The following is a 72,089-nucleotide window of genomic DNA, read 5'->3' as shown; positions in this document are numbered from 1 at the left end:
TATTTTTCAATAAACGTACATTACAGAGCTTTGTTCTAAGGTATGCACAAAATCTGATAGCACTAAGTGACACACTGAGGTTAGTTAACATCAGTTATGTGATGAACTGATACACATGTGTTAATGTTAGTAGTATATGTTGCATTTTTATTAGTTTCAATATAAAAGAAAATTCACAGAAGCCCCAGAATCCTTTCACAGAGCACTAGAATTCAGCAGTACAAAGTCTGAAAACCAGTGTTCCAGATGTTACACATTAACATGCTTAAGTAGAAAGTATCTCCCCCAAAGCCAGGTAAGTAATCTAATTTATTTCTAATCTGATTTATGAAAACATATATATGTATATATATATATATGTACACACTTTCTGTATGTAAATTGTTTTAATTATAGAGTATTCATTTGTAATATAGCATTAATATTTCTTTTTTATCATGAATACTCCTTTATAATAATATAGCATTAATCCATTGATAGAGGGAGGTTAATTTGGCGAACTTAGGCAAAAAATTCCTTGACAATATACTATTTTTTTAAATTTATTTGACAGGTAGAGTTATAGACAGTGAGAAAGAGAGAGATAAAGGTCCTCCTTCTGTTGGTTCACTCCCCAAATGGCCACTATGGCCGGCGCTGTGCTGATCCGAAGCCAGGAGCCAGGTGCTTCTTCCTGGTCTCCCATATGGGTGCAGGGGCCCAAGCATTTTGGCCATCCTCCACTGCACTCCCAGGCCACAGCAGAGAGCTGGATCAGAAGAGGAGCAGCCGAGACTAGAACCCGGTGCCCATATGGAATGCTGGCGCCGCAGGCGGAGGATTAACCAAGTGAGCCATGGCACCTGCCCCAACAATTTACTAATTACTCTTCGGTAGTAAACTAGCTTTTTTGTAATACCAACTTGTGTATAATTAAGCATCACTTTAAAATATAATTTTTTCTCTAATCCATGAAATCTCATTATCTTGATATGTTAATATATCTTACATAGACAAAATAGCATAGGTTAATAGGATCTTGTCCAGAGATTAAGTATACTTAGGGTAAATCTGTGTATTTTAGTTCCTTTTCCTCTGTGTATTCTAAGAATCTCTTTTCTTCCCTGATCTGTTCCCATTTAATTAACTCTGGCAATAACCTTTAGGAGATCTCATTAAGGGTAAAAAGTCAGAGTAGGTCTTGTTTTCAGAAGAAATCCCTTAAAGAGAAGGTATCTAATTTGGACTGAGTTTTCTTGGTTTTATATACTTAGAAACTAGAGAAGAGAACATTCATTTATCTCTTCAACCTAGTTTAAAACTCTTCAGTGGTTATGCCTTGAAGATTTCAGAAGTCAATGTACCCACTCTGTTCCTAGGGCATAAAATGTGTGTTCTCAGAACCTGAACTGTTTACTCTGCCTTCTATGGGAATTTACCAGTCTAGAAAAAAGAAGTGAGGTAAACTGTAAACTATGCTCATAAATTTAGATTTGTCCTCTAAGCTAGGTGTTTTGTATGCTTGTAGATGACTTTTTTACAATTCCATTCCTTTTATTTGATTTTAGAAAGAGTGAAAAGGAAAGAATGAGACAATATCGACAAGAACTAGAAGAAAGAGAAGAAAAATTAAAAATGAGGCCACTACTCTTTGAAAGAGTTGCTCAGGTTGTGTTTGTTGGAATTTAAGAGCTACTGTCAGCAAAACCCCCCTCTCCTTTTTTTTTTTATTAACATCTTTAGCTCCTAAACTTACAGTCTGTTTTTCCTATGTGTTAAAGAGGTACATTATTCATCAAATCAGCCAAATAATTTTGCTTAATATCTGAGCACTGAATCTTGTTGTTGATGAGGCACATAGCTTGATAAAGAACATATTGCTAACCCAATTATTCCCACAATACTAGTTTCACAACCTGTTTTTAGTGGCTGGTCTTTTTCAGTACCAATCAGTCTAATATTCAAGTGAGGCTTTATAATAAGATTTGGAGTTCACTGAAGAATTAAAAAAATGAAACAAAATGGCTGATTGAATCAGATTCATTTCTTTTTTTTTTTTTTTTTAGATGAGTCTGTAATTCATTTTTCTGTGCAACTACTAAAAGGACTTCCTTTCTACAGGAAAAATAAACTGTGATCTTATAGACAGAGGACCTCATGCTACTAAATTTATACTCAGTTTTTCAGTCTTTATCAATTTTAGGTCATCTTCTCCTTTGTCCCCATAAGGGAGGAGTTTGTAAGGGTGGCATGGCTTAACAACAACAGACAAAATCCCTGGAGGCTCAAGCTGTTACAGTTGGACAATTGACAGCACTGGCCTGTGACAGATGAGCATAGTTGCAGGGCTGTGCTCGTACCTGTCAGGGACTCACTGAGGATTATGGGCATGTGTTGTGGGTGAATCTGCACATTACAGTCTTTCAGAGTTAAAGTTATCTTTTAACTTACTGAATTGGATATAAATTTAGGCAGTGCATCTCATTTCATGGAGTGGATTTTTATTTTTATTTTTTTTAAACATCTCAGTTTCAACGTTAGGAAAAAAAACCATTTTAAGCTGTTCTGTATTATATACCATAGAGTGACTTTTGGCTCAAAGAAACCCTGAACTGCAAGTTTTTATGTCTCCTTCTCTGGTAGCCTCTACTCATTTTTCCATCTGCATCTCAACATTCTTTTTCCCGCAGCTGAATCCTACTCTTGATTTCCTGCTTTGGTTGGGGTATAATTTATATGAATGGGTCATTTTCTTCCTAAATAATCCTTGGATCTGCCCTCCACCATCTCTGCTGGTGAAATGCTGGGTGAAACTGTTACTTCCTGTGTGAATTACTACAATAATTTGATGAGTCCTGCTGCTTGCCCTTTGCAAAGCCGTCTATGGTATCTTCATTTTGCCATTCCCGTTCTGCTGCCACCATGTTGGCCCTGGGTAGGCTGTTAATTCTTGATAACAGTGCCAGTCATCCATTCTCACTGATTACCATTTTCAGTGAATGGTATCAGGGAGTCTTGTCTTTAATTTCTCTAAACAATGGCATAGGGTACATCTCCCATATTATAGATGAAGAAACTGAAGTTTAAGGAAGGTAAGTAACTTTAAAATTCTATAGTTAGTAAATGGTAGAATTGGGATTGAAACCCAGGTTGGCTTGTCTCAAACACTTAACTGTAAGCTGTCCTGCTCCCTCCCACAAGGTAAATCCGTGAGTCTTAGCCTGGTAGGCAGACTTGTCCTTGATCCCCGTTCCCCTCTTTGTCTGCTGCTGCCATCTTCCTGTTCCCATCTCCTCTCCTGTCACCCTTTACTCTTACATCATACCAGACTCTTAGTAGACTGCTGGTTCCAAACTTGAAGTCTTTATTTGTGCTGTGGCTGAACGTTCTGAGAAGTCTTTTTCTGTCCTAGTCTTCTTGTACAGTCACGTCTTGGACCATTTCTCCAGGTTTGGTCGGGTGCCCTTCTCTGTTCTCTGACCAGCCTGTACACATGTCTGTCTTTGCCACTGCTACAGAGTGAGGAAATTATCTGCATAATGGTCTCTATTCCCTTCTAGGTAGTTAATTTTAAGGAGAGATGTGGAATCATTTTACCTAGCACCTAAGATGACGTCTGACACAGGGGCAACATCAATAAGCATTTGTTGAACCTACACTAAACAATTATGATCAATCAGCCAGATAATGACCTTCCATTTTCTTTGTGAGTTTAGGCCAGGCAGAGAGCACTACTCTGACATATTAATGATGAGGTTTTGCTTTAGTAAGCAGTTTTGTCATGCTGTGAATTGGAAAATATGACAAAATAAATAATACATATGAAATTAAACCCATACTGGTGTCAGGCTGTTAGCCTGGCAGTTGAGGCACCAATGCAGACACTCATGTCCTACATCAAAATACCTGGGTTTGATTCCTGGTTCTAGCTCCTGATACAGCTTCCTGCTGCTGCAGATCCAAGGAGGCAGCATGGGAGACCTGGATTAAGTTCTGGGTTCCGAGCTTTGCCCTGGCCCAGCCCCAGATGTTGAGGCATTTGGGGAATAAACTAGAGGGTGAGAACACTCTCTCTCAAATAAATTTTAAAAAGAAGAAATTAAACTCATATTGCAAACATAGATTAATTTGTTCAGAGTTTATCATATCTTTATATAGAAAACTGCAACAAACAAAAGTATATCCCTTAAAGAAGCACATAACTTTAATGAGTTATGTGAGCCCCTTGTTAAGTGACTAATCCTATTTCTCTCTGTCTCTGTCACTCACTGTCTAACTCTGCCTGTCAAAAAAAAAAAAAGTGACTAATCCTGGAGTTGAATGGAACGTCAATATTATTTGTTATGCACACAAGGCATAGAAAATTAATTTGCTGCATAGATGATGCTTGAAACAGAAACTTCAGCTTTACATGAACAATCAGAATGGAGAAGCTTGCGCCGCGCTGGCCATAGCGGCCATTTGGAGGGGGATGAACCAATGGAAGGAAGACCTTTCTCTTCTGTCTCTTTCTCTCTCTCTCACTGTCTAACTCTGCCTGTCAAAAAAAAAAAAAAAAAAGAATGGAGAAGCTTGTAAAATCTAAAACAATTGACCTCATAAAAGTTGAGGGTGGAGGCTGGGGAGAGTAGGGGACCTAGGTTAGTTTTAAAGCTAATATTTCTTCTCCCACTTTTGGTCCTCACATATGCTCTTCCCTTCACCTAAAAAACTTTTCTTTCCTCCTGCACTTCCTACTTCCAAAGACAGCTTGTCACAAAATAAGTTTTCAGTAATTTTTAAATAAATGAAAGAGTTACTACAAATTAAACTTTCTTTTTTTTTTTTTTGACAGGCAGAGTGGACAGTGAGAGAGAGAGAGAGAGACAGAGAGAAAGGTCTTCCTTTGCCGTTGGTTCACCCTCTAATGGCCGCCGCGGTAGCGCGCTGCGGCCGGCGCACCGCGCTGTTCCGATGGCAGGAGCCAGGTGCTTCTCCTGGTCTCCCCTGGGGTGCAGAGCCCAAACACTTGGGCCATCCTCCACTGCACTCCCTGGCCACAGCAGAGAGCTGGCCTGGAAGAGGGGCAACCGGGACAGGATCGGTGCCCCGACCGGGACTAGAACCCGGTGTGCCGGCGCTGCAAGGCGGAGGATTAGCCTGTTGAGCCACGGCGCCGGCCACAAATTAAACTTTCGGTTTAATTTTTTTTCCTTCAAACTAGGGCATTGATTTTAGACAAACTTTTGTCATCAATTGTTTGTATCTAGAGAAACAAAGCTAATTTTTTTTCAGAGCCTTTGTTAGTAAAATAATGCTGTTTGTTAACCTGGGTGATAGTCATATAAGTATTGATCTGTAATTATTCTTTATAGCCTACCTAGATTTTTTTTTTTTTTTTTTTTTTTTTTTGACAGGCAGAGTGGATAGTGAGAGAGAGAGACAGAGAGAAAGGTCTTCCTTTTTGCCGTTGGTTCACCCTCCAATGGCTGCTGCGGCCGGCACATCTCGCTGATCCGAAGCCAGGAGCCAGGTGCTTCTCCTGGTCTCCCATGCGGGTGCAGGGCCCAAGCACTTGGGCCATCCTCCACTGCCTTCCCGGGCCATAGCAGAGAGCTGGACTGGAAGATGAGCAACTGGGACTAGAACCCAGCGCTTATATGGGATGCCGGTGCCACAGGCGGAGGATTAACCAAGTGAGCCATGGCACCGGCCCCTCAGTATTACTTTCAGTAGAGTGATTTTTTTCCTCATTATGAATCAGATTTTTCTTCTTCTGTTTGTATTAGGTAAATTTTCCTAATATTATAATTTTGCCTTTAGGTTATTGGTTTATTTGCATACCTATAAATATTCTTGAGCTACCTTCTGGGGTATGGAGGATTCAGTTTCCTAGAGTTCACGTGATGCTTTTGCTTCATGGTGTTTTGTTTTGTTTTGACAGGTAGAGTTACAGACAGTGAAAGAGAGAGAGACAGAGAGAAAGGTCTTCCTTCCATTGGTTCACCCCCCAAATGACCGCTATGGTCGGCGCTGCACCCATCCGGAGCCAGGAGCCAGGTGCTTCCTCCTGGTCTCTCACGTAGGTGCAGGGGCCCAAGCACTTGGGCCATCCTCCACTGCCCTCCTGGGCCACAGCAGAGAGGTGGACTGGAAGAGGAGCAACCGAGACTAGAACTGGCGCAGATATGGGATGCCGGCACCACAGGCAGAGGATTAACCTACTGTGCCATGGTGCCGGCCCCGTGCTTCATGTTTTTAAAAACATGTTAAGTGGAATGAAAGTGGTGTTTGGGGATAATTTTCTCTCACTATTGAGGCAAAATTCTTCTACATACTGTACCCACCTTCCTGAGATTTATAAATTGTTCCAGCTGGATAGTGAGGGCAGTCCCACTCGCAGCTCTCTGTAAGCCTTGTTATTTTCTCTAGTCCCAGTCCTAGCAGAGTCTCTTCACCTGCACACCCTGAGTAGTGCCCTGCTGAATACAGGATGAGCATCCTCTGCAGAGCTCCACAACTGTCTACAACTTTGCTCTCTCCAATACTATGCCCTCTAAACTCCTGCCTTCTGGTCCCCCCAGATTGGTGGTTCATACTCTCAACTAGGGCATCATCAAGCTTTGCCTGGTTTTCCCTTTTCTGAACCCTGGTTTGGACACAGTCCCGAGGAAATAACCTGGAACAACTGCACAGCTCACATCATATCCTCCCACTCTCAGGGGGCATTTTCCTTTGTTTCCTGATATTCAGTATTTTGAAACTCATTGTTTCTGATAATCGTTCCAATTCTTTTGTTTGTTCCACAAAGGAGTGTAAATCCTTTTTGTTTAGAAGTCAAATTCACTGTTCTTTTTTTTTTTTTTAAAGACCAAAAGGTGGTGGGGAGAGAAAGATGAGAATTTTCCATCCCCTTGTGTTCCCCAAATGGCCGCAATGGCAGGGGCTGGGCCAGGCCAAAGCCAGGAGCCAAGAACTTCCTTGGGGTCTCCTATGTAAGTGGCAGGGGCCCAAACAGTTGGTTCATCTTCTGCTGCTTTCCCAGGCCATTAGCATGGAGCTGGATTGACTGGAGCAGCCTGGATACAAACCATCGCCGATATGTGATGATGGCTTTGCAGTTAGTGACTTAAACTTGTGCCACATCAGCAGCCCCTGAAATTCACTTTTTAACCATGCGTTAATCCCAGACACAGTACTGAACTCCTAGGAGGACCTTTAAAAGAGAGCTCACTTTCTTCTTCCAACTTCCCCATGTGTACAAGCTGAATTAATTAGAGTGTCTTGCAGCACATCATTCTTATCAGAAGTGTAGCAAACAAAGTAGCACCTTCCATGAATCTCTTCTAGTCACTCTGTTGATTGACAGAATCCTCTGAGGCCAGGACCCTCCAGGACATCAGGACAGAGGTTTTTGTTAAAGAATATGGTTTTACTCCTGTGACACTGGCATCCCATATCAGAGCTCTGGTTTGAGTCACAGCTGCTCCACTTCCAATTCTACTCCTGCTAATGCTCCAGTTGCCTCTCCACGAAACTGAATTTCCTCCTCCCTGTCGTCTCCCTACGGTTCTTTTTTATGGTGAAATATTTGTTCCAGTTAGGAGCAGTTACACATTATTCACCTTGATGTAAAATATTAGAAAAGATTATTCTGTGTACAGAGTGGCTGTGACAGTGACTCATCATGTTTGGTTTTGTTAACATAAATCAGTGCTTTTTTTTCCAGCCTGTTTTGCTGTGACTGTTGCTGCTAATTAACAGTTGTTTGATAGATTCACTTGCAGCTTTATGCATTGCCCATTTAGAAGAGTTAATTGTGGTCTCATGGCTGTTGAGTTATCCCCCAGCAGAATATGCTGAGGATCTATTACAAAACAAACCATATTGTCCTGTTTCTTAGAAATCCCATGACTTATTAACTGAACAAATGTTAAATTGAATTTTAAACCAAATTCAGATGCAGGCTTGCTAGCATTACCTTTGATTAGTGTTTTTTTTAATCTCTCTTATATTTAACTTGCTTAAATCAGAGTATACTGTTAATGCATACAGAGTTAGGTTTTTGGGTTTGTTTTTTTTTTTTTTTTTGATTCTGTGCAGCCTTTGGTACATGGTTCTCATTTCTTTGTCCTGCCTTTCAGTTCACCAAGCTTGTCTGTTGGTATTCACAGCCTGTGGATGCATTTTTAATTACTTTTCTGAAAATTGTTACTCATAGTGGATCCTTTGAGAAGTAGTTTGCTGCTTTTTCTGTTTCCCACAGTATCAGAAAATGCACGGATGATAGCTTTATCGGTTGCAATCTGTCTTTGCTATTTGGTTTCTCCTGGGGAGCACCAAACTCCGTGGTCCCTCATTCTGCTGACATCCCTGGGTTAAGCGGATAGCTGATAACTGCGTTGCTGAAGTCAGGCGGAGGCTACCTTCAGACTCCCACACGACCACTGCTGCTTAGAGCAGCATGATGGGGTGGGAGGAACCAGGAAAGAGATGAGAGATTTGGCTCCACAGTCACTAGCCTTGTGACTCTAAGCGAACCGTTTAACCTCTGAAGGAGGGTCATTGTTTCCTTATGCCCACGTAGAATGCATTCCCATCAGTGTGTTGGAACCTGGTCAGTCTTTCCCTTTGCTTTCTTTGAAGACCCAGAGAGCAGTTCTTAGCCCTGTGCCGGTTCAGATCCACTAACAGGGGCTATAGTGGACTAGACCTGAGCCACCCAGTCACCTTACGGCTCATGACACCTGTGGCCTCAGGAGCTGTAGTGACTTCGATTTGCTCCAGGTGTGTAAGAGTCATCCTAACTCAACAGATCCCAAAGCCAGAGGTTTGAATCCAGTTTTGAATCTGTGTTCTTTTTGCCGTATGCCCTTCGCCACAGAGTAAAGATAACAATACTGAAGATTTTATCATCTTTGACAGATTACAGTAGGCATATAAATTGAAGAACCTTCTGACAACTATCACATGAATTTATTCTATCATTTATCTATTTAAGAGACAAAGAAACAGAGAAAGAGCTCCTATCCTATGGTTCATTCCCTAAAAACCCAATATGGCTGGGACCAGGCCTGGCCAAAGCTGGAAGCTGGGAACTTCATCCAGTTCTTCCACATGGATGGCAGAAATCGAAATCCAATTACTTGAGCCATCACCAATGCCTCCCAGGTCTGCATGTGCAGGAAGCTGGAATTAGGAGAAAAGCCAGGTATCAAGCCCAGGTACTCTGATATGAGACAAGAATATCTTAACCATTAGGCCAAATACCAGTGCTGAAATTAGCTTCTTACTGATTTTTCCAGGTATCTTTATATAGTCATAAAAGTATATGAAACGTAGGTCGTGTGTAAAAAATAATTACAGGCCAAAACTCTTGTGTTACCACCCAGGTTAACAAATAGATTGCCAGCACAGCAGTAACCCTGTGCCCCTTCCAGATCACAGCCTCCTACCTTTCCCGCAGAGGTTCCACCATTCTAACTTTTGTGATAAGCATTTCCTGCTTTTCTTCTCAGTTTTACTACCTGCAAACAATATGGTTTAGTTTTGACTGTTCTTGAACTTTATGTGAATGAATCATACTATATTTGTTTGGGATTTGCTTCTTTTACTTAGTGTTATGTTTTAGATTGATTTTTATTTTTCATTTTATTTGAAAGGCAGGGAGAGAGGGACAGACAGATCTTCCATCTACTGGTTTGCTTCCCAAATGCCCCCAACAACCAGATCTGGGCCAAGCCAAAGCCAGGAGCCTAGAACTACTTCTAGGTCTCCCACATGGGTAACAGGAGCCCAAGTACTTGAGCCATCTTCTGCTGTCTCCTAGGAGCAGAGCTGGATTGGAAGCAAAGTAGCCAGGACTGTAACTGGCTCTTTGACATGGGATACAGGCTCCCCTAGCAGTGGCTTTACTGGCGGCTCCACAATGCCTGCCCCCAGTTCATTCATTTTCATTTCTTTATTTACTATCCATGTGGGCAGTAAATAACAACATTTCCTATGTTGTTATTTATTCATTTACCTGTTGATAGGTATTTGGCCTGTTTACAGTCTTAGGATCCCACAGTTTATCCTAAGCAGTCTGTTACACATCTCCTAGGTCTCACATGTACTTTGTGCGGGTATATATCTAGTAACGCAGTTGTTAATCATACAGTATGCATATTTTCTTTTTTTTAATTATTTTATTTATTTGAATGACAGAGTGACAGAGAGGTAGAGACAGAAAGGTCTTCCATCTGCTGGTTCACTCTTCAGATGGCCGCAATGGCCAAAGCTATGCCCATCTGAAGCCAGGAGACAGGAGCTTCCTCCGGGTCTCCCATAGGGGTGCAGGGGCCCAAGCACTTGGGCCATCTTCTACTGCTTTCCCAGGCCATAGCAGAGACCTGGATTGGAAGAGGAGCAGTCAGGACTAGAACTGGCACCCATTTGGGATGCCGGCGCTTCAGGCCAGGGCTTTAACCCACTGCGCCACAGTGCCGGCCCCAGCATGCATATTTTCAACCAGCTGTGATTGTTAAACTTAATTTTCACTGGAGCTTTTAACCCATACATTTTAATGGAAATATAAAGTCTTTGTTCTCATCTAAAAGGTTTGTCTTTCCTATAGAAAAATGCAAGGATGGCAGCAGAAAAGCATTATTCTAACACCCTAAAAGCACTAGGAATATCTGATGAGTTTGTTTCAAGGAAAGGCCAAAGTGGAAAAGTACTTGAGTGCTTCGCCAATGAAGAATCACAAAGTTTCAGTGAAGATAAAGAAAGGTAACATATGTAAAATGAATGGTTTACCTTTGAAAAAATCTTACCTGCAAGAAAGAATAAAATTCTTTTATATATATATCATTTTAAAAAGGGTTTTTTGCCTGAAAGAATACATATGAATGGTTGTATAACATACACTGATATTTTAACATGTTTGACATTCAAAATGTTAACACGGTGATGGAGTATTTCGCAGACTATGATTTCTATCTGATATAGATAACAAAAATAATAGCATTCTTTCATATGAGGTTTAAAGAGTCAGTCACTCAAATTTGAAATAAATTAGTTTTCAGAGGAATATTTAATTTCCCAGTTGGCACTTTTATAGAGCTGGTTCTCAATAAATTGGAGCTCAGACACTTGCGGAAGACTGGCTACACGACGGCATTCATTGCAAAGAGTTTGTTTACCTTTAAGCTAGCTCATTTTTCCTTTCAAAGATTGATAAATTTCTTCCTCTCGCCTTCATGAAGAAGAAAAAATAGAAGAGAGAGAGAATGGGGAAGAAAGTTATTTTGTTGATGCCAACAGTCAGGATTCTTGCGAGGAAGAAGCTGAAGCCGAAGAAGAAAGTGAAGAGAAACCTGCTGGGGAGTAAACTGAGGAATCACGCGGGGAGCTCTCTGCATGCTGTTTGCAGCATCAGGGCTGTGGCAGCCACACTTGTGACGTTGAGAACATCCATGGGGACAGCTCAGATAATGTGTGGACTGTTGAGCAAAGACATCTGTAGCCTAGGAGTGCTGAATCTGGCTGACTGGTCATTTGGTCACTTAGAGTAAGGCTTGGCCCATTCATTTTTTACAGTTGCTACATTTGGTCTGTTTGCAACTCTGATCTTGTATTTAAAAACAGAGACTCACAGCTGTCACCAACTGATTAGCTGTCAAAATACACATTACTTCGTTATTGTCAGTGGAAAAACATGGCTTAGTATTGAGAGCAGAAAAATGTGTTGGCCTTTGGTGACCTTTTAAAAAATTCTGGAGGGCATGAATCAATAAATATTTTAAATTATAAATCTTGCCCATTCTTTTTCTCTACACTGTATTTCGCAAAATGAGCTCTCAAGCTTGTGTTGCTGCATATTTTAAGTTTTTTACCTGAGCCATTTTTAAAAAGGAATAAAAGGGGAAAATAGACACATGCACATTTACATTCATTTCTGCACTGTTTACTCCATACCATTACAATTTTCTCTTTTTTAGCTCTAGTTTTTGTTAAATTATTTTAATATGTAAGTTATTAATAGGAAAGTTTTTTGTGCTAGTTTTTAAACCTTGCATAGTATTACGGATGGAAAAAATGTGGAACCTATGAGTTATAATCTTAACTAGAGGTAAATATCCCTCTTATAAATGATGAATTTGTACATAATGACTTGTCTAAGGCAAATCTCCAAAGTAATTCAGGTTTAATACTTTGACGCTAGACCTAGTTGTGCTCAACTTTTTACCTATTATTGCAAACACTTTGTCTATGCATGAAGTTAATTTGATTTTATGAATTTACAAGTTTAAAATTTTTGTATATTGTTTATGTATTTGAAAAGCAGAGAGACAGAGGTCTCCCAGCTGCTGGATCACTCCCCAAATGGCCCCAGCAGCAGGGGCTAGGCAAGAATGAAACTGGGGGCCGAGAACTCAATCTGGGTCTCCAGTGTGGGTGGTGGGGACCCAACTCCTGGAACCATCAGCTGCCTCCTAACCTGTGCTTCAGCAGGAAGCTGAAGTTGAGAGTGCATTCAGACATAGCCATTCGAGTGCGGGTTTTAGTTGTCACAAGTGGAATCTTAACAGCTGTGCCAAATGCCTCCCCCGTGAATCTAAATTTTTCCTCTTTAAACAAAAAAAAATTTTTTTAAACCAAATTAATTGTAAAGATGTTACAGGTAAGACATTTTCTTTTCCAGAAACAACCAATATCCTTTAACAAGAATGAACTAATAAAAATATGTATAAAAGCAGTGTTTCCCTACAGGCAATTTATGCTTTAAATTGAAAAATAAGGTAATTTTCTCAGGGGTTAATGTTTACTGGTATTCCTCTCCTACAGTGTATGTTAAACTACTTATCATTAGATTGTAAACTCCTTTAGAGTTGGCACCATTTAAAATTTTGTCTTTGTTTCCCCTTAGTATTTAGCAATATTGTACATATGGTAAATAATAAAGATTTGAATGAGTGGAAAAATATGGTTTTTAATTATACTTAAAATTATTTCAAAGTGAGTACCTATGGGATTATAATATTTCCCTTCCAGCTTATTGAGAACCTGTGAAACACAACCCACGCAGGTTTTTGTTTTTTTTTTTTTTTTTAAGATTTATTTATTTATTTGAAAGGCAGAATTAGAGGAAGAGGAAGAGAGAGAGAGAGAGAGAGATCTTCCATCCACTGATTCATTCCCCAAATGGCCAGAGCTGGGCCAATCTGAAGCCAGGAGCCAGGAGCTTCAGGATCTTCCATGGGTGCAGAGGCTCAAGCACTTGGGCTGTCTTCCACTGCCTTTCCAGGCCATAAGCAGAGGAACAGCTGGGACTCAATCAAACCAGTGCCCATATAGGATGCCAGAGCCACAGGGTGAGGCTTAGCCTATTATGCCACAGCACAGGCCCTGCCTTCTCAATTTCATAGGGATAGTATAGGCTTTGGTCAGGGAACACATGGCTTCAGTTTCCTTGTCTTAAAAGAAAAAATGGGGCTAATAGCTGTTTTGGGTATATGAAGGATCATATGAAATATATGGAAAATGTTTTACTTATGTGAGATACAAAATAATTAAAATATTCTTTAGTTAGAAAAGAATTTTTTAAATATTTATTTGAAAGAGATCTTCCATTGGCTTGTTCACTCCCCAAGTGGCCTCAATGGCCAGGGCAGAGCCAGGCCAAAGGCAGGAGCTTCATCCTGGTCTCCAAAGTGGGTGGCAGGGGTCTAAGCACTTGGGCTATCAGCAAGGACTTGGATCAGAAGTGGAGCAGCCAGGACTTGAACCAATGTCCATATGGGATGTCAGCATGACAGGTGGGAGTTTCACTTGCTACACCACAACACCAGCCCTTGTTAGAAAAAAAATTTAAATTTATTTCAAAGGCAGAGAGATTTTCTACCCACTGATTTATTCCCCAAATGCCCATAATACTCGAGGCTGGGCCAGACTGAAGCCAGGAGCTAGGAACTCAGTCTAAGTCTCCCATGCTGATGGGAAGGACCCAAATACTTGAGACACCCTCACCTGCTGCCTCCCAGGGTGCACCTTAGCAGGAAGCTAAATTGAAAGTGGAAGTGAAACTGGAACCCAGGCACTCTAATATGGGAGGTGAGCTTCCCAAGCAGTGACTTCAGTGCTACATTCAATGCCTGTCCTGAGTTACAGAGAGGGGTAGAGACAGAGAGAGGTCTTCCATCCGCTGGTTCACTCTCTAGTTGGCCAGAATGGCTGGAGCTGCGCCAATCTGAAGCCAGGAGCCAGGAGCTTCTTCCGGGTCTCCCACGTGGGTGCAGGGGCCCAAGGAGTTGGGCCATCTTCTACTGCTTTCCCAGGCCATAGCAGAGAGCTAGATTGGAAGTGGAGCAGCTGGTACTTGAAACAGCACCCATATGGGATGCTGGCACTTCAGGCCAGGAGCTTGGGGAAATCACCACTTCCACAGTGTGTGGAACCAAGCCTGCAGTTTGGGGTTGCAGGAGGAGATGTGTCTCTCTTCAAGGATACTTGCTACCAACAAAACCATGAGCAAATGGCTCAGATGGTCGGGGCGTTTTGGTTTTATTCCATATAGAAAAAGGATTTTTCGGGGCTGGTGCTGTGGTGTAACAGGTTAACATCCTGGCCTGAAGCGCCAGCATCCCATATGGGTACAGGTTCTAGTCCCAGCTGTTCCACTTCCAATCCAGCTTTCTGCTGGGCCTGGGAAAGCAGTAGAAGATGGCCCAAGTCTCTGGGCCCCTGCACCCAAGTGAGAGATCTGGAGGAAGCTTCTGGCTCCTGGCTTTGGATCAGCACAGCTCTGGCCGTTGCAGCCATCTGGGGAATGAACCAGCGGATGGAAGACCCCTCTCTCTGTCTCGCTGCCTCTGACTCTCTGTAATTCTGCTTTTCAAATAAGTAAATAAATCTTAGAAAAAAATTGAAGATAGGGTCAGAAAGACAAAAAGGGACAGAGAAGGAGGGAATCTTGGAGGTCACTGTAAAAACGTAGGGTTTTCTTTCTTTTTTTTTAGTAAGATGGGGAGCCACTGGCTCTTTCTGAGTAGGGTGGCATGATCTGATAACTGAGGGTATTGTGCTGCTAGGTGAGAATGGCCTGTGGCATGGACAAAAGCAGAAGAGTCATTTCAGAGGCTTTTTAAATTGCCTACATTGCTAATCTGAGATGTGTCCAATTTCCAGACACTAGCAGCTTCTACTCTCTTTGCCCTCTGAACACTCCTCTGAACTCTGATCAGGCCTCCACGCCTGATCTCCTTTTCCCTCCATAGGTAATGTCACCCTTTCCCAACAACATCTGCAGCTGAAAACTCCCAACTGCATAACTCAAGCTTAGCATACTCCTTAGAGCTTCATCTTTCAATGAATACAACTCCAGGGCAACACGCCCAAAACCAATCTTCAGTTTCTTTGCTTTCCCATTGAGTAGCACTGCCATCCTCTCAGTTGCTCAAGTCAGAAACTTTGGAGAGGCCAGTGTTGTCACACAGCGAGTTAAGCTGCCACCTGCAACACTGGCATCCCATGTTAGAGCTCCAGTTTGATTTCTGGCTGCTGCACTTCTGATCCAACTCCCTGCTAATGCACCTGGGAAAGCAATGAAGGATGGCCCAGGTGCTTGGCTTCTGCACTCACGCAGGAGACCTGGATGGAGTTCTAGGCTTCTGGCTTCAGCCTAGCCTAGCCCTGGGTATGCATCCATTTAGGAAGTGAACCAGCAGGTGGAAGATTTCTCTCTCTCTGGGTCATCTTGCCTTTGAGAGAAAGAGAGAGAGAGAGAGAGAGAGAGAGAGAAACTAACATTAAAAAAACGAAACCTGGGAGTTGCCATCCTTGTTAACTGCTTCATTTTCCTCCTGTACCCCAGTTGTCAATGAGTCCTGTTGTAAATCCTGCTGCAGTATTTCTATAATCAGACCACTTCTTTCTGGGTCCACTGCCCCATTCTAGTCTAAATCATTGACACCTCTCACTTTGATCAGTGGAATCCAGCCTTTTATGAGTGTGTGTCCTATGAGAAAAAGAAATTTGAGCATGCACCTCCAATTTTTAAAATTTTTATATCATATTTGAATGTAAATGTTTTATATTTTATATCATTTATTGTATTCTCATATAAATGTATATTTATGACATATGTCTGCTGCTGTGGTAACATGATGTGCATTATAAAGCATGTACAAAAATATAAGGATATTAGCATAATAACATTATCTTACAAGTAATCTTAAAAATATAATAATCATATAAAAGCTCCTGCTGCATCAGAAGGGGAGTGACTGTGCTTCTCTGGAAATGTTGGTCTAATGCTTTGTGGTGAAGCAATTTGAAGGATTTGCTCTGAGTTGAGTGTGTCTCCACGACGGGCTTGAATGTCATGCTGAGAAGATACCCCACGGGGTCAGTGTTCAAGATCCAATATTCACATATGAAGAGCTTAGTGTTCATTGCGGTGGATGCAAACCCTGATTTCAATATTCTTCTTATAATTTTGAATACTTTTTGACTTGGTTCAAAGTAAGACTTGATCAGATCGCTACTGTTTTTGTCTCCTGATGTGGCTGATTAAGAGTTCATACCAGCTATGAGAGAAATACTTGTTCGTTGCTTAGTGCTTGTGTTAATAGTATTATCCTCAAACTGAGGTTTCTTTGCAGGATTTTCTTTTTAAGCCACTTGTACATTTTGTGAGGACTGGTTTTGGAAAGCTGCTGATATAATCTGTGAAGTTTACTGACACGCACAACCTGAGGCGCATGGCAAAGTTCCACACAAACGAACCTGAAGGGCCCTGTCCCAATGTGACAGCTGGCTGTCTGCAGAGTGGATCACGTGAGCAGCCAGTGACAATCCACATAGTAAAATGGCAGAACCTTTTCAGACTTCTCTTTTAGATGAGACTGCTAGAAACGTTCTGGAAAGAGTTTCTTACTGCCTTCGCACCCGTCTTTGGAAATGACTGGTCAGGGCGCCTGCTGATTCCCACCTGCTTTCTCTGCTTCCCCTGTGGCCCAGGCAGGCAGTATGGACAGAGGGAAGTGCAACTGCAGGAATGTGGCTGCCAATGCAAGAGAATGAAGAGCCACGTGCTCCAAGTCAGGAAGTACACGCATATCATCAGACTTGCCAACCAGCTCAGTTCGCAGGAGGACTGGGTGGAGGCAGGGTGAACTAGAATTCCCCACTCCATTGCCAACCCCAGCGTCGGGTGATATTTGTGGATTTGGGCAAGGGAGAGAAGGATGCTTTCGCTGTCAGTCAAGGTCACAGACATTTTGGGATGTGACCCAGGCAGTGGGGAGAATGGAAGTAAAACAACAAGGTGAGAAAATGTGTGAAAGGGAACAAGATTTCTTTGTGCAGATCAAATATAGGGCTTCAGAGGAACACAACACACATGCTTGGGTTGGAGGTGTGTCTGGTTCCTGCTCGGGGAGAAAGCCAGAGTGGAATGGAAGTCTCGCTGCCATCCAAGGATCCAGAGCTTGCCCTGCCTAAAGGGATGGGGCAGGGAACAAGCAATCCTCGAGCTATGCCTCTGCAGAGCCTACAGCTATGGGCTCCAGGGCTCAAGAAAAGAGCTGCTTTTCCTGAGAATTTTGAGGATGCAAAATTTACAAGACACAAGAAAGAAGGGGAGAAGAGGGGTGTTATTTTTGTTAGGAGGATCGATTTTCCTTGGGTCAAAGGAGATGTAGTGGGCAAAGGAGACAGAAAATAGGGAGAGGTTGAAGAGGGGCCTTTGGGAAACAGTTCAGGATGAACAGCCTCCATGTCCTTGCCTTAGGGCATCTGAGAGCAGGGCCCAGGGTCTGATTTTCCAGTCTGTGCTCTGCTCAGAAAAGAACCCTCAGAACCTTCCCAGGGCTCTTTTGTGTTTTGTTCTCTGTAATCTGTAATCTGTAGACACTTGCCAGAGTTCCTGAGTTGCCTAATTTAGTTCTTCCTCTTTTTAATTTACTTGAGAGAGAGAGAACCTCCATCTGCTGGTTTACTCTCCAAATGCCCACAACAGCCAGGGGCTGGAGCCAGGAGCAGGAATACAATCCAGATCTCCCATATGGGTGGCAGGAACTCAATTACTTGAGCCATGACCGCTGCCTTCCAGGGTCTGTGTTAGAGGACAGTTGGAGCCAAGGGCCAGAGGCTGGTACTGAGCTGAGATACTCTGACCCTGGATGCAGGCATCTCAACCACTCAGCTAAATGATTCTCTCTCTCTCTCTCTCTCTCTCTCTCCCCCTCTCTCAAGTGACACGATGGAATTTTCAGGAAAGCATGACACCTAGAGATCAAAGACTTATTCCGTTGCCCTATCTTCTCTACATATAATTTACTAGTCAGTGTTCAGATGTCACCACCTGGCTTCACCCTGTGCAGTAGGGTCCTTTGTCTCTGACTGTCTGAGCAGACCCAGCTCCTCAGCCCTCACAAGCACACCTTTCAGGGTGGGCACAGCAGATCCTGCTAGTCTACAGCACACTCAGATGCAAGGCCCTGCCAAAGATTGCCAGGGACGGTCGTCCCAATCCCTCCCTTCCCTGCAGGCCGAGTCAACGGCAGGGTCCCTTCTGGAAGCAGCGTGCCAGCAGGGTTTTCGGACAAAATTTTCCCACCTATCTTTGTAATTACATGGGGTGTCTCTGAGGAAGGTTCTCCCAAATCCCAGTGTGACCTCCTAGAGAACAATCACAGCTTAATTTGTGAATCTCACTTATATTCCTAGAGGAGGGAAAATTCCAGATCTTTCGGAAGGCATAGCGACGTCAGCCTAGAGGGGAGAACAGGCCCAGGATTGCAGGTTCTACCGCAGCTCACTCTTTGTGGATCCCTGGACATCCATAAACAGCTTACAAGTGGAGATGGTGGCCGATGTGAACAAACAGGGAGCTGATCACTCACTCTTCAGAGCGGCTAGGGACAAACCAAAGTTCAGAAGAGGGAGGAATTTGCTGGGTTCCATAAGAGCGAGAGATGATGGCCACGGCATCTCAGGTGGACAGGAAGACAATCAGATCTAGAATGTAATTGTTCTAACCAGGAAGACAGAGATCTAGAATGTAATTGTTCTAACAGCTGTAAAGTATTATAATCTGAAAGCTGTAAAGTATTCCCAACCCAGGTGACAGCGCTTACTCACACAGAAAGTATTTTTCAGAATAGAGGATGGTTTTAACCACATATTGGGAACTGACAGTGCAACTCTCTAGAAGAATCCAAGTCTCACAAAGGAGCGAGGGAAATGGTAAGAGAGGAGCGGAGGGCACAAAGAAAGCAGGAAAAATTTAAGAGTACAGCACCACCTGGGACCAAGGCATTCAGTAGCTCAGGAATAAGTGGGTGTCAGTCAAAAATCTGATAAGGGGCCGGCACTGCAGGGTAGCAGGTAAAGCCACCACCTGTGGCGCCAGCATCCCATATGGGCGTTGGTTGATTCCTGGCTGCTCCATTTCTGATCCAGCTCCCTGCTAACATGCCTGGGAAAGCAGTGGAGGATGGCCGAAGTGCTTGGGCCCCTGCACCCATGTGGGAGACCCTAAGAGAACTCCTGGCTCCTGCCTTCAGCCTGGCCCATCTGGGGAGTGAACCAGCAGATAGAGGCTCTCTCACTCTCTGTCTCTCCCTCTCTTTCTATAACTGACTTTAAAAATATATAAATAAATCTTAAAAAAAAAAAAAACTGATCAAACTGATAAAGGGCAGAAGAGTTCAAAGTGCAAACTGTCAGGAGCCTAGGAACCCAGGGAAGATGGGTTAAGTTCTGGATGAACTCCAGGTGATTTCCAGCAGAGAAACCAGTTACCAAAGCCCTCATCCTCAAGCACTGGGTGCCAGGGTTCAGTGACATCAGGAAAGAAAGGAAAGTTCTGGGGCAGGCGCTGTGGCATAGTGGGTAAAGCCGCTGCCTGTACTGCCGGCATCCCATATGGGTGCCTGTTTGAGACTCGGCCGCTCCACTTCAGATCCAGCTCTCTGCTATGGCCTGGGAAAGCAGTAGATGGCCCAAGTCCTCGGGCCCCTGCACCCCTGTGGGAGACCCGGAAGAAGCTCCTGGCTCCTGGCTTCAGATCGGCACAGCTCCGGCTGTTGCAGCCAGTTGGGGAGTGAACCAAGCAGATGGAAGACCTCGCTCTCTCGCGTGTGCTCTCTCTCTCTCTCTGCCTCTCCTCTCTCTGTGTAAGTCCGACTTTCAAATAAATAAAATAAATCTTTAAAAACAAAAAGAAAGAGGAAAGCTCTCAGGCAGTCGTCTCACTTCTCTGCCTCTCCTGCAGCAGAGTCTGAAAAGCAGCGGTTCAAGGGGGGGGGGGGGGGGCCGCGTCCCAACCTGTTTCTCAGGCGGCAGGTGCCTCTCTGGCAGGAGACACCAAAGCCATCCCACACACCCTGTGCCCCTTGTCCCTCAGGAGTGCCCCATTCCCCCCCTACACTGGCCTTGAGGGGTCTTCCCATGGCCCCCAGCGCTCCCTCAGAGTCCTGGCAGCCTTCCCACACTTGTTCTTCAGTAGCTGCTGAGAGGCTGTGCCCTGGGCAGCAGGACCTGACCCTTCAACTTTCCATCCCCAGGGCTGGCCCAGAGCCCAGCACACAGGAAGGCCTCAATCTGTGTTTTTGAGTGAGTGAGGAATGAACCGATCTATAATAAGCACAATATGTTTCAGTAAGCACTTTAGTAATACCAATCTCTAAGAATAACTTTTTCCTAGTATTGTTACTTTAATCTCCATGGGAACATAACACAAGACTATACACTACACAATTTACAATGTAAGCACTCTGTCGTAAAGGATGCAATGTTTTACCTGAGGCTTTTATTTCAACCAGAGAACCCGTCTATAAATAATCCATCCAAAATAATCAGACTGTCTCATAATACAAACTAATTCGATCAGTCAATAAAATTTAACCTAGGGGCCAGCATTGCGGCATAACAGGTAAAGCTGTTGCCTGTGATATTGGCATTCTATATGGGCACCGATTCAGATCCCGGCTGCTCCACCATCTATCCAGCTCCCTGCTGATGCACCGGCCTAGATGGGGATTCTTTACATGGCTGTCTCAGGGCAGCATTACAGGGGCCAAAAGTGGAAGCTACAGAGCTTCATGAAACTTGGATTCACGGGACCGGCTCTGTGGCACAGCAGGTTAAAGCCCTGGCCTGGGGCACTGGTTCAAGTCCCGGCTGCTCCACTTCCAATCCAGCTCCCTGCTAATGGCCCGGGAAAGCAGTGCTTGGACCCCTGTACCCACAAGGGAGACCCACGAGAAGCTCCTGGTTCCTAGCTTGGGTGAGCTCAGCTCCAGCCATAGCAGCAGGTAGAAGACCTCTCTTTCTGTAACTCTTTCAAATAAATAAAAAATAAATCTTAAAAACAAACAAAAAAACCTTGGGTTCAGAAGTCTCAGTGTGGCTTCCGTATTCTTTTGGTTAAAGCAAATCACTGACAGACCAGATTCAAAGGATAAAGAGAGAAGTCCCACTTCTTAAAGATTTGTTTATTTGAAAGAGCAACAGAGAGAGGGAGGAGGAGGAGGAGGAGGAGGGGAGAAAGAGAGAGAGAGAGAGAGAGAGAGAGAGAGAGAATCTTCCATTCACTGGTTCATTCCTCAAACAGGTACAACAGCCAGATCTGGTCCAGGTGGAAGCTGCAGACAGGAACTCCATCTGGTCTCCCACATGGGTGGCAGGAACCCAGGTACTTGGGCCATCTTCTGCTGCCTTCTCAGGCCCATTACCAGAAAGTGGGTAGGGGATGCTAGTATTACAGACAGTGGCTTAACCTGCTCCTCCACAGTGTCAGCCCCCAAAACCTAATTCTTTTAGGGAGGAATGTCAAGGTTACATTGCAAAGAAGCAGGGACACAGGCAGGAAGGATGTTGAAGCCATCTTTGCAAATCTACCCATATCCCCTGGCCCCAAACAGCTACTGTGCTCAACGTCTCTGAGTCTGCTTTGGGGGAATATAGACTAAGCTCAGGGTGGGCGGGACGCAAAGCTCCAGTATGGGCACACTAAATGAGATACTGATGGCAGAAATCCAAGTGGAGATTTGGGATTTGAAGTTGGATATATGAGTCTGGAAATCAGAACAGAGATTTGGGCTACAGATACACAATGTGGGAGTTGTTGAAATGCAGGTAAAGGACTTCAAGTCATGGGTCTGGATGACAGTGTATAAGGGATGTGTGCAGAGATACAGAGGAGATCAGAAGACTGAGTCTGGGTCATTCCATATTGAGAAGCTGGCAAAGGACCCTAAGAAGGAACATCCGGCAAGGTCCTAGGGTGACAGTGGCGTCCTGGAAGCCAAGGACTTCAGTGTCTCTAAGAACATTGGTCAACTGTGACAAGGAAGAGAGTTCCATATGTTCTCCGTGTAAAGCGACGTAAGGTCATTGTTTCATGTGTGTTGGCATTTCAAATTCATCTTCATTATCTTCTCATCGATTCACTCATATGAGTTATTTTAGGTGCAGCGTTTGGCACCCAGTTAAGACACCAGTTGGGATGCCCACATCCCGTCCTGGAGCGCCTGGTTGCAGTTCTGGATCCTCAGCTTTCAATTCTAGCTTCCTGGCAACCCCTCTTGTGGATTTCCTGTCCCCAGCTTTGGCCAGGACCAACTCCTGCTGTTGCAGGCATTTGGGAAGTGAACCAGTGTTTTGGAGATCTCTTTCTCTCTGCCTTTCAAATATATTAAATAAGTACATATACTAAAATTTAAAAAGAATTATTTTGCAATTCATATCAGAGGTAAGTAAAACAGTTTCCTTTTCCATGTAAACATGGAAGGACTTGGGAAAGAAATCAAGGAGAGACAGCAGTCTTGAGAGCCAGAGCAGTGACCATTTCCAGCAGCCTCTGTGGTCCTGGGATGCTTTTCATAATTTGTGTACAGTGCAGAGCTGAAGATCGGAGTTACCTTAAAAATGAACTACGGGGGCTGGTGCTGTGGTGTAGCAGGTAAAGCCACCCAATGCTGGCATCCCATACGGGCGCCCATTTCCAATCCAGCTCTCTGTTGTGGCCTGGGAAAGCAATAGAAGATGACCCAAGACCCAAGTCCTTGGGTCCCTGAACCCACATGGGAGACCTGGAAGAAGCTCCTGGCTCCTGGCTTCAGATTGGCGCAGCCCCAACTGTTGTGGCCAATTGGGGAATGAACCAGCAGATGAAAGACCTCTCTCTGTCTCTCTCTCTCTGTGCCTCTGCCTCTCTGTAATTCTGCCTTTCAAATAAATAAATAAATCTTAAAAAAAATAATAAACTAGGAAAAACCCAGACAGGTGAACTAGGAGGTTTCTTTCTTTCTTTCTTTTTAAATTTATTTTTGACAGGCAGAGTGGACAGTGAGAGAGAGAGAGAGAGAGAGAGAGAAAGGTCTTCCTTTGCCGTTGGTTCACCCTCCAATGGGTGGCGCGGCCGGCGTGCTACAGCTGGCGCTCCGTGCTGATCCGAAGGCAGGAGCCAGGTGCTTCTCCTGGTCTCCCATGCGGGTGCAGGGCCCAAGCACTTGGGCCATCCTCCACTGCCTTCCCAGGCCATAGCAGAGAGCTGGCCTGGAAGAGGGGCAACCGGGACAGAATCTGGCGCTCCGACCGGGACTAGAACCCGGTGTGCTGGTGCCGCTAGGTGGAGGATTAGCCTGTTGAGCCATGGCGCCGGCCAAACTAGGAGGTTTAAACCATTTTTAAAAAAAGGTTTATTGGGGCCAGCGCTGTAGCGTAGCAGGTAAAGTCACTGCCTGCAATGCTGGTTCCTGGCTTCCAATTGGTGTAGCTCCGGACGTTGTGGCCATCTGAGGAGTGAGCCACTGGGATGGAAGACCTCTCTCTCTCTCTCTCTCTCTCTCTCTCTCCATCTCTGTCACTCTGCCTTTCAAATAAATAAATAAATCTATCTTTAAAAATGTTTATTTATTTGAAAGGCAGAGTGACAAAGAGGGAGGGAGGGAGAGAGAGAGAGAGAAAGAGAGAATTTTCAACCTGCTGGTTCACTCTCCAAATGGCCACAACAGCCAGGACTGAGCCAGGCTGAAACCAGGAGCCAGGAGCCAGGAACTTCTGGGTCTCCCCCATGGGTGGCAGGAGCTCAACTACGTGGGCCACCCTCCACTGCTTTCCCAGGAAATCCAGCATTAGCAGGAAGCTGGACTGGGGAGCAGAGTAGCCAGGACTTGAACAGGCTCTTGGATATAGTATGTGGACATCCCAAGCAGCATTTTAATCACAATGCCCACCCTGAATTAAGCAATTTTAAAATTATATTTATGAGGCAGTCATTTCGTCTTGTGGTTAAGGCATCTGCATTCCGTATTCGAGTTTGGGGTTTGACACTTGGCTCTGCTCCTGATTTCACCTGCCTACTAGTGCAGACTGTGGGAGGCGGGGTGCTGCCTTGAGTAGTTGGTTTTCTGCCATCCTCCTGGGAGATCTGGATTGAGTTTGGCCTCAACTTTCAGCCAGAAGCTGTTATAGGCATTTGGGGAGTGAAGAAGTGGACAGCAGCACTCTTTCTTTCTCTGTGTCTCCCTCTCTCTCTGTGGCTCTTTGCCTTTCAAACAAATATTTAAAAAGAACTAGGGTGGGAAGGCAGCGTGTGTGTGTGTGTGTGTGTGTGGGGAGAACCGCTATATTTCAAAAGCTGCACCTATGAAATTTATGTTTAGTAAATAAAAGCTTTCTTAAAAAAAGAACTAGGAGGGGCCAGCGCTGTGGTGCAGCGGGTTAAAGCCCTGGCTTGAAGTGCCAGCATCCCATATGGGCACCAGTTCGAGTCCCAACTGCTCTTTTTCCAATCCAGCTCTCTGCTGTGGCCTGAGAAAGCAATGGAAGATGGCCCAAGTCCTCGGGTCCCTGCATCCACATGGGAGACCCGGAAGAAGCTCCTGGCTCCTGGCTTTGGATTGGTGCAGCTCTGGCTATTGTGGCCATCTGGGGAGTGAACCAGCGGATGGAAGATCTCTCTCTCTCTCTGTCTCTACCTCTCTTTGTAACTGTCTTTCAAATAAATAAAATAAATCTTTTTTAAAAAAGAACTAGGAATTTTAAGCTCTTTTCAAATTCATATTTATGGTTGGACATTCAGTTTAGTGGCAAGATGTCTGCATTCAAAATCAGAGTACCTGGGTTTGATTCTTGGCTCTGGCTCCTGATTCCACCTTCCTCCTAATGCAGACCCTGGGAGGTGGCAGTAATGGCTCAAGTAATTGGGTCCCAGCACCCATGTGGGAGACTTGCATTGAATTCTAGACTCCTGCCTTCAGCCTGGTCCAGTCCCAGCAGTTGTAGACATTTGGGAAAAAAAAAAATCAAATGTTGCAGGCATTTAGGAATGTGTGTGTGTGTGTGTGTCTCCTCTCTCTGCCTCTCAAATAAATAAAAACAAATCCTAAAAAAAATCATATTTACAAGGAAGTCAGCATTATCGTGCCCGTGCATAATTGGCTTGTGATTAGGTGTCGTACACACCATTCACGCCTCATTTTCTTTTTACCCAGAATGATTTGGTCCCCTCCTTTCCTCCAAGGGTGACAATCTGCCTTTTCCCTCCAAGATTTCCTGAACTTATTCTTATCATACATTCCAGAACATAATAATGCTATTAATTTCCTGAATAGTACACTCCATGCCTAAAAGAAAGAAAAAGAATCAACCTTAAAAACTTGGGTTCAGCTCATAATTAGAAAAATTTTATCATTGTCTGTAACTAATTACTAAGAAGCTTTAAATACATTTACCGCTAATAACTGAAGGCTCAGAATAATTCTTTCAAAAAGATTAGGCAATTTCCTCACTCCCCTCCTGAAGAATGGTGGGTGGCAGGTGGCAGGTGGCAGGTGATCAGGTCTCTCCCACTCCTTCACCACGCTTCCTGTGATCATCACCCAAATAAATACCTGCACCCAAATCCAGCCAAACCAAGACACTGTTCTTCCAAATGCCTGGATCTTGGGGCGCATATTGGGTACAGGGGCTAAGACGCTGCTTGTAATGTCCTCAACACATCTCAGAGTGCTTGGGTTTAAGTCCAGACTTGGACTTTGTGATTCTAGCCTCCTGCTAAAGCACACCCTGAGAGGCAGCAGGTGGCAGATCAACTACCAGGGTTCCTGCCACTCATGAGAGAGCTGGCTTCCCGCCTGGCCTAGAGCTCTGGATACTGCAGGCATTTGGGGAATGAATCAGCAGATTGAGGATCTCTTTCTGTCTCTGTCTCTGTTTCTCTTAAAAAAAAAACACACACACACACACACACAAAATACTAAAATGTCTAGCAGCACTGAGCCCAGACTTTGCCTGGCACAGAATGACTAGAAAGCAGAGGCACGTACCCCGCCTCACGGCCATGGGACCCCTCACGTTTGCACAGCCTGCTCTGGGGGTGGCCCCACAGCATCTGAAGTTGCAGTCCTGCCCATGTGCAATACAGGGAGTTCTCCTTTGTTTCTAGTAGTGAGAGAAGAGACACACAACAGATACATTTTATAAGTTCAAAGTCCGGTACAATTGACCCAATGTACATAACTGGAAAAGCTACTCAATTAAATAGAATAATCCTTCATTTCATACTTTTAATTGTGTGACTTTTTTCTGTTTCTTTTTCCTTCCTTCTTCCTGCTTCCTTGTTTTCTCAAGTTGGGATCTCAAGAGTTTCATTTCAAGAACTAACTTGCTTTGCTTCATTTTTGTCCTCTGGGGTTCTGTTACCTCATTAGCTTGAGTGCTTTCAGGAGGACATTTAATGGTTCAGCTTCAATTAGCAGCTCCCCTGGGAGAAAGAGCACATTGCTGTCACTTCTAAGTGAATTTTACCACCTTAGAAAATTTGATTTCCACAAAAGAATGTGAAAATCATGTTAGATCATTTAGGCAGCAATTTCATCTGACAAAAGTGAGATTTGAGTCTTTCAAATAAAAAGACGTGGAGGGCAAAATTGCTTTCATGTGAAAAAAGAAAAAGAGCACACACATGATTTAAACTTTTAATATCAATTACTCATAAAATCTTCTTTCCCTAGATTTATTCCTAAATAAGAAAGGTTAATCTGTGTGAAAACTAAAAACTGAGAGTTAATATTAAAGTTTCAAGACCATTAATCCTTTATCTGATTTTAAAGCATGGTCGATTTTCCCCTTCCTTGGTGTTTAAAATGAACATTTCACTAGGAGAGTGACAGCATAATAGTGTCCCCCCCCATCACTGCCGCATCTGAGGACTGCACTACGTGAAGGATCGCTAGATTCTTTAGCTGGGATTGAAGAATCATGTGAGAGTTTTTGAACAATGTCAATAGCACTTATTTAAGCAGGGATGACTCCTTCAGAGTCTAAATCTTGTGAGCCACTGTGAGAGTATAAAGAACCACCCTTCTGGATTGAAATTGATTTCTTAGCTTGGAAAGCATTCTTTTTTTTTTTTTTTTTTTTTTTTTTTTTTTTTTTTTGACAGGCAGAGGGGATAGTGAGAGAGAGAAAGACAGAGAGAAAGGTCTTCCTTTTTGCTGTTGGTTCACCCTCCAATGGCCGCCGCGGCCGGCGCATCTCGCTGATCCGAAGGCAGGAGCCAGGTGCTTCTCCTGGTCTCCCATGCGGGTGCAGGGCCCAAGCACTTGGGCCATCCTCCACTGCCTTCCCGGGCCATAGCAGAGAGCTGGCCTGGAAGAGGGGCAACCGGGATAGAATCTGGCGCCCAAACTGGGACTAGAACCTGGTGTGCCGTTGCCGCAAGGCGGAGGATTAGCCTGTTAAGCCACGGCGCCGGCCGGAAAGCATTCTTTTGAGTATTTCAATAGTGCCAAGTTCTTTAACAACAGGTAATTTTTTTTTAAGGTTTTTTTTTGTTTTTTTTTTTTTTTTTTTTTTTTTTTATGTACTTGACAGAGTTACACAGAGAGAAGAGAGGCAGAGAAAGAGACAGTTCTTCCATCCATTGGTTCACTCCCCAGTTGGCCACAATGGCCAGAGTGCGCCAATCTGAAACCAGGAGCCAGGAGCTTCTTCTGGGTCTCCCACGTGGGTGCAAGGGCCCAAGGACTTGGGCCATCTTCTACTGCTTTTCCAGGCTATAGCAGAGCGCCGGATCAGAAGTGGAGCAGCTGGGTCTCGAACTGGCGCCTATATGGGATGCCAGCACCACAGGCGGCGACCCTACCCGCTATGCCACAGTGCTGGCCCTGGAAATTTTTTTTTTTTTTGTAAGATTTACTTTATTTGAAAGGCATAGTTACAGAGAAGGAGGGAGAGTCACAGACAGAGAGAACTTCCATCTGCTGTTTCACTCCTCAAAAGCCTGCAAAGGCTGCGACTGAGCCAGACTTCATCCAGGTCTTCTACCCGGGTGGCAGGGGCCCAGCACTTGCACCATCTTCCACTGCTTTCCCAGGAGCATTAGCAGGGAACTGGATGGAAGAATCTGAGTTTATTCTGGGTACCACGTGCCCAATTAGAATATGGAACCTCTGGTCCCTCTTGCTGTCGTGGTCACTTAGCCTGGTTCTGGAAAATTCTCAATGCTACCAACAGTGGCTTGGTGGGGCTTCAGGGAACAAGCACATTCTTCCTCCCCGCTTCTTCCTGCTTCCTTCACACATACCATGCGTGATGGTAGGGGAGCCTTCCTGCCACAGTGAAGCTGAAAGCAACAAGCTGAGGATGGTAGAGGATGCTGGGATGAACCTGGGCGCCCTGAGCAGCCACAGCAACCTGCACTGCCACCTTATTGACTCTTCCCATGTGAAGAAAACAAAACCCCTATTTGGTAAAAATGCTGTAGTCGGCCTCATGTTTGCATGCATCCAGATGCAACGCTGACTGCTACGCTCAGTATTTCCATTTCTGTACATTCTTTAAAGCTCCAATAAGACCACACAACACAAAATCCTCCCCCGCCTGCCCTGCTGAATACAGTTCATTCTTCTGCGACATGTGTTTCCGTGACAATGTGCAACTGGCAAAGGGGGTGGGGCACAACAGTGCGGTCGCATTAGTTGATGCGCTGTTTTTCACAGCACATTAATACTTTTGAAGCAATGTATGAGGATCTTAACGGGAAAAATACTGAGACTCTTGCAGGAATGCTTGCCTTTAGTACACGAAGTGGTAGTTTACTGGCTTCAGGCACCACCCATGTTTTCCACCAATGTTAAGCCATCTGGCAAAAGGCAACCAAAGAGAAGCTGAAGTAGCTGGATGTACATAGCATTCATTTAGCTCCACAAGACTTTTTCTCCCAGCGACAATGACGTCAAATTCCCTCACGTCTCTGCTTCTGAAAGGGGGCAGTGTGAGCCTACTTGTTTGTTGGGTTGGTACTGCAAAGACTGGCCATGAAGGCAGTGCAGATCAAGTGCAGATTTTTTTTTTTTTTTTTTTGACAGGCAGAGTGGACAGTGAGAGAGAGAGAGACAGAGAGAAAGGTCTTCCTTTGCCGTTGGTTCACCCTCCAATGGCCGCTACAGCCAGCGTGCTGCGGCCGCCACACTGCGCTGATCTGAAGGCAGGAGCCAGGTGCTTCTCCTGGTCTCCCATGGGGTGCAGGGCCCAAGCACTTGGGCCATCCTCCACTGCACTCCCTGGCCACAGCAGAGAGCTGACCTGGAAGAGGGGCAACCGGGACAGAATCCGGCGCTCCGACCGGGACTAGAACCTGGTGTGCCGGCGCCACTAGGCGGAGGATTAGCCTGTTGAGCCATGGCGCCGGCGGAAAGTGCAGATTTTTTAAAAAAGATTTATTTATTTATTTGAAAGGCAGCATTACAGAGAGGCAGAGAGAGAGAGAGAGAGAGAGAGAGAGATCTTCCATCTGCTGGTTCACTCCCCAGATGGCCACAATGGCTGGAGCTGTGCCAACCCGAAGCCAGGAGCCAGGAGCTTCTTCCGGGTCTCCCAAGGACTTGGGCCATCTTTCACTGCTATCCCAGGCCATAGCAGACAGCTGATTGGAAGTGGAACAGCTGGGACTCGAACCGGCGTCCATATGGGATACTGGCACTGCAGGCAGCAGCTTTACCTATTATGCCACAGTGCCAGCCTCCAAGTGCAGATTGAACATGCTACCATTTTGATCAGAATTATTGTTTTTGTCAGTTCTCTTATTACAACAGTGCATAGAATTTGAAGTTTTCTCTAGGCGTATTTCCTCCAAAGTCCAGTTGATTTTAGAGCATGAATTTGCAAAATTGATTTTAATAAAAAGGAATGCATATAATCCATTGAAACAGAAATGTCTGATTCTTAAAAACAAAGGCATTAACATTTGCCAGGCCATTAGTAGCCTGGGCAGATCAAAGAATCACTTAATTAGAACTCTTTTTTTTCTTAAAGATTTTATTTATTTATTTGAGAGGCAGATTTATAGACAGAAGGAGGGAGAAACAGAAAGGTCTTCCATCTGCTGGTTCACTCCTCCAAATGGCCACAATCACCAGGGCTGGGCCAGGCCGAAGATAGGAGCCAGGAGCCTCTTCCGGGTCTCCTACATGGGTGCAGCCGGCCCGAGCACTTGGACCATCTTCTGCTGCTTTCCCAGGTGCATTAGCAGGGAGCTGGATTGGAATTGGACCAGCCAGGGCTCGAACCTGAGCCCAAATGGAATGATGGCACCACAGGCCATGGCTCAACCCACTGTGCCACAGCACTGGCCCCTGGAGTTCCTTTTTCAAGGGAATGGTACTCTGATAACCTAATCACCCTAAACAGCCCTACTCCTAATTCCATCACATGTGAGACTGGGGCTTCAAGTTAAGACTTTGGGGGAGGGAGTGACATTCAGTCTATTGCAGGCAAAGACTATTTTCTTATAGAATAAGAATTGTATTTTCTGAAGAATCAGTGTAATAGTATTTGTGACTCATTCATAAAAATGTTTGATTGTCTTCCATCAAGAAACTCCTACAAAATTAAGTTAATGAGCAGTGGAGGTGGCACAGCAATAGCTAAGAACAAACCATTTTATATCTGGTACCATTAGATCCATCATAATTTGCAGACAGAATATAAAATTGTTAGCACTCACCACTTAAAGCCATTATCGCTGAATCTCAAAACAAGGCTGTGGCCTCAGGGTTCTTGCCAAGTGCCAATGAGTACGGTAATATCTGGTTTCACAGGGAGAGCTGGAGCCCCAACAGCCTTTGAGCACCTACAGTGAAGGGATACACCAGCATCATTAACAAGGTCATTTTGGCACTTAGTAAGCCTTTCTGGAATTTGGTGTGGAAGCCCAGAATTTAAACTTGCCTTGTTTTTACCTTTTTGGAAAAAAAATAAAATAAACCACAGTCTACATTCTTTAGCAGGAAGGAATATTATAGATTATTTAAATATGGCCATATTTAATCAGTGCAAAGTCACACTTATCCTTCATAATAATATTTTAGTCTTGTAAAAAATGTCATTCTTGGGGTTGGCGCTGTGGTGCAGTGGGTTAAAGGCCCAGCCTACAGCACCGGCATCCCATATGGGCACCAGTTTGAGTCCCAGCTGCTCCATTTTCAATCCAGCTCTCTGCTATGGCCTGGGAAAGCAGTGGAAGATGACCCAAGTACTTGGGCCCCTGCACATGCATGGGAGACCCGGAAGAAGCTCCTGGCTCCTAGCCTCAGATCAATTCAGCTCTGGTGTTGTAGGCATTTGGGGAGTGAACCAGCAGAAGGAAGACCTCCCTCTCCCCCGCCCCCCACCTTGCTCTACCTCTCTCTGTAATTCTTTCAGATAAACAAAATAATCTTTAAAAAAAATGTCATTCTTGGGACAGCAGGTTAAGCCACTGCTTATGAAGGCAGCATCTCATGTTGCAGTGTGGTTTGAGTCTCGGTTGCTCTGCTTCTGATTCAACCTCCTGCTAATGCACCTGGGAAACCAAGAGATGATGGTTGGGTACCTGCCACCCATGTGGGAGATCCAGATGGGGTTCCTGGTTCCCTGGCTGTTAAAGCATTTGGGGAGTAAGCTGGTGGATGAAAGCTCTCTCCTCAGCCTTAAAAAGAAAAAAAAAAAAAAGAGTCTTATTCTTGGAGGTGGGCATTGTGGTACAGTGGGTTAAGCCACAGCATGGATGCCTGCATTCCATATCAGAGTGCCAGTTTGAGTCCTTGTTCCTCTGCTTCCAACCCAGATTCCCACTGATGTGGGAGGTAGCAGATGAAGGTCCATGTTCTTGAGTCCCTGACACTTACAATGTAAGAACCAGATGGAGTTCCCAGTTCCTGGCTTGGTCCTGGCTCTACCCTGGTTTTTATGGCCATTTGAGGAGTAAGCCAGTAGACAGAAGATATCTGTCTCTCCCCCCTAAAAAAAGCTTATTCTTGGGGTAAGCATTTGGCTTAGTGGCTAAGACTCTAGCATTCCATATTGGAGTGACTGCGTTTAAGTTCCGGTTCCACTCCCCATTTTAGCCTACTATAAATGCAGTCTGGGAGGCACCAAGTGGTGGCTCAAGTAATTGAGTTCCTGTCACTCACACAGGAGACCTGGATGGAAGTTCACTCCCTACTTAGAGACCTCTGGATTGAGTTCTCAGCTCTAAGCTTCAGCATGGCCCAGCCCCAACTGCTGTAGATATTTGGGGAGTGAACCAGTAGATGGGAGGTCTCGAATAATGTTTCACAAATAAATAAGTAAATAAAATTTTAAAAATCAATAGCCACATGTAGCCAAATGTGATAGAAAATAATGAAAAAAAAAAGATTTAATTTTTCTTTTTACACAAAAAGGCTTATATATTTATTTGAAAGCCAGAGTTAAGGAGAGAAAGGGAGAGACAGAAAGAGATCTTCCATTTGCTGGTTCACTCCCCAAATGGCCACAACATCTGGGCCTCTGCCAGGCCAAAGCCAGTAGCCTGGAACTCCATCTGGACCTCCCATGTGGGTGGCAGGGACCCAAGTATTGGAGCAGAGCCATCTTCTGCTGCTTTCCCAGAAGCATTAGCAGGGAACTGGATCAGAAGAGAGGTAACTTGGACTAGAACCATCACTCATATGGGAAGCTGGTGTTGCAGGTGTTGGCTTAACCTGCTGTGCCACAAAGCTGGCCCTGAAAATCCCATTCTCAAGTAATACATGTTCTGAGAAAGGCCCAAGAAAAGAGCTGAATGGTTTTCTTCAGTCTTATTTAATTTCTAACACATTTGGGTGAACAGTTTATTTTCCATGTTAATAGCTTTTTTTCCCCAAAAGAAACCTTTTATTTAATTAGTACAAATTCCATAAGTACAACTTTAGGAATATAGTGATTCTTCCCACCATACCCACCTTCCCACCCCACCTCCTCCTCCCTCTCCCATTCCCAGTCCCACTCTCCATTAAGAAAAACAAAAACAAAAACTGTTCCATGACAGTCAAGAGACAAGGGCTGTTAAGGTCATTGCTTCTCAAAGTGTCAATTTCACTTCTACAGATTTCCTTTTAGGTACTCTATTAGCTATCACAGATAAGGGAGGACAAATTGTATTTGTCCCTTTGGGACTGGCTTATTTCACTAAGTATGATATTTTCTAGATTCATCCATTTTGTTGAAAATGACCAGATCTCTCTCTCTCTATATTTTTTTTTTTTTACTGCTGTGTAGTATTCTATAGAGTACATATCCCATAATTTCTTTATCCAGTCTTCAGTCGATAGACATGCAGGTTAATTCCATGTCTTAGCTATTGTGAATTGAGCTGTAATAAACTCTTTTATTTGCTGATTTCATTTCCCTTGGGTAAATTCTCAGGAGCAGGATGGCTGGGTCATCTGGTAGTTCTATCTTCAGATTTCTGAGGTATCTCCAAACTGATTTCCATAGTGGTTTTACCAGTTTACATTCCTAATGCTAGTAATTTTTAAAAATAAGTCAGGAGAATGCATTTGACATGGTAGTCAAGTCACTGCCTAGCACACCCAAACCCCCATACTGGAGTGTCTGAGTCTGAGTCCCAGCTCTACATTTGGTTCCAGCTTCCTGCTAGTACACACCCTGGGAGGCAGCATGTGATAACTCAAGTGGTTGGGTCCCTGCGACACACATGAGAGATCCAGGTTAAATTCCTGGCTCCTGGTTTTGGCCTGGCCCAGCCCTAGCTGTTGTAGATAGACTTTTGGAGGCTTAACCAGCAGATAGCCCTAGCTGTTGTAGATAGACTTTTGGAGGCTTAACCAGCAGATGGACAGTCTCTATATCAAATAAATAAAAGTAATTCTTTAAGTAAATCAGATCGTGAGAGTAAATGGAAGTCCTTCTTTATCAAAAATGGAAAATGCATACTATGAAAAACCTATGCATGAATTTCCATTTTTTGGCACCAAATAAATTTATATTTTAATTCCATTTCCGCACTTGTTGAAATAGTTTTGAATTTCTTCTTGTCAATTGAAAATGCTTCTAATAGGCTATTTCATTTGTCTACGAAACACTTATTTTTTTAATATGTATTTAATTAATTTATTTTAAAGGCAGAATTAGAGATATCTTCTATCCACTGGTTCACTTTCCAAATGGCTCCCAATGCCCAGGCTGGCAGAGACCACATCCAGGAACTTCATTTGGTTCTTTGATGTGGGTGGCAGGGGCCAAGCATTTGGGCCATCTTCCCCTGCTTTCCCAGGCACATTAGCTGGGCCTGGATTGGAAGTGGTGCAGCCAGGACTTGAATAGGTGCCCATATGGGATACCAGAGGCTCAACCTGCTAAGCCACAACACCAGCCCCAACGTGTATTTTTCTGAATACAGGAATATATACTAGACACAGTAGGCGCTAGGCAACAAAATAAGATCCAGACACTGGCCTCAGGAAGCCTGCAGTGTAGGCGGATAGAGAGAACAAGGAGCCATGGAGAGGCAGGCAGGGGATGTGAAGGTGGAGGAGGCCCACCAGCCTGAGATTAAGGATCGCTTCTGAAAAGGGGACGCTAACATCTAAACAAGGAGTCGGAGCCAGGTGCTCCAACAAATAGGTGTGTGTGTGTGTAGGGGGGGAGGGAGGAGGGAGGGAAAAGGAGGGGAGGAGGCCCCGGAAGTCTAAGAAAGGGAAACGGAGGCCGATTAGACAGGGGAGGGTTAAAGGAAGAGGCTGGTCAGCCTCTGAGTGACCCCCAAATCCATGGGAAGATTTGCAAGCAGCACCTAACGCTCCTCACAGGGGGAGCTCGCTAGGAGGCCGGCAAGACCGGAAGCAGAGCTGGGCCAGGCTTGGCTGGGGCGGGGTTACCTGACCAGTGGGAGAGAAAAGAAGTGCCTTCCCCTAGCATTATTTTTGAAACAATACCGTTAAATACCTTCCTGGAGCCATAAAAAAAAATGTTACTGGTCTTGGGCGAATGAGAGCTTCCAAACTGCCTGTGTAGACGGCTCATTTACACCTCCCAGGAAGGACCGAAGCAGCTTTCTCTCATTTTTATTCCTAAGGTCATCTGACGATAGCCTAAATAAGTCAACCTAACCGGCGCGCACAGCAAAGAAGCAGCTAGAGCGGCTCAGGCCCCAGAGCCGCGGGAAGGGCGGCCGCCATGTTGGCCCCGGGCGCCTTCCCGCCGCCTTCTCGTCGCGAGGTGAGGCCGCCCGCGGCTCGTCCCCGGCTCGCGCGGCCAGGGATGGAGGCAGGTCGCGGGCACACCTCGGAGAAGGAAAGGTGAGGAACTTCCCCGCCCTCCACACCTCACACCGCCCTCGGCCTTCACCTGGGGCGCGCCTCGGAGGGTGCCGCGGGCGCCCATGGCGGCGGCGAGGGTAACAGGTTGGAATGAAGCGCTCAGCGGCACTTCTCCTGTTCTCCAGCAGGTGGCAACGAGTACGTGACAAATCCCGGGGAACTCCGCTGCCAGAGCCGGAAGGGCACGAAGACGTAGACGTCTACTAAAATGCCTGCTTTTAAAATATGTAAGTTTTGTTTAAACTGGCATGAAGCGGTGGAAAGCCTACAAAAGGTCCTAAAACTTGCACACAATGATGGCATCTTAAAATGTTAACGAAAAAGGAATCCCTAGTTTGATGGCTTTTCATATTAAAAATGATGGCGGTGACCAGTGCCCGCGTCGAGGCAGACCCCCGGAGATAACTCGGGGATGCCAGGACAACGGACCCGCTGTGACCCTCGCCCTTAATGTTTCTCCCAGATTCAGCTTCCCATGGCACAGGTGTCAGGATGGGAGGCAGCGCTTTCTCAACTCCTGGCTGCTGGCGAGTGAACCCAGACGGCTTGGTACCAAGTTGTGTGTGTGGACCCCATGGACAAGGATGTCCAGGTTTGGTCTCGAAGGAGATAGACAAATGAGAGGGAGGGATGTCTTTTTGCTGCAATGCTTCACTGATGACGTGGCCAACGCAGCCCACTGGCCCTAGCATGTCCCCTGTGCCTTCTCATGTAGGCCGTTGGCAGATCTGCTAGGTTGTGAATGTGCCTGAGCCCTATTGCACAACAATGTATGCTTGAGTTGCTTTCCAGGTCCTGAGTATCCCTCCTGCCTTCCATTCTTGCCAGTGTGATCTCTCTGGGGATGGTCAATTTAAGGAATGAGAGAGCACTCCTTAAATTACAAATGGGCAAATAAAACTGTGCTCTGTTTCCCAGTGGAATGTCTTTAAAACACTGAAAAGCATCATTGTTAGGATTTGATATAAGACTTAAGGAGTCTATGATTTTCATGTCTCAGCTCTTATTTATGACAGTATCAGTTCAGTTGACTTGTAAAATTCACTCTGGCATTTTCTGCCCGGTGTCTATGGAAATACAAAGTTTGGTGAAAACCCCTGTTTTCTATAGATTTGATGGAGGTTCTGAAGAAAAGATGTCCTCTGTTGTGACATCTCGAGTCAGCCATGCTTGGAAACAAACAAGCAAGGACTTGTCAGTGATAACCACCACAGTGAAGTGCCATGATTTCACCAGATCCTTGCAATGTGTTTCTGTAAACAAAATATTTTCTCTTTGGCTCACCCAACTAATACTGAAAAATAAGAGGGAACAGCTCTTTAAATTTAAATTATGGAAACCCTTACTGCACCAACAAGCAAAAATGACTCTTCTCTTGAGTGTGATTGAGATACTGTGTTTGCGAGTGACTTTGAGAGCTCAACTTGTTTTTTAGTCATATATGTGACTAAATTCCATAAATTGCTACTAATAATCTTCATAACATGTAAAATCACACAAAGCCTTTACATGCTGTATTTTCCACTTTCTAAAACTCTTCACACAATAAATGTAACTAACTATTCTTCAGAACAAGGAATTAGACTTTCAGGCATAATAATTATGGAAAACCCAAAGTGTTTCCAAAGCTAATCTTGTACTTAAAAAAAAGATCATGTCATATATACACTAAAACAAACCTATGAATTCTAGTAATACCTTTAGTAAGTAAAGTAACAGCGATTTGCATATTTTTAACTTATTGACTTACTATTTGGCTTACAAATAGAATCATACTTTTTTTCTTTTTTTAAAAATAATTATTTATTTATTTATTTATAGGGAGAACCAGAGAGAGAGCACTCTTCCATCCGTTGGTTCACTCCCCAAGTGGCTGCAACCCCCAGGGCTGAGCCAGGCCAAAGCCAGAAGCTGGCAGCCAGGAGCTTCATCTGGGTCTCCCACGTGGGCATCAGGGGCCCAAACACTGGGCCATCCTCTGCTGCTTTTCCTAGGCCATTAGCAGGGAGCTGGATTGGAAGTGGAGCAGCTGGGACATGAACCAGTCCACAAATGGGATGCCAGTATCCTAGACAGGAGCTTTACCTGCTATGCCACAATGCTGACCCAAAGCATACTGTTTTGTAACCTGCTTTTTTCCACTTAACAATGTATCTTGTACATATTTCCATTCTATTCTATTAAAAGAAGTTTGGGGCTGGCATTGTGGCGTAGTAGGTAAAGCTGCCCCCGTCAACATCCTATATGGGTGCTGGTTCAAGTCCCCGCTGCTCCACTTTTGATCCAGCTCCCTGCTAATGTGCCCAAGAAAGCAGCGGAGGATGGCTCAAGTGCTTTGGTGCCTGCACCTACTTGGGAGACCTGGAAGAAGCTCCTGGCTCCTGGCTTCAAATCGACCCAGCTCTGGCCATTGCAGCCATTTAAGGAATGAAACAGCAGTTGGAAGATTCTCCCTCTCTCTCTCTCTCTCTCTCTCTCTCTCTGCATCTGCCTGTGCTTGTAACTCTGATTTTCTTATGAATAAATAAATCTTTTTTTTTCATTATTTAGAGAATACTTTATTAGTTCTGTAATCAAACCCACGTAGATAAGACCTTACATATTTAATACAGTGCATTACCCCTGTACAAATGGAAAAAAAAATTAAGTTTAACGTTTCTAGACCAATATGGCTGTTAATTTCTGTACAATGCCAACTCAACACGGTAAAATAAATCTTTTTTAAAAAAGAAATTTGTAGAGATCCTAATACAGATATATTTATTATCATAACCAATTTTATATTCATGGATATTTGCATTATTTTCAGTCTTTTGTTCTATGAACAATGCTATAAAAAATCCTGTCTGTGTATATTTTTGTGAATGATTGTGTAGGTAAAGTTGGTAAGGCAAATCATCCCCCCAAAAGTCAAACCACTTTACATTGTTGTATAAACACTGTTTTAGGTTTGGACAGTCACTTTCAGTCTTTTGTTGTATAGTAATCCTTTCTTTTAATGAATTCATTTTCAGAATTCTGAATGTAAAACAATAAAAGGACTTGGTTTTCGTGGAAGCCAATACAGGATTAAAGGCCTGCAGTGCGTCTCTTAACTCTTGTGAAAACTCCCCATGGCTTCCTGGAGCGCAATTCAATAGGCAGTTCCTTTCTTTCTAATATAATGTATTCTTAAAATATATTTGACTGGCTTACAACAGAACTAATGTGATTTAATATCTAAAATTATTATAAAGTCCCTAATTACAGCTCAGTTTCAAGTGCAATTTTCAGTTATTTGGTCCCAGCACTTCGTATATGTTTTTTGTGTTGGTTTCTTTTCCTTTACAATGAGCATCTGATTGTGGCTGGGAAGAGAATGATTTACATCTTTGTCTTAATTGCACCAAGTGTGTGAAACCTAAACTTGTGATCACTGATGTCAGCACTTTCATTTCTGCTTCTCTTTGTTTTAATAAGAAAGGGACAAAATGAAAAAAAAAAAAATCCCCTCAAATAAGTGCATAGATAAGCTCATCAACCTAGATAGTGACTGCTAAAATGGAACTGAAACTCTTGGCTGTATCATAGTTCAAATTATTAACTCATGGGGCCAGCATTGTGGTGTAACAGGTAAAGCTGCTGCCTGCAATGCCAGCATCCCACCTGGGTGTTGGTTTGAGTCCCGGCTGCTCCACTTCCAATCCAGCTCCCTGCTAATGTGCCTAGGAAAGCTGCAGAAAATGGCCCAACTTCTTGGGCCTCTGCACCCACGTAGGAGACCTGGAAGAAGCTCCTGTCTCCTGATTTCGATCTGGCCATTACAGCCATTTGGGGAGTAAATCAGTAGATTTACTCTCTTTCTCCCTGTAACTCAGCTTTTCAAATAAATGAATAAATCTTACAAAAAATATTACCTCACAAGCTGCTGCATAAAGTCTGAACTGATTGACATGGAGGCTGGGGTGTGAATGTGTAGCACATAGGACAGGTAGCAGAAGTTTGAAGGCCCACCTATATATCTCTGCCGTCACTGACTCTATTCAGAGGCTGAAATGCCAGTTTTCAGCCTTAATAGTTTCATCAGACATGTACAGGCTGTGATATAGAAGAGTACACCAGATAAGAACATACATATGTCCATTTGGGCTTGGGAGCCATTTGTCCCAGTTATCTTCAAAGACTTGGCACAGGTGTTAGAGCCCTCGCCCCAGACACAAGCTTCTGTGAGATTCCTCTAAATGAAGGCCTCCGTGTCCCCTGATTTTCCTGGAGAATGCCAGTCTCTCTTTTGTCTCTAAACCCTTTCACTTTTATTCTGGCTCATGTCGTACTGAAGGGAAATCATCCAGGGTTTATTTCAGGGTTGCTTTCAGATAGGATAATTAGGTTATTATTTTTAGCCAATCAGGTGTTGTTGTCCCTCTTTTGTATGATGCTTCTCAAAAGCACCCAGAAATCTTGGCTCTTAAAGACAAGGCTGGAACACGTTTGTCTGCTGAAAAGGAGCAGATCTTCAGCTTCAGTTGGATGCTTGTTATGAAGAAAGGAAAAACCCAGTAACAGAAACACAGCAAGTGCCCGTATGTTTTTATACAGTGATCCAACAAATACATGCATTCCTGTGCGGCACAGTGCTAGCTGCTAAGGTACAAAACGAAAAACCATGATCAGTGCCCTGAGTTACAGTCTCACCGGGGCAACTAGGCATATACACCCAAAAAGTTACATGAAGCTTATCAGGCAGTTTGTGAATAAAATGTGAGCTGTGTAACACACATAGTTGCTATAGAAATTCTATCCTTTTGTAGTCTCAGCTCATTAACTCCCTCTTGGTTTCATGTGTCCTTGTTCGCAGCCTGGACTTAATGGTCAGCCACTGTGAATACATCAGTGTCTCAGAAGATTGTCCACTTGATCTTCACATCTACCGTATCAATTGCCAATCTTGGGTGTGCTTCACTGTCTGATTTCTTTCTTTTTTCTAAAAAATTTTAAAATATATTTGAGAGGCAGACAGACAGATCTTCCAAACTCTGGTTCACTCCCCAGACGCCCACAACAGCTGCTGTCTGCTTTCTCAGCTTACTCCCCCAGGGTGTATCCTTTGCTTTACTGATTTCACAGTAGTTCTTCCCGTCCTGTCTACTCCCCCAAAGGCTCCTTCATCTCTGTAGATGACCAGCTCTTCTTCACCGAAGGAATCAAGAACACCTGGCTCGGGGCCAGCGCTGTGGCTCACTTGGTTAATCCTCCATCTACGGCACCGGCATCCCATATGGGTGCCGGTTCTAGTCCCGGTTGCTCCTCTTCCAGTCCAGCTCTCTGCTGTGGCCCAGGAAGGCAGTGGAGGATGGCCCAAGTGCTTGGGTCCCTGCACCCGCATGGGAGATCCAGAATATGCTCCTGGCTTCGGATCGGCACAGCGCCGGCCGTGACGGCCATTTGGGGGTGAACCAATGGAAGGAAGACCTTTCTCTCTGTCTCTCTCACTGTCTATCTGGAAAAAAAAAAAAAAAAAAAAAAAAACAACCACCTGGCTCGATTTCACCACCCATCCCGTCAACCTGAACATTTTCCTGATACAATTCCTGTCCTAAAGCAGCTTCTTGCCTTTTCTAGATGACAGATTCCATGATAACTTCCTCCAGCACTTAACCTAACTATGATTTCCCTTCTCCTTATGGAATCCTCATTCTCCAATCTCCACTGGCTCCTTTATTTTAACTCATAAACATGTTTAACATTCTTCTATTTCAAACTTCTAGCTTTCCTGCAATGTAGCAGGTTAAAACAATGAACATTACTATCTCGCAGTGTCTGTAAGCCAGGAGTACTAGACCAGCTTGGCTGGTGATGATTCTGGTTCTTATCAAGATGTCAACCAGAGTACATTCATAAGGAAAACAATATGGGAATTTCTTAAAATGCTGAAAAAGAAAGTACTATACAGTCAAAGGAAAATAAATCAGCATGTCAAAGAGATATCTACAACATTATTTGCAGTAGCCAAGACATGGAATCAACTTCAGTGTCCCTCAGTGGATTAATGGGTAAAGGAAATGTAGGGGCCAGTGCTGTGGCATAGCAGGCAAAGCCGCCTCCTGCAGTGCTGGCATCCTATATGGGCGCTGGTTCAAGTCCCGGCTGCTCCACTTTTGATCCAGCTCTCTGCTATGGCCTGGGAAAGTAGTAGAAGATGGCCCAGGTCTTTGGGCCCCTGCACCTGCATTGGAGTCCTGGAAGAAGCTCCAGGTTCCTGGCTTCGGATCGGCACAGCTCTGGCTGTTGCGGCTATTTGGGGAGTGAACCAGTGAATGGAAGACCTCTCTCTTTCTCTCTCTTTCTCTCTCTCTCTCTGCTTCTGCCACTCTGTAGCTCTACCTTTCAAATAAGTAAATATTTATTTAAAAAATGAAAATGTGACATATATACACAATAGAGTATCATTCAGCCACAAAAATTAAAGAATGAAATCCTATTATTTGCGGCATCATGGATGTGCCTGAAGGACATTGTGTTAAGTGAAATAAATAAGGCACAAAAAGACAAATTCAGTGCTCACTCCTATGTAGACACTAAAAAAGTTGCTATGATAGAGTAGGATAATGGTCACCAGAGGCTGGGAATGGGAGAGGCGAGAGAGACTTAGAAGAGCTGGTTAATGTTTCAGAAATACAGTCTGAGGGGCTGCCATTGTGATGCAGTGGGTTAGACCACTGCTTGTGATGCCAATATCCCATGTCAGAGGGCCAGTTTAATCCCAGCAAATTTGCTTCTGATCCAGATTCCTGCTGGTGCACCTGGGAGGGCAGCAGAGGATGACTCAAGTGTGTGGGCCCTGCCACCCATGTGGGAGTCAGGATAGGGTTCCTAACTCTTCATTTTGGCCTGGCTGAGCCCTGGATGTAGTGGCCATTTGAAGAATGGACCAGCAGGTGGAGGATCTCCTTCTCTCTCTCTCACTCGCACTCTGCCTTTCAAGCTGATAAATGATTAGATTGTGTGTGTGTGTGCGCGCCTGTGTATGTGTGTATATATATATATATATATACACACACACACACAGGATCAGGAGAATTAAATTATGTTACTCTAGACTTCAGTGAAAATAGCTAACAATATTGTATATTTCAAAATGTTTTCAACACAAAAAATGAGAAATGGAGTGATGGATATGCTTAATCACTCTGCTTTGATCATCGTACATTGTATACATATGTTGAAATATTGCACTGTATCCCATGAATAAATTATATGTCATTTTTATCCATGTGTTGTCATTTCTTTATTTGGAAGGCAGAGAGAAAGAAAGAGAGAGATGGAAATCTTCCATCTGCTGGTTTAGTCCTCAAATGCCTACGACAGCTAGGGCAGGGCCAGGCCACAGCCAGGACCCTGGAACTCCATCCAGGTCTTCCAAGTTCTTGGGTCCCTGCAACGGCATGGGAGACCGGAAGAAGCTCCTGACTCCTGGCTTTGGATCGACTCAGCTCTGTCTGTCGGGGCCGTTTTGGGGAGTGAAGCAGCAGATGGAAGACCTTTCTCTGACTCTCCTTCTCATTGTCTGTAACTCTACCTCTCAAATAAATAAATAAATAAATAAAATCTTTAAAAAAGAATACAAAAGCAAGTTCAGATTCATATCCCCTTACTGAACACTACTGCTACTGAGCATAATACCCAAGTTAGCACACATTCAAGGTCCTGCAAAGCCTAACTCAGCCCACCTTTTTCTCTGAGCTCTCTGCTTCCTTCATCCACCAGTCAGTTGAGCTTCTCACCATGTCTTAAGCTTGCCCTTGACTTTCCTACCTCTGTGTCTTTACTCAGATGGTTGACCTCACCAGGAAGGCTCCCTCCTCACACTCTCATTTTTTCAAAGCCCAGTTCAGATGCCACATCATCTAAGACTCCCTTGATCTCCCTTCCTCCTCTTCACTCCCAGAGCACACTGTCAGTCTTTCTGTAGTCAAGTGTTGTACTGGTAGACGTCTTTGCATTCCTTTCAGCACCTCCAACAATATCTTGCTCAGACTAAGTCCTTAATCTTTTTTGGAATGAACAAATTTACCTAAATCATTAAAATTTAATTTTACTCTCATCAAAAGGCAAATTAAAGTCCTTGTATCTCCAACTCTATTAGATTAATATATTAAGCTAAGGGAAATTGCAGAATGGTCTCTGCTAAAGAAGAATACAGTTCTCTATTATTTCAACAATTTTAATGGAACGATTCAAATTAAATCACGATTATTCTTCAAAAAGGTTTGCTTCTGAGACATGTTTGCATATAGCACTTTTACAATTCCTGGTCAACATGAAATTTCCATGGAAACAGATCACACACACTGGAGAAGAAAAGAATTGAATTGTGTTTGAGATGCATTTTGTCATCTCTGTAGAGCTATTTGTGCTAAATATTTGAGTGTTCAGGGAAGCAATAATTTAAAATCACCTAAGTGAAGACTTAATGCTTTTAAAATTGCAAATGTCTGCTGCTAATTTTAAAGATTTGGATTAGTCTGTAGAGAAAAGATGAAAAGAACTGTGAACATTTCTTGAATCATACTCTTAAATACCAAATAAAATACTTTTTTGCCTCCTTGCTAGTTCAGAAAAGGAAAAGAAATTAAGAGCTCAGCCTGGAAAGGGGAGTGTTGCTGTTTTGGGTCTACAGATAAAATAATTTGTCCTGGATGTCTACATTCATTCTTTCCCCATGAGCTGTCTAACATTTTTTATTCCAAATATGACTAACCAAATAAGGACAGGTTGTTTAAAATACGCATACAAAAACTATAAGGTGAAAATATTTTTCACGCACTAGATAGTACTGTAGGCCTTTATGATATGAGCAATGAATTCTTTTCCTAAGCACCATAAGAACTTAACTCAGGAACTTAAAATCACCAGAAATATTTTATCTTAACAATTATCTTTCTTGGAGCTGGCAGTACTGGCATCCCATGTGGACACCAGTTTGAGTCCCTGCTGCTCCACTTCCGATCCAGCTCTCTACTATGGCCTGGGAAAGCGGTGGAAGATGGCTCAAGTCCTTGGGCCCTTGCACCTGCGTGGGAAACCCAGAAGAAGCTCCTGGCTCCTGGCTTTGGATCGGCCCAGCTCTGGACGTTGCAGCCAATTGGGGAATGAACAAGCGGATAGAAAACCTCTCTCTCTCTCTCTCTCTCTCTCTCTCTCTCTCTTTCTCTGCCTCTACTAATCTCTCTGTATAACTCTGACTTTCAAGTAAGTAAATAAATCTTTAAAAAATTATCTTTCTTTATCCTGTCTTTGGAATATTAATGTATTTTTTAAACATTTTTTTATTTGAAAATCAAAATTACACAGAGAGAAGGAGAGGCAGAGAGAGAGAGAGAGACAGAGAGAAAGAGAGAGAGAGAGAGAGGTCTTCCATCCACTGGTTCACCCCCCAGTTGGCCTCAATGGCCAGAGCTGGGACAATCTGAAGCTAGTAGCCAGGAGCTTCTTCCAGGTCTCTCACATGGGTGAGGGGCCCAAGGACTTGAGCCATCTTCTACTGCTTTCCCAGGACATAGCAGAGAGCTGGATTGTAAGTTGGAGCAGCTGGAAGTTGAACCAGCGCCCATATGGGATGCCAGCACTACAGGTGGCGGCTTTGCCTGCTATGCCACAGCACTGGCCCCTATTAATGTATTTTTGTAAATCAAAATTCTTAGACATATGTTCAAATAACTCAAAATGTTTAAGAGCCAACTTTAGGTTCTCACTCATTATCAACTGTTGGCTTTTATTTTTACATTTCAGTAAATATAATCAGAATGAATTTAACAAGAAAAAAAGGAAAAGAATTGCAAAAGCTGTACATTCCTTTCAATATAAATGTGCACAAAGGCTATTAAAATCCAGAAGTTGTATCTCAGGGCAGCTTTTTGGCACAGCAGTTAAGCCACCACTTGAAACACCTGCATCTGGTATCAGAATGCCTGGCTTCAAATCCTGCCTCTGTTCTCCATTCCAGTTTCCTATTAATGAGCATGCTGTCAAGTAGCAGATGATGGCTCAAGTAGCTGGGTACCTGCTATCCACACGGGAGACCTAGGTTGATTTCCCAGCCCCTGGCTTCTGCCTGGCCCAGCCCCAGCTGTTACAGCCATTTGGGGAGTGAATCAGTAGATAGAAATACTCTATTTGCTTCTGTTTCTCTTTCTCGCCCCCTTTCATATAAGTAAAATAAGTATTTATTTATTTATTTTTTAACTTTTATTTAATGAATATAAATTTCCAAAGTACAGCTTATGGATTACAATGGCTTCCCCCCACCCCCATTAATTTCCCTCCCACCCGCAACCCTCCCCTTTCCTGCTCCCTCTCCCCTTCCATTCACATCATGATTCATTTTCAATTCTCTTTATATACAGAAGATCAGTTTAGTATATATTAACTAAAGATTTCAACAGTTTGCACCCACATAGCAACACAAAGTGAAAAATACTGTTGGAGTACTAGTTATAGCATTAAATAACAATGTACAGCACATTAATGACAGAGATCCTGCATGATATCTTTTAAAAATTGATTAATTTTCTATGCAATTTCCAATTTAAAACCAATTTTTTTTTCATTTTCAATTATCTATATATACAGAAGATCGATTCAGTATATACTAAGTAAGGATTTCATCAGTTTGCACCCACACAGAAACACAAAGTGTAAAAATACTGTTTCAGCGCTAGTCATAGCATTACTTCACATTGGACAACACATTAAGGACAGATCCCACATGAGACGTAAGTACACAGTGACTCCTGATGTTGATTTAACAATTTGACACTCTTGTTTATGGCATCAGTAACCTCCCTAGGCTCTAGTCATGAGTTGCCAAGGCTATGGAAGCCTTTAGGGTTCGCCAATAAATAAATATTTAAAAAGAAGTTATCCCACTTATATTACTTTTTTCACAATTGTAACAACTGATGGCTCTTAACAGTAACAAAATAATGTTACTATGGCTTGGATTTGTCCCCCAAAAATTCATGTGTTGGAAACCTAATCCCCAAAGTCAGATGTTGATAGTATTTGAAGATGGGCCATTTGTTTTTTTGGTTTTGTTTTGTTTTAAGATTTATTTATGTATTTGAAAGGCAGAGTTACAGAAAGGCAGAGGCCGAGAGAGAGAGAGAGAGAGAGAGAGAGAGAGAGAGAGAGGTCTTCCATCCACTGGTTCACTCCCTAGATGGCTGCAACAGCTGGAGCTGTTCCAATCTGAAGCCAGGAGCCAAGAGCTTCTTTCCAGTCTCCCAAACGGGTGCAGGGCCCCAAGGAGCTGGGTCATCTTCTACTGCTCTCCCAGACCATGGCAGAGAGCTGGATCGGAATTGGAGCATCTGAAACTCGAACCAGTGCCTATATGGGATGCCGGCGCTACAGGCGGCAGCTTTACCCACTATACCACAGCACAGGCCCCAGAGGGTGGACCATTTGAAAGGTGATTAGGGTTAGATAGAGCTTGAGGACGGGATCCCATGATGGCATTAATAGCTAAATAAGAAGGGAGACCTGTGCATGCAGGCTTGCTCTCTCTCCATGTGAAGCCTCCTCTCATGTCACAATGAAACAGAGAGACCTTTACCAGATACTGACTCCTAATATTGAATGTCTTGCTCTCCAGAAATCGACAATACAAATCTCTGTGCTTTGAGACCAGCAAGTGGTTACAGACACCACTTAGAACACCCACATCCCCTATTGGGGTGCAGGTTTGAGTCCTGAGCTACTACTTCAGTTCTAATCCAGCTTCATGCACCAGGAGGCAGCAGATGGCTCAAGTATTTGGGAATACTAGATTGATTTCCAGGCTTCTGGCTTAGGCCTGGCCCAGCCCTGGGTGTTTCAGGCATTTGGGGAGTGAACCAACAGATGGAAGATCTTTTCTTATACTCCTCTCTCTTTCTGTCTGACTTTCAAATCAAATGAAAACAAATGAATAAATAAAAATTTTTTGAAGGAATAAGAAAATCTAAAAAAAAAAAATGTGTTCTCTGTAATATTCTGTTGTAGAAATAGACAATGACTAACATGGGTGGGTGTTGTGGCATAGCAGGTTCAACCTTGGCTTGAGATGCCTGCATTCCATATTAAAGGTTTGAGTCCCAGTCACTCCACACACTTTTTAAATATTTTATTTATTAATTTGAGAGGTAGAGTTAACAGACAGAGGGAGAGACAGAGAGAAAGGTCTTCCATCTTCTGGTTCACTCCCCAAATGGCCGCAACAGCCAGAGCTGGGCCAATCCAAAGCCAGGTGCTAGGAGCTTCTTCCCAGTCTCCCACAAGGGGGCAGAGGCCCAAACACTTGGGCCATCTTTCACTATTTTTCCCAGGCCATGGCAAGGAGCTGGATCGGAAGAGAATCAGCCATGACATGATTTGATTTGATTGATTTTATTTGATTTTTGAGTATTGAACTTGTGTCCTGCACAAAAATTTAGTTGTAGATTTTTCTTTTTGACAGATTCCTTTAGGTTTTCTTTGTACGTAATTATATCATCTGCAAATAGGGAAAGGCCTTTTTCTTCCTTTCCAATCTGTATGACTAATTTCTTTTCCAACCTCCATTGTCTAGGATTGTGAGTACGATGTTGAATAGGCCCGGTGAGAATAAACATCCTTGCCTTGTTCCTAACCTTAGGGGGAGAGCATTTAGTCTTTCTGCATTAAATGTGGAGTTTGCTATAGGTGTTTAGAAGATGCCTTTCAGCACTTTGAAGAAAATCTCTTCCACTCCTAGTTTGCTGAGAGGTTATTTTTAAATTATGGATTGGCATATAATTGTAAATTTTTTCTTTATCAACGAACAAAACTATGTGGTTTGCCTTCTGTAGACTGTTAAGATGCTAGATTGCATTGATTTGCAAATATTGAACCAGTCTTGCATTCCCCAAACAAACCCTTTTTGGTCATGATGTCTTATTTTTAAAAATATATTACTTTAAAAATATATATAACATATTTTTGCTAATTTTTGTTGAAGATCAATGTTTATGAGGGACATTAATCCGCAGCTTTCTTTACTTGGAATGCCTTTTATTCTAGCATCAGGGTAATGATGTTCTCAAAAATATGGAGGCTCTTGCTTCCTTTTCATCACTGTTCATCCTTTTGATTTTTTAAAAAAGATTTATTTATTTATTTGAAAGTTAGAGTTACACAGAGAGAAGAGAGTCAGAGAGAGAGAGAGTCTTCCATCCGAAGGTTCACTCCCCAGTTGGCAACAACAGCCAGAGCTGTGCTGATCCGAAGCCAGGAGCCAGCAGCTTCTTCCAGGTCTCCCACGTGGGTGCAGGGGTCCAAAGACTTGGGCCATCTTCTACTGCTTTCCCAGTCCATTAGCAGAGAGCTGGATTGGAAGTGGAGCAGCCGAATCTCGAACCGGCACCCATATGGGATGCTGGTGCTTCAGGCCAGGGCGTTAACCTGATGTGCCATAGCACCGGCCCCTATCCTTTTGATTTTATCTTGGGTGAGTTTTAGTAGTGTGTGATTTGCAAGAAATGGCTTCATCCCATCTGACTTGTTGAGTTTATATGTGTAGACTTTTTCATATTGCTCTCTTCTTATCCTTTTCGTGTCTGCAGAGTATGTGATAGAGTCTCAAGAGAGATTCTCCTTTTCATTCTGAATGTTGGTAACTTGTATAATCTAACTTTTATTGCTTTGTCAGTCTTGCTGTTTATCAATTTTATTGATTGCTTCAAAGAATCAACTTTAGATTTATTAATTTGCCCTATTGTTTTTCTGTTTTCTTTTTTTAACTTTTATTTAATAAATATAAATTTCCAAAGTAAACTTTTGGATTATAGCGGCTTTTCCCCCCCATGACCTCCCTCCCACCTGCAACCATCCCATCTCCCACTCCCTCCCCATCCCATTCTTCATCAAGATTCATTTTCAATTATCTTTATTTGTTTTTCTTTTTTTAAAGATTTATTTATTTGGAGGCAGAGTTACAGAGAGGGCGAGAGACAGAGAGGTCTTCCATCCACTGGTTCACTTCCCAAATGGCTATAATGGCTAGAGCTGGGCTGATTCGGAGCCAGGAGCCAGGAGCTTCTTCTGGGACTCCCATGTGGGTGCAGGGACCCAAGCATTTGGGCCATCCTCCACTGCCTTCCCAGGTGCATTAGCAGGGAGCTGGATCAGAAGTGGAGCAGCTGGGAATCGAATCAGCGCCCACATGGGATGCCAGAATCACAAGTGTTGGCTGAACCCATTATGCCACAGCACAGGCCCCAGAAGTTATTTTTTAGTGTGTATTTATTTTTATTTATTTGAAAGGTAGAGTGATGGGTGAGAGAGGGGGAGATAAGTAGAGAGAGAGAGAAAGAGTGATTCCTCTATCTGCTGGTTCAGTCTCCAACTTCCCACAACAGCCAGGCTGGACCAGGTAGAAGCCAAGAGCCTGGAACTCCAGCCAGGTCTCTGAAATGTGTGGCACGGACTCAGATACTTGAGACCCATCTGCTCCTTCTCAGGATGTGTTATCTGAAAGCTGTGTCTGAAGCAGAATAGTCTGAACTAGGCACTCTGATACGGGATGCAGGCATCCCAAACAGTGGCTTAATTTGGTGTGCCCAATTCCTGTCCTTAGAGATGCATTGTTTTATTTCTTTTCTTTTAAGATTTATTTTACTTATTTGAAAGGCAGAGCTCCAGAGGGAGAGAGAGAGAGAGAGAGAGAGAGAGAGAGAGGTCTTTCATCTGCTGTCTCACTCCCCAAATGGCTAGATCAGCCAGGGCTGGGCTAGGCCGAAGCCAGGAGCCTTGGGATTCCATCCAGTTATCCCACGTGGGTGGCAGGGGTCCAAGTTCATGGACCATTCTCTGTGGGTTTCCCAGGCACATTAGCAGGGAGCTGGATCAGAAGTGGAGCAGATGGGGCTTGAACCAGTACTCATACTGGATGCTGGTGTCATAGACAACAGCTTAACTCGCTGTGCCATGATGCTGGCCTCCTGTTTTATTTTGAAGTGTTTGGAGATTTTTTGTTATTTTTCTGTTATTGATTTCTAATTTAATTCCACTATGGTCAGCATATATATTTTGTATTATTTTCCTTTCTTTAACTTTATTGTCATATGACTCAGTATGTAGTCTATCTTAGCAAGTTTTCCCTGTGCTTTTGGAAATAATATATTATGCTGTTGTTGGACGGAGTATTCTATTAGTGTCAATTAGATCTAGGTGATGATGTTGAGTTCTTCGTGTGTGTGTGTGTGTGTGTTCTATGTCCTTGTTAATTTTCTCTTTACTGATTTATCTATTACCAAGAGTCTCCAATCATAATGGTGGATTTGTCTTTCACTTCTTATGTGTTTTGTTTCATGTACCTGGAAACTCTGTTCTTAGGTATATAAAACATTGAAATTCTTGTGTTCTCTTAATGAGCTGACTCCTTAGTTGTTAGGAACTGACCTTTATTCCCCACTGTCTTCACTATGAAATATATCTTGCCAATGTAACCATTCCAGTTTTATTTTTGAGAGAGAGAGAGAGAGAGAATCTTCCACCTGATGGTTCACACCCCAAATGTCCACAGTATCTGGGGCTGGGCCAGGCCAAAGCCAAGAGCTTAGAACTCATTCCAGGTCTCCCACATGGATGGCAGCAACCCAAGAATCTGGCTGTCTTCAGGGCATGGATTAGCAAGAAGCTGGACATTTTTAATATTGTGCTATGACACCACAAAGAATATTGATATTCTTGTTTTAGCAGGCAGTCTGATAGGGATAAGACTGTAGTGTCCAACTAGATTTATGTTCTGATTTCCATGTCAGAAGCTTTGCAGCATTATCCAGGTCTGTCCCACATGTTTGCCATACAGTGGCCTGTCAAGCTCCTGGGCAGGAACCTTGTTCAGTTCTTAAAGAACCAAGTTCAGTTCTCAGAGCCAACAGTAAGGTGTTGAAGGTCTCATCCACACATGCACAGCTGGGGAATTAGTCTAGAAATCCTGAACAATTTTTGCTTTCTGGAGCTCCCCCCTCTACTCCATCTCCTTTTTTTTCCAGTTATCTGAGGCCTCCTTTCATAGTTCTCTGATGAGAAATTTGGGTCTCTATACCCCACTTTGCTGTTCACTTCCTGTGACTGTGCCCATGTCTTGTGCCAAGCACTGGGAGGGCAGAAATAAAAATTCAAAAGGGGTTTACCCTTCGACCTACTTTCAGAGTTTTGAGATACTGCTATTGTGGTGCAGCAGATTAACCACTGTTTGTGATTCCCAGTTCTCACCTACCTTGTTTCCAATCTAGCATCCTGCTAATGTACCTGGGAATAATTGGGCCCCTGCCACCAATGTGAGAGACACAGTTGGAGTTCCTGTCTCCTGGCTTCAGCCTGGACATTGCTACCATTTGAAGATGGAAGCTTTCTGTCTCTCTGTTTGTATGTTGCTCTTTCAAATCAATCAATCAATAAATCTTAAAAAAAATTTGGGTGAGCACAGCTTCTCTGATCAGAAAGAAAAATTACCTTTTCTCAAAAATTTTAGTCACTTGCTGGCACCTTATATCATTACTGTCAATTTCACTTCTGCTGTTACAGGATTACTTGGGGTTTGGGTCTTAGAGCATGGAGAAAAGGAAGCAACCAAAGCACATAGGATTCCCCCATTCTCTGTATATTAGGAAACTCCTCTCTCACTCCTCAAGCCAGAACTACAAGTCTTCTCTCGAACTCTTTCTGACACAAGATCTGGCTTTAGGGTTTTGGGCTGCATTGAGTGCAGGATAGCAAAATCAGAGGGACAAATAGTAAGCCCTCTGCAGAGTCGGTGGTCCTTCAGATTGATGGCCTCTTTCCCAACATCTCTGCTTCCATTTACTCTGCAGAATCTTTTTTGTTTTAATTTTAATTAGTTTTTATGTATTTGAAAAGCAGAAAAACATGTTGTCTTCCATCCTCCAGTTAACTCCCTAAATACCTACAACAGCCAGGGCTGGGCCAGGCCAAAACTGGGAGCCAGGAGCTCAGTCTGGGTCTCCCACACAGGTGGCAGGAACTCAAGCACTTGATCCATCCCCTCCTGGCTCCCTAGGTGTGCACCAGCAGGCACTTCAATTGGGAGCAGACTGGAACTTGAACCCAGGCACTTCCAAATGTCTTAATAATTGCATCAAAGGCCTGCCCCTGAAGAATCTTCAAATAACCTGTCCATACTTTCTTTCAGGTCTGTGCCTGTGTTCGGTGGGACAGCAGGATGAGATGTCCTTGTTTCACCTTACTTGGAATCTGGAATGTCCTGAAGTCGTGACATTATGAGAAGATAACTTGATTGTACTTGTAGTTTCCTAATATTTCAAACCAGAATAACTATGAATAATTTTAAAATCTATTTCCAGACCCATGTGTGTTAACATCATAATTTGAACTCTTGAATCCATAATTGCTTCTATTAATAATTGGAGGATTTTAGACTCCAACATTCAATATATTATAAGAAAAACAGATTCATGCTGATCTTTCCATTATGTGTTTTTCTAGTTTCAGTGTAACACATTGCTAAGACTCAACTTATCCCATCAAAAGTGTTTCGTAAAAATCCACATAATTCAAAATTTGCAGTGGGTTTTGTTTATGATTCATAAATCACGTGGTAGAGTGTGACTTAAAAGGAAGCACACAGGGAAATGTATATAAGGCTTAGTGTTAGTCAGGATTTGGTTAAGATAAGAATGACCAAAAAAAGAAAATCCCAAAATAACAGTAGCTTACATAATATATGTGTTTTTCCCTCATATAAAGCAAGAAGTAAAAAGTTCAGGGTTGATATGGTGCTAATTTTTTGTGTCAGGAACCCAAGTTCCTTCTTTCTTAATGCTCTGCCATGTATGACCTTGATTCCCTCATAATTAGTTCATGATCCAAAATGGTTACGAGTGGTTCAGCCATCACAAGGAAAGGTAAAGAAGGCACACAGTTCTTTTCTTACTGGGAGCTGCAGGCAGCACGTCTGCCTACATCTTTTCGGCACACCTGGCCACAGACAGGTTGGGAAAGGTATTGGTGCTGAGCAGTTATCTCCATCTACACATTGAAAGTTCTGCTACTGGTGGAAGAGGGAGAACAGCTATTGAAAGTCAATTAGTATTCCCTGTCACAGGATTGTATCCTTAAAAAATCTTAATGTTATAATAGAAACTAAATTCAAAATTCAAATGAGCATAAAGAAGAAGATAGATTGGCTTATTCAACTAGAAAGACCATCAGTAAACAGAGTGCTGTAGCTTGAACACAGTTGGCATCCCCCATAGTTCATGTTGAGCCTTAATTCCTCCAAGTGGCAAGGCCAGGAGGTGAGGCCATTGGGAGGTGATTAGGAAGGTCATGGGGACCTTGCTCTCAAGAAGGGATTAGATCTCATGGGCGTGACTTGGATCTCTTGGGACCCATGAGCGTGAGCTGTTATAAAGGAAGTTTGCCCCTGTGTTTAGGTGCTCCCTTCTGCATGCGCCAGGTCGCCTCTCTTGCACGTACTCCCACTTTGTGATGGCATCCAGCTGCCAGATCATGGACTGCCTGTGGAACTGTGAGCCGAATAACTCTGTTTTCTGTGTGACTTTCCCAGCCTCCAGCACCTTGTTATAGTAACGTAAAACAGACTAAGACAGGGAGCTTTCACGTTAGATTCAGGGGGTTTTTGATACTATGATGGATTAAATTTCTTTGCATTTTTCTGGCAGCCAACTGCTGAGCTACAACTTCATTGTAAGGCTAGCTTCTTTCTTTATGGCAAGATGTCTTCATACATTGCAAGCATCACATTCTTACATCTCTACTCTGAAAGAAAGGATTGTCTTATGGTAGCTATGGTAACCATCACAGATTTCCCATGACTGTCTTGGACTTAGCACTCAAGTTACTCAGGTTCAGGGAAACCCCTCTGTTTTAGGCAAACCAAGATGAGTGGACATCCACCTGGTAGCTCTCTCAAGATTCAGGACCTTCTTTTTGAGAGTCCCTTAGGTAACCTCTTATACCTCATTGGCTGAAATTGGGACTTATTACCCTCTAGTCAGGGGAATATCAGGCACCAATTTGCTTGGACTTGGCAATTATTGTCACAAGAGGGTAGAATTCTATGATTAAGCAAACCAGAACGTATCTCTAGAAATAAGTAGAATTCAGTCTTTCCTACCCCATAAATATATGGCTGCTAAATAGTTGCTGAAACACACAACGTCCACAACAAGATGTAGTCAATGTAACATTAGAAAAGCTTAGTATTTATAAAGTTGAAGCCCCAAATTAACCCAGAGGACACAATATCCCTAAAGTAAGAAGTAGATGCTCTGGGACCCGCACTGTAGTGCAGTGGGTTAAGCTGCAGCTTGCAATGCTGTCATCTAATATCAGAGTGCTGGTCTGAATTCCAGCTGCTTCACTTCCAATCCAGCTTTCTGCTAATGTGCCTGCAAGGCAGCAGGTGATGGCACAAGTGCTTGGACCCCTATACCCACATGGGAGACCTGGTTGGTGTTCCTGGCACCTAGCTTTGGCCTGGCTCAGCCCTAGCTGCTGTGGGCATTTGGGGAGTGAGCCAGCAAATGGAAGAGAGCTCTCTCGCCCTCTCTGTTGCTTTCAAGTAAATTAGTTTTGTTTGTTTGTTTGTTTGTTTTTTTAAATAAAGAAGTGGCTCGGCAATTCCTTATGCACCCACACTGTTCCCCAATGCCTTGCTTTCCTTTCTCACTGTACCAGACCAAGGGAAGGTAGGTTGCCCAGCAGGGGACACAAATGGTGACTAATACAACAGGATTCTTTACGATTTTGCCAAGTGGAACTTAAAAATATAGAGAAAATGTGGTTGGCATTGAGAGGAGGGGAAAATTCTCCACAGGGAAGTAGGGGCCAATGGCAGAATCATGTAACAGGTGGAAACCCAGCCTTGTGAGTCTCCAAACTGAGCAGCTGAGGGACTGTGCAAAAAATCTGGTTTCAGAGATAGATCCCATGACTTCTGTCTCTGTGAGACATGGCTGTGTTTTAATTTCTGTTCTAGGATTTCTGTGGAATTTTTATCTCCTATTGACACATGCAGCCTATAATAACTCATTGCTTAGGAGAGTGTAAATTAGCTCCTATTGTTAAAACACACATACGGTAGTCCTTCCTTACACCTGGAGCATATGTTCCAAGACCACCAGTGGATGCCTGAAACTACAGCTAATATCAAACTTTATGTACACTATATTTTTCCCATACATACTTAATTTATAAATCACAGTAAGAAGTTAAGAGTAACTAATGATCAAACAGAATAACAATATAACACAAGTTATGTGGTCTCTCTAAAAATATCCTGTTGTTCCGTGCCACCCTTTTTGTGATGTGAGATGATACAATGCTTATGTGATGAAATGAAGCGAGGTGAATGACTGAGCACTTATACATTGTGGCTGTAACTTATGCAGTTTGAGATGTGACAGTAAAAGTAGCACAGATTTCTTTTTCCATCTTCACAGTTTCACAGAAGACCCGTCCTTCTAACTATAGGTCTTTGCAACTTCAGCAGTTTTTTTTCTTAAGTCAAGAACTTTCACCTTTTCTCTTGAAGGAATACTGTACAGCTTCTCTTTGGTGTAATCTGAATTGCCAGCCGGCTGTGATACCTCAACAGTCCATCTGATAACTTAGACAGCTACCAAGTGACTAATGGGCAGCTGGCAGGTACTGTGTGGATACGGTCACATTCTCACTGGAATGGCGTAGCAGTCTGAGAGTTCATCGCACTTCTCAGCCAGTGCATTTGAAAACTTACCAACTGTTTATTTTTGGAAGATTTCATTTAGTATTTCTACACTGTGTTGACTGCAGGTAACTGAAACTTCAGAAAGCAAAGGCAGATAACTCAGCTGCCAATGTGCTTTACCTGTCAAGAAAAGCGAAGAATGACCCCAAAGGTGATCAGCCATCCTCAAGGCTTTCCCTCTCGCGAGACCCCAGGGCAAGGCTACTTCCTCTCTTGAGTGTCAGAGGACACGGTCCTTGGTGAGAGCTAGAGAGACTGCAGAGCAGAATTTACCAACAGAGATTTCACTGTAAGATGGGGAGGGGCACAAGGACCAGGCCATTCTGTTGGGTGTTTCCCAAAGTGGATTTTATCTAAAAAATCTTTTATTTTAAGCTTTATTAGGGCCAGCGCTGTGGCATAGCAGGTAAAGCTGCTGTCTGCAGTGCCAGCATCCCATCTGGGTGCCAGTTCGAGTTCCAACTGCTCCACTTCCAATCCAGCTCTCCGCTATGGCCTGGGAAAACGGTAGAAGATGGCCCAAGTCCTTGGGCCCCTGCACCCATGTGGGAGACCCGAAAGAAGCTCCTGGCTCCTGGCTTCCCATCAGCTCAGCTCCAGCCATTGTGGCCAACTGGGGAGTGAACCAGCGTGAACCAGCAGACTTTTCTCTCTCTCTCTTCCTCTCCTTTTTTTTTTTTTTTTTTTAAGATTTATTTATTTGAAAGGCAGAGTTACAGAGAAGCAGAGGCAGAGAGAGAGAGAGAGAAAGAGAGAGAGAGAGAGAGAGAGAGAGAGAGAGAGAGAGAGGTCTTCCATTCGCTGGTTCACTCCCCATATGGCTGAAATGGATGGAGCTGGGCAGATCTGAAGCCAGGAGCTAGGAGCTTCCTCTGGGTCTTCCAAGCGGGTGCAGGGGCCCAAGAACTTGGGCCACCTTCTACTGCTTTCCCAGGCCATAGCGGAGAGCTGGATTGGAAGTGGAGCAGTTGGAACTCGAACTGGCGCCCAGATGGGATGCTGGCACTGCAGACAGCAGCTTTACCTGCTATGCCACAGCGCTGGCCCTAATAAAGCTTAAAATATATATGGGATGCCAGTGCGATAGGCAGTGGCTTAATCCATTACACCACAACAGTGGCCCCTAAACAGTCTCTTGCCTGGTGTACGTACATGGCTGTCAGCATTCTGAGAGCAAACAGCCGAAGGGGTTAGGAGGAGGTCTTATTCAGTATATAGATTCTTCACCTATTTTTTTGCTTTGCCTGGAGTCTCTGAATATGGCAGCTCTGTAGTTCAAATTCTCTACTGACTAAACCCTCTATCTCTTGGCTACTTGGCATAGGCATGATGACCTGATCCAAAGTCTATTCTGTACAATTTTCAATTCCCTGGCCTTTCTTTCACGCCCTCGCATTGATGAAGTACCCCAACTTAGCCCCAGAACTATCAGTTGTTTTACTTCAATTGGCACTGCCCTCTGCATTTCCGGCCCCTTTCTTTCCAGCAGGAACATGCCAACATCTCTCATCCACTGTTGTTATTCTCCCACTCCTTTAGTCCCTGTGGGTTTTTGCATTTTCTCATTTCAGCCTGCTTTCCTAGGAAAACGGTTAATCTATCACATTGAATCAAAAGCTACTTTGTAGCATACTAGCTCCCAAAATAATGAATTTTTAAAAATCAATGTTGCAGTTATAGTTAAGTGACAAAAAATGTTCATGATATATTTATTTTCAATACCTTTGGTTTTTCTGATCAGAAAAGTAATGTGTGCTCATTTTATAATAATCAAAATAATACTAAATATGTATGCAAAAGCCTCACGGTTCTGCCAGAAGGAGCCACAGGTTGATATTCCTCTTTCCTATGTTAAGATATTCTATATTTGTAAAACAAACACATGATAGGGAAAAAACAGAAAGGCAACTCTAGTCAGTGACATTAGTGATGATTTTTTCCCATTCTGTTCATCTGTATTTTGTAGTGTGCATAAACACCTAATTATTTATCAACTTTTATTTGAAAAAAATTGCAATTTTTGTCTTAAAATATCGGATATTTTATGTGTAATCACATTCAAATGTGCCTTTTTACAACTTTTTCATTTAAAACAAAATTCTCTCAGAAGAAAATAAAAAGTTCTCTAATGCCAATAATTAAGAGACTTTTAAAAGTAGTGGCCAATATAATTTACCTAAAGTTTCTAACAATTGTATCATCTGTGTTAAGCCAAACAAGAGCTTAAGCTTGAAGAACATCGCAGATGAAATTTTTAAAAGACTTTTTTATTAATGCAAAGATAACAGATTTTCTGCATTCCATAAGTACAGTTCCAAAAAGACTACCACACTACCCTCACTCTCCTCTCTAACTTTTCCTTTGAACACCATTCACCAGCTGGTCCAGAAATCGCCAGCCAGGAAGTCTTGGGCGGGTTTCCAGACTCCGGAGGAGGTGGTACTCTCCCAGCGCTCCGAGATTCTTGTCCACCCTCTGGGATTCAGAACGCTGGACTTCTACAGCAAAGTTACTAATTAATCCACATAAGGCTAGATGACTAGCCCAAGAGAACGGAATGAACTTTACATTGTCTACCGATTGTTTATAATACCCTCAATCAACAAATCAATACCTGTGCTTTCTACAGGAAATTCAAAGGCTGCCATAAACGATCCGACATTGATACTTCTACCCCAATGCCCTACTGCTAACGCAAACCCAGCGACCACTCGTTTTTAAGGGTAATCACTCAATAACTGGCTATCAACCTGCTCCCCAGCCACAGCACAGGCCCATCCGATTTCCAGTGAACCGGGACGGTGACCCCCAAGAGGAAAGGCCTCTCCACCGCCTATCAGCCTCTCGGCGGTTCGCCATCCAGCGAGGCCTCCCGCTGCAGGCGGCCGACCCTCCCTCCTCCGCCTCAGTCCTCGGAGGAAACATGTCACACCCGCGTACCACAGAGCTCCACGCGCACCCAACCGCACGCCGTGGGACACTGCCCCACTCCGCCCAGTCCGGCGACCCGCGCCACCCGCAAGGGCGTGGAGGAGACGCGCCGGCAGGACGCCTATGCGCACGCGCACGCCGCGGAGCCGCGGGCCAATCGGAGCGTGCCTCCGCCCCGCGCCCCCTGAGCACGGCGGCGGGCGCGCGTGCGAACACAATAGGCCGCGCGCCGACGTGCCGTCGTCACCGAAGGCCCGGCCGTGCCGGGGGGCGGCTTCCGGGCCCCGCCCGTGAGAGCGCGAACGGGCGGCGGCAAGTGCTGCTCTCCGTTTCTGAGACGAAACCTGCCGCTTCTGCCTTGCCGCGGCGCAGCTCGGGGTAGACACGTGAGCGATGGCTGCGCGAGAGGAAAGAGGAGGTGGTTTTCTCGGGCCGTCCGTGGCCCCGAGCTCCCCGTGGGCGCGCGAGTTCCCGGGCGCTCGGGCCGCTCTCCTCAGCTCGCCGCCTCCCGGGCGGGGTTGTCGCCCCGAGCCGATTTCCTCCTGCACACTGGCAGTGCTTTTGTATTTTCTTATTGCGCTAATACTGCCTTTTTTTTATGCCATGTCTTCGTAGGAGTAACAGTCCAATAGTACACAAAGGAATATAACAGCATAGCAGGGATAATATTGCCATATAAATTTAGTTTCCGTAAACACATGGAAGGGTGCTCTTTTAAATAGAAAAATACGACCATGTTATGATCTCCCAACAACGTTCCAGGTAAATTAAAATAGATTACATAATCATTTGTTCAATCAAATCCTAAATTGTTCCACTTTAAAGGCATTTACGGTTTTCAAGCATGAATATACTGATAGATAAATCTGTACATCTCTGGTTATTGCCTTAATAGAAATTCATAGAAATGTAATCACTGGATCAAAGAGGAATGCACATTTTTTAGATTCTGAATGATGTCACCAGACTTCGTGAAAATGTATTTAGTACCTTGCCACAAACGGAGTAGGAGAGTGCGGTGTCTGCATTGCCTTGCTGATTTGTGTGTTGTCAGTTTTTGAGTTGCCTTTATCATCTCTTAAAAATAATACATAGAAATAAAAATGCTGTTTTAATTTGCATTGTGTTAGATAAGTATAAAAACATCTTTTGTACGTTTATTTGTTAGCTCTACTTTTATGAATTGCTGGTTCATGACTTCTGCATATTTTAATCAAACTATTAATTTTTTAAATTACAAAGGTTTTTTTTTCCCCTTTCTTTTGTTAAAGATTTAAGCAAAGTTACAGGGAGGCAGAGGCAGAGAGAGAGAAAGACTTCCATCCTCTGGTTCACTCTCCAAATGGCTGCAAAGGCTGAAGCTGGGCCAATCTGAAGCCAGGAGCCGGGAGCCTCCTCTGGGTCTCCTATGTGGGTGCATGGGCCCAAGGATTGGGCCATCTTCTACTGCTTTCCCAGGCCACAGCGGAGAGCTGGATAGGAAGTGGAGCAGCCAGGATTTGAACCAGCGCCTGTATGGGACGTCAGCACTGCAGGTAGCGGCTTTACTCACTATGCCACAGCACTAACCCTCCCCCCCTCCCCTTTTTTTTCTTTAAGAAAAGATATATTCATTTGAAAAACAGAGCGACAGGGATATCTTTAATCCTCTGGTTCACTCCCCAAATCCTCAGAACATCAAGGCTAGGCGACTGGAGTCAGGAGCCAGGAACTCCATCCCAGACACACACTGATCAGCATATTCTGCCTCGAAGTCACCTTAGCGGGAAGTTGGATGAAAGGGTGGAGTAGCTGAGACTGGAACCAGGCACACCTACATGGGATGCAGGTAGCCCAAATGGTGGCCCAACCCACTGTGCCACAGTGCCTGCCCCTACAAGTATTTTTCATGTATTAGAAATACTAACTTTTTTTTCCTGAAATATTTTTCTTGGCTTTTAATTTTTTAATTTATTTTTTTAAAAATTTAAAAGAAACAGTTCCCATCCACTGGTTCACTGCTCTTCTGCCCAGAATAGCTAAGCAGAAACAAGGAATTGCACCTGGGTGTCAGGAACCCAATTACTTGAGCCATCACAATTGCCTCACTAGGTCTGCATGGTGGGAAGCTGGATTGGGCCGTGGAGTTGGAAATCAAAACCAAGTACTCTAATGAGGGACAAGGGCATTTTAACTGCTAGGGTAAATGCTTGCTCTGTGTTTTGTTTCTTTACTTTCGTCATTTAATAGAGTCTATCATGTTTATTTACTGAGGAAGCTTTCTATTTTTATGTAGGTAAGTCTTTTCTGGCTTTGATGTCATGCTTGTGTATTCTAGCATTTTACTACACATATTTTCAATCTTTTCTGAAGTTTATTTATAAGGAGCAAGGGAAGAATCCAATATGGTGGTTTTGCTTTCTAAATAACTTGCTTGTTGCCTCCTATCATTTATCTTTCCTACTGATTTAAAGTGGTACCTTTATAAAATACTAAGTTGCCATATGTACTTAATTTTTAGTCCATTGATGTTTTTGTTATTGGATAGTGATACTGTATTAATGTATCTTTAAATTATTTTAAAATTTCTGATGGGGTGAAATTTCCTCCTTAGTAGTTTTCTTTAAGAATAGTCTCTTGGGAAAGGCGCTGTGTCACAGCGGGTTAAAACCCTGGCCTGAAGCGCCGACATCCCATGTGGGCACCAGTTCAAGACCTGGCTGCTCCACTTCCAATCCAGCTCTCTGCTGTGGCCTGGGAAAGCAGAGGAGGATGGCTCAGGTCCTTGGGCCCCTGCACCCACGTGGGAGACCCGGAAGAATCTCCTGGCTCCTGGCTTCGGATTGGCCCAGCTTCTGCCGTTGCAGCCAGTTGTGGCCTCTCTTCTCTGTATAACTCTGACTTTCAAATAAATAAATAAATCTGTAAAAAAGAAAAAAAGAAAAAAAAAAAAGAATTGTCTCTTTTGGGGCTGGCACTGTGGTGTAGTGGGTAAAGCTGCTGCCTGCAATGTTGGCATCCCATATGGGTACCAGTTCATGTCCTGGGTGCTCCACTTCCGATCCAGCTCTCTGCTATGGCCTAGGAAAGCAGTAGAAGGGCCCCTGCACCCATGTGGGAGACCCAGAAGAAGCTCCTGGCTCCTGGTTTCAGATTGGCTCATATCTGGCTGTTGCTGCCATCTGGGGAGAACCAGCGGATGGAAGACCTTTGTCTCTGTGTCTCTCTCTCCGTATGTAACTCTGCCTCTCAAATAAATAAACCAACCTTTTTTTTTTTTTTGAATTGTCTTTTTAGAGTACATTTGATATCTGTATGAGAAAATTTTTCAGTATAAAGGAGGTTTGAAAACATAATAATATGAAGCCTACCCAACCTAAAATCTAGAACATTACCAATAACTTGCATCAGTCTGAATGCTCCTCCCATTGTATTCCTGGCGCCCTCTTCAGAGATACATTATTTTGCCCATAGTAACTTTGAACTTTGTCAAGTTAAAAAGGAGTTGTGATTTTGACTAGGATTGCATTAATTATATAGGATGATTTAGGAGAAATTAATATCCATGGAAGTAATAAACATATAGTTTTTACTGAGGGCTTTATTTGTGTTAATTTCTTTAATCCATATAGCAACTCTATTACCATTCGCATTTTACAAATGAGGAAACTGAGGCATAGAAAATTGAAAAACTTGCCTGAGGTCAAGCAGCTAGTAAGTGGTAAAGTCAAAAGTCAAACACAGATGTTTTGGCTTCAGATCTGTACTAACAACCATGTGTGATACATTGCCTCTCCACAGTGTCGAATCTGTCATCTGTAATGGACATGCCAGTGGATCCCCCCCACCCCGCCCCCAGGCCCAGTCTGCATCCTTATCCTTTGTTCAAAACCAGATACCTATTTGGCAGAAAACCAATTCAAAATGATCCAGTCAGATTCTTTCTCCTAGAACTTTGCAATTAAATACCCTGAGTTTGTCTCTTGTCCAAAAAGTGAATGATACAAGGCCAAAACAGGGAGGCACACTTCATCCCTGCAGACAAGACAGAGAAAGGACGGGGACAGCTATCAGGAGATGCACAGACAGAAGCAGAATTAAGCCATGTGGCCAGAAGAGAGTGGTGGAGCAGCTGCCCAGAGTCCTGGGGCTTCTCCGGCGCCGCCTTACCTCTGCCGTGGCTCTGCTGCCCTGTCTGTTCTTGGGTATAAGGAACCTCTTCCTCTTTCTTCAAATAAACCCCTTTCAGTTTAAGCTCACCTGAATTACTTCTCTGTTTTCAAATCAAATACACCATCTAACAACATGTGGCTCTCTACCCCAATGTTAAAGCTTCTCTGTAGCATTTTCTTTAAAAATCCCGTGTATTTCCTCGTCACTCCTAAGAATATTTTAGATATTTCTTTGCTCCATACAATAGTAATGCCTGTTTGTCATTATTCCCTTTTCACCTTAAACTCCAAACATTCTACAGTGACCACTTGAGACTGCCAAATGTTGGTGGCTTGTAAATGTGACATATAGTCTTTGAAATGCAGTCCAAAGTCATATTTCCCACCAGATGTATTTTTTAGTTCTATACTTTCAATTGTTCTGGGGATGATTCATGTGAGTGTGATGGTGATTCATCTGATGGAAGTGAGCCACAGGATCCCAAAGTATAGAATTTCCCATAAACTGATTTAAAAAGAAAGTCATATATGAATAGGAACATTGAGTTGCCAATGCATTTAACTGATATTAAAATAAAGTGAAGAAAACTTTCATAAGACAAATTTTCAAATACAAAACAATAAAGCAATAGAGTGCATAATTTGGATGAATGTTTGGAGTACACTAGACAAAAAGAGGTTAAGAGAAGTTGGTATTTCACTCAACACAAGCACATAGTCTTTTATCCTTTCTTACCAGATGTGTGGCAGAACTCAGAATTCTTGGAATTTTAGGCAAAAATATAATATAACACCATATAATCTGTTACACTGGAGTAAGATTGGAGCAGCATCTTGTAATCAAACATTAATTTTCATACAAAAATACACACATATTAATCCTAGATGAAGCCTAGCAACATCCATACATCTGTTAAGCTCAGGTTTTGCTGCCAAATGAGTTTGCAGCAGCCCTAGGTTTCCAGAGAACTGAGGCTTTTGAAGTACAGACAGTGGTCTGTGGTGCAAGCCAGTCCAATCAGATGGCAACGGCTGGCCGGCTCTCGGGGTCCTCTGAAGAGCTTCAAAATCCTGGCTGCATTAGTCTTGTGATTGAGGTGTTTGGTCTGAAAACAATGAATATACTTCTGGAAAAACAAAACACAGATTTTGAGAGGTGAGGTTTCTTGTCAACTTGCATTCTTGACCTTTGTAGTCAGCCAGTATTTCAGTGAGGTGTTTCAGGTGAAAAGCGTTGCAATCAACACGGAAACTTCCAGAAACGCTTCCGCTAGAAGACTTTGTTGTATGTTTTTCTTAAACCTGTCAATACAGAAATCTGCTTTTATGTTTTCATTTTTTACTGCTAACACATTGGAGCAATTCCTTCTAGATATCCTGTGACTGTACTAGTGTTGTTTCCGTTGGGTCTTTTTAAGTGTCAGAATTCAGGAGCTCACTGTCATCACACAAAGTGGATGCCTCCTCTGTGTCACCTGTGCTCGGTGCCTAGGATACACTGTGGTGGGTGAGAACATTGAGAGCATCGCAGTGCCATGCCATGTCATAGTGCAGTGACAGGGTAAGCAGAGAATGCTATGGAACACCTTGTTCTGGGTGAGCTAAGGACTGGTGGTCACAAAGTCAGGCAGATGAAGGAAGGAGGGAAATAATGCAGTGTTCTAAGGCCGTGATTTTCAAAGTGTGGTTTGTGAACCGGCAGCATCAACATCACCAGGAAACTAACAGAAACACAAATTCTCTGGCCCTGCCCTGGACCTACTGAATCAAAAACTCTGGGGGTGGGAGCCCAGTAATCTGTGTTTTCATAAACTCAGTCATCCAGACAATTCTGATACATATTAAAGAACCACTGCTCAAAACAGCAAATATGGAAGAAAAAAAACCAGAGTAGGCAGTCTTGCCGTAAATGCCAAGGTGTTTGGTGGGAGTGGGATGGCGGTCATGAAAATGATAGATGAGGATCGAAAGGTGAGCATGTTTTTGGAGGACCCTAATGGTTATGTGAAAGAGTTAGGAGTTCATTCATTCAACAAGTACGTATTGAATGCCTGTATTACAGATATAGTGTACAAAATGGAATCCCAGGGCATGCATTTGGCCTAGTAGTTAAGATACTCACATCTCATTTGACTGTGGATGTGAGTTTACCCTCTGCTTCTGATCCATCTTCCTGCCGATACACACCCTGGGAGGCAGCAGGTGCTCAAGTACTTGGAGAGGTCTAGATTAGTGAGTTCTGGGCTCCTGGTTTTGGCCTGGATTAGCCTTGGATTTCAGGGGCATTTAGAAAGTGAACAGTCAAATGGAAGATCTCTCTTTTTGCCTTTCAGGTAAACCAACTTTTGAAAAAGACAACACTAAAAGATTAATCCTGTATAATTCTATCATATAATATTCCTGCAATTAAAAAAAAACTGTGGGGATGGAGAACAGGTTAGTGGAGCTGAGGTTGGAAGGAAGCGGATGTGGCTGTAAAAGGGCAGTATGAGGCGGCCTGTGCTGATGGAACTGTGAAAATGCTCCGTATCTTGACTATCAGTGTCAATCTGTGGTGTGTGTGTGTTTTTTTTAATTTATTTATTTGAAAGGCAGATTTACAGAGAAGCAGAGGCAAAGAGAGAGAGACGTCTTGTATCTGCTGGTTCACTCAACAAATGGCTGCAATGGCCAGAACTGAGGCGAACCCAGGCCAGGAGCCAGGAGCTTCCTCCGGGTCTCCCACGCGGGTGCAGGGCCCCAGGCACTTGGGCCATCTTCCACTGCCTTCCCAGGCCACAGCAGAAAGCTGGATCAGAAGTGAGCATCCAGGACTCAAACCAGTGCCCATATGGGATGCCAGCACTGCAGGCGGCGGCTTTACCCACTACAACATGGCACCGGCCGCTGTGGTGTTTTTTAATAGAAGAAGTGGACAAAGATAGCTGGATATGTGGACGTGGGAGGTGGTGGACTGTAGGTGGTATTTAAAGTCATGTGCTGTTTGAGAACACCAAGGAGTAAGTGACTGCAGATAGAGAAGAAGGCTGCGAAATGAGACCCAGGTGCTGCAAATTTTCAAGATTGGGAAAATAAATGGAAACTCAACAAATAAGAGAAGGAATGGCCACTGAGGACTGGGGAGAACAAGGAAGGGTGGAGCTTCACTTGGAGGTAGCAAGTAAAACGTGTTTCAGGAAGAAGGAACCAACAAATACAGCAAATGCTACTGACAGGTGGAAAAAGGTAAGAGCTGAGACTGGTCCTTTGCATTTTACTGTGTAGAAGTCGTTGGTGATTCTTAAAAAATATTTTATTTATTTATTTGAAAGGCAGAGTTACAGAGATAGAGAAGGAGAGAAAGAAAGCTTCCATCTGCTGGTTCACTTTCCAAATGGCCACAATGGCTGGAGCTGGGCCAGGCCAAAGCCAGGAGCCAGGAGATTTTTCTGGGTCTCCTATGTGGGTACAGGAGCCCAAACACTTGGTCTTTCCCAGGTGCATTGGTAGGGGGCTGGATGGGAAATGGAGCAGCTGGGACTCGAAACAGTGCATGTATGGGATACCAGTGCTGCAGACTTAAGTGTGGCTTAACCTGCTACACCACAGTGCCAGCCCCATCATTAGTGATTTTGATCAGTACAGTTTTGATGAAGCAGTGAGAAAAAAAACTGATTGGAGCAGATTCAGAAGACAGAGGAAAGAAAATGGAAATCAAATATAGAAAATTTTTAGAATATTTAAAATGTTTTTCATTTTATTTGAAAGGCTGACAGAGAGAGAGAGAAAGAGAAAGACTTCTATCTGCTGGTTCACTCCCCAGATGGCCACAACAGCCAGGAGCCCAGAACTCAATCTGGGTCTCCCATGTGGGTAGCAAGGACCTGAGTACTTGAGCCATCACCTGCTGTATCCCAGGATATGCATTTCAGGAAGCTGAGTTAGGAGCAGAGATGGGACTGGGATCCAGGCCCTCCAATATGGGTTGCTGGTATTCCAAGCAGTATTAACTGTAGAACCAAATGCCTGCCTGCTTTGGGAGAATTTGATCAGGGGAGGGAGGTGTAACGAGAAGAGGCAGTGTCTTTGTCCTAACAGCAGGGGAGGCTCAGTAAGGAACGACAAGTGTGAGAACTGTTTACAGCATGTGATGTGACTCTGTGAATGTGTCTTCGTCAGCCACTGCACGCCAGAGGGATTACACCAAACAGCATCTTAATTCTATGTGTCACGAGGCAACATTATTGAAAGCAGCTAACTCTTTAAAGAATACTGAATGTAAGATGTTGATTGTCTGCTTTAAGTAAGAATAGATATGTTCTATATCTGTGTATTTGCTAGGAAAAAAACTCCACAAAGCCACCTTTAATGTGGATTAATGCTAAAAATAGTATTCAGTTCCAGAAGGAAATGCAGAAGTGAAAGTGATTTTAGTAATTTTTCCAAATTAGACTATTATATTATTGGTTGGAATTGTTTTTAATGGATTAGTCTTTTAAAAGATACAGATTTTTTAAAAAAACTTTTTTAAAGATTTATTTATTTATTTATTTGAAAGTCAGCATCACAGAGAAGTAGAGAGAGGGAAAGAGGGAGGAGAGGGAGAGGGAGAGAGAGATCACCCATCTCTGATTCATGCCCCAGATGGCTGCAATGGCCAGGGCTGAGCCAGGAGCCAGGAGCTCCCTCGGGCCTCCCATGTGAGTGGCAGGGGTCCAAACACTTGGGCCATCTTCCACTGTTTTCTCAGGCTATTAGCAGGGAGCTGGATTGGAAGTGGAGCAGCCAGGACATGAACCGGCTCCCAAATGGGATGTCTTCCTGGCAAGTGGTGGCTTTACTTGATATACCACAATTCCAGCCCCCAAAGCTATGGATTTAAAAACTAGAGATGGGGAAGGGGAGATCCTGTGAGGCCTGAATGTTAACCATTTGTGCTAGGTGGACTGGATAGTAGCAGAGGTAGTTTGCAGATAAAATATTTGCTACTGCTGAATATTAGTGTCCCTCAATATTAAAGATTTATGTATTTATTTGAAAGCCAGTTACAGAGAAAGAAAAGAAAAAACAGAACCTTCCATCCATTAGTTCACTCCCCAAATGGCCGAAAGGGCTGGGGCTGGCCAGGCCGAAGCCAGGAGCCAGGAGCTTCTTCTGGATCTCCTACATGGTTGGCAGGGGCCCAAGGACTTGAGCCATCTTCTGATGCTTTCCCAGGCACATTAGCAGGGATTGGAAGTGGAGCAGCCTGTACTCAAACTGGTGCCCATATGGGATGCCAGTGCTGCAGGTATTACTCAACCTGCTATGTCACAGTGCTGGCCCCATCCCTCAACGTTCTTACGTTGGAACATAATGATAGTATTAAGAAAGGGGCCTTTGAGGGAGTGATTACATCATGAGGAATCTGCCCTCATGGATGGGATTCATGCCCTTATAAGAGGTTGGAAGGAGCTGCCTTGTTCCTCCTGCCAGTTGAGGATGTAGTAAGGCACCATCTTTGAAGCAAGCAAGCCCTCACCAGACACCGAATCTGCTGGCACCCTGATTTTGAACTTTCCAGCCTCCAGAACTGAGTGATAAATTTCTGTCATCTGTACATTACCCAGTCTAAGATACTTTTTAAAGCAGGCAATATGCAACATTTATCAAGAATTGACTTTCAGATCACCAGGCACTGTGCAAAGGGGTAAACTGCCCCTACAGGTTAGAAGAAGTGGAGTTGGGATTTGAACCCAAGCAATCTGGTTTAGGAGCCCAGGTGCTAAACAGAAAGAAGCTGACAAGCAGTGGCAAGTGTACTGCTTAGACTGTACATCAAGTACAGTGCAAAGCTGGAGCAGAGAAAGCAGAAAGGCAAGCTATTATAAAGACACAACAAACCTGAGTGTGTATCAGTACACAAGAGCAGGACCAGGGCCTGGTATCTGGAAGGACTGGGAATTCCACCAGGAAGCAGCCTGGATGGTCCCATTTCCACAGGCAGAGTGCATGCATAGTATCAACACAGTACATGCATAGGGCTTCTATGGGTAAAATGTTATGGATTTTTCCTTGCGGCGCCGGCACACCGGGTTCTAGTCCCGGTCAGGGCACCGATCCTGTCCTGGTTGCCCCTCTTCCAGGCCAGCTCTCTGCTGTGGCCAGGGAGTGCAGTGGAGGATGGCCCAAGTTCTTGGGCCCTGCACCCCATGGGAGACCAGGAGAAGCACCTGGCTCCTGCCATCGGATCAGCGCGGTGCGCCGGCCACAGCGTGCCTACCGCGGCGGCCATTGGAGGGTGAACCAACAGCAAAAGGAAGACCTTTCTCTCTGTCTCCCTCTACTGTCCACTCTGCCTGTCAAAAAAAATTTAAAAAAAAAAAAAAGAAGAAAAAAAAATGTTATGGATTTTTTTCCATGTACGGACATCAGGTTCAGACAATGTACAAAAACATAGACTTTCTCAAAGGACAAGAAAAGCAGCACCAGTCTGGGAGTCTGAAGATTTTATTTTTGTTCATTTACAAATGTTTTTGGAGACTTTTGAGAGTGATATATATGTTCCATATTTCCAATATCTTGATTGTGATAGTGTTTTATTGGACATGTATTCATTAGTCTTAACAAATTTTAAGTATATGCACTTTATGGCATGTCTCTATAACAAACAGAAGAATCCACACACTCAACACAGTACTTCATTTCTGACCCAGAGGTGTGGAGGATTTTCCTCACACACCAAGCAGTTCTTCAGTGGATACCAACAGAGTACCCTAAACCTTAGCTCCATTCTGCCGCCTCTTGCCTGGAGTTGGAGTCAGGTCCCACAGCTTAAGAGCCGGGTCCCATAAGATAGCGCCCGACTTCAGGTGCCAACTGCAAGTAGTAAGCTGTCACCTCTAATTCTGACCTATAAATCTTCTGATCCCTGCCTTGGATTTGACTGGTTTGCTTGGACAGCTTACAGAACCTGGGGAAGCTCACTTACCAGATGATCATATTAATAAGGGGCACACTGGGGGTTACAGATGAACAGCTGGATGAAGGGGCAATGTCAAGGCATGGAGGCAGGAGCCTTGGGCTCCCAAGCTGTCTTCAGGTGCTCTGCTCTCCACATGTGCAGCAGGCTGGAAGCTCTCCAGCCCCGTCCTGTGGGTATTTATAGAGACTTCATTATGTAGGCATGCTTGATTTTGCCACTGGCCATTGGAGGTCAACTCAAACCTCAGCCCCTCTCCCTTTCCCAGAGGTCATGAGGTAGTAATCACCAGGCTGGTTCTCCTGGCCATCAGCCCCATCCCGAGGCTCTCCAGGAGCCCTGCAAGAGTGACCTCATTAAAAGACAAGATGCTCTGGAGCCTGAGCCTTGGCATAGTGGGTTAAAGCCCTGGCCGGCAGTGCCAGCATCTCATATGAGTACCGGTTTGAGTCTTGGCTGCTCCACTTCTAATCCAGCTCCCTGGAAGGAGTGGAGGATGATCCAAGTCCTTGGGACCCTGCACCCTTGGGGAAACCCAGAATAAGCTCCTGGCTTCAGACCTGCCCAGCTCCTGTCGTTGTGACCACTTGAGGAGTGAACCAGTGGATGGAAGACCTCTCTCTTTCTGTCTCTACCTCTCTCTGTAACTGTCTTTCAAATAAATAAAATAAATCTTAAAAAAAAAAAGACAAGATGTTCCTATCACCTGAAATATATTCCAAGGGATTTAAGAACCTGAGACCTAACATTAGAGAAAGAGTCTCCTGGTAACCCTATCTACAAGGAATTTAAGCAGCTTTAAGTCTGGAACCAGGGGCAGAGATCAACACACATATTTCTTTTTTAAAAAAGATTTATTTATTTATTTATTTACTTATTTATTTGAAAGTCAGAGTTACACAGAGAGAGAAGGAGAGGCAGAGAGAGAGAGAGGTCTTCCCTCTGCTGGTTCACTCCCCAAGTGGCCGCAATGGTTGGAGCTGGTCTGATCCAAAACCAGGAGCCAGGAGCTTCTTCTGGGTCTCCCATGTGAGTGCAGTGGCCAAGAACTTGGGCCATCTTCTACTGCTTTCCCAGGCCATAGCGGAGAGCTGGATGGGAAGTAGGACAACTGGTGCCCACCTGGCACTGCAGGCGGTAGCTTTACCCACTACACCACAGTGCTAGCCCCAGTACACATATTTTTTATTATTTCAGAGTCACTTATACTTTGATAAATTTGCTAAAAATGGACACAGGGTTGCTGGCACTGGGCCTGGCTCCCAAGGACAGCCCTGAAAAGGCTTCTAGGCCAGTGTGGGACCCAGCTGTACCAACACAGCTGGCAGCACAGCAGGGACCCCACAACAGAAAGGTAACATGCTCTGGGAATCCAGCCTGGCCTTCCTGAGGACCAGCCACGGTCCCACTCTGTGCCTCAGTTTCCCTTTCTGTAATATCTTTCTGCTTACTCCAAAGAATGTGGTAAAGTTCCAATGAAAACACAGTGTTGTACAAACATAAAGGAGTTGTTTTCAAACCAAAAGGGCTGGCTGCCAAGCATTCTATTTAGAGTACATAGCTCACATCTAATGTTTCCTTTTACGTCTGTTAAAGTATCTTCTTACACTTACAATATTGTCAATAAAAATGTTCATCCATAAAACAACCATCACTGTAAATCCAAACTGTGTCCCTGTTTTTTTTTTTTTGAAGATTTATTTATTTATTTG

General features: G+C 43.8%; 1 protein-coding gene and 1 long non-coding RNA gene across 2 annotated transcripts in view; both read left to right on the top strand.

The window, feature by feature from the left end:
• The window catches only part of FAM161A (FAM161 centrosomal protein A), a 29,072-nt gene extending 16,115 nt beyond the window's left edge, over positions 1–12,957 (top strand). Inside the window, 3 exon segments of the mRNA XM_062209509.1 lie at positions 1,548–1,647; positions 10,574–10,730; positions 11,196–12,957. Of these exon segments, the coding sequence (XP_062065493.1) occupies positions 1,548–1,647; positions 10,574–10,730; positions 11,196–11,329 (391 nt within the window). The 3' untranslated portion in view covers positions 11,330–12,957.
• Positions 12,958–35,071: 22,114 nt separating this feature from the next.
• LOC133772172 (uncharacterized) lies at positions 35,072–53,359 on the top strand. Its single transcript, XR_009867758.1, has 3 exons — positions 35,072–35,558; positions 35,705–35,806; positions 52,774–53,359. It is a non-coding gene; the product is annotated as an uncharacterized LOC133772172 (long non-coding RNA).
• The last annotated feature ends 18,730 nt before the right edge of the window (positions 53,360–72,089 follow it).

The sequence above is a fragment of the Lepus europaeus genome, chromosome 13 (assembly GCF_033115175.1).
Source record: "Lepus europaeus isolate LE1 chromosome 13, mLepTim1.pri, whole genome shotgun sequence".
Taxonomy (NCBI): Eukaryota; Metazoa; Chordata; class Mammalia; order Lagomorpha; family Leporidae; genus Lepus; species Lepus europaeus.
The sequence above is the reverse complement of the archived record's forward strand: the minus strand, read 5'-3'. Positions and strand labels throughout refer to the sequence as shown.